The 72,089-nt window shown below is 39.7% G+C and overlaps 2 protein-coding genes, 1 long non-coding RNA gene, 1 other non-coding gene and 2 pseudogenes across 4 annotated transcripts; 4 read left to right on the top strand and 2 right to left on the bottom strand.

Annotated features, from left to right (window-relative positions):
- LOC146905486 (1-aminocyclopropane-1-carboxylate oxidase homolog 5 pseudogene) overlaps positions 1-665 on the top strand; it is an 815-nt pseudogene extending 150 nt beyond the window's left edge.
- Positions 666-27,447: 26,782 nt separating this feature from the next.
- On the top strand, positions 27,448-27,554 carry LOC146905485 (small nucleolar RNA R71). Its single transcript, XR_015020790.1, has one exon. It is a non-coding gene; the product is annotated as a small nucleolar RNA R71 (small nucleolar RNA).
- A 21,887-nt stretch (positions 27,555-49,441) lies between these two features.
- Positions 49,442-50,340, bottom strand: LOC146905484 (uncharacterized). Its single transcript, XM_085728546.1, has 2 exons — positions 50,038-50,340; positions 49,442-49,957 (listed from the first exon to the last, which is right to left on the bottom strand). The coding sequence occupies exons 1-2, from the start codon at positions 50,338-50,340 to the stop codon at positions 49,442-49,444; spliced, it is 819 nt and encodes a 272-aa protein (XP_085584672.1).
- A 3,244-nt stretch (positions 50,341-53,584) lies between these two features.
- On the top strand, positions 53,585-55,025 carry LOC146905483 (uncharacterized). Its single transcript, XR_015019308.1, has 2 exons — positions 53,585-53,779; positions 54,629-55,025. It is a non-coding gene; the product is annotated as an uncharacterized LOC146905483 (long non-coding RNA).
- A 1,386-nt stretch (positions 55,026-56,411) lies between these two features.
- Positions 56,412-58,867, bottom strand: LYK2 (Protein kinase superfamily protein). The gene has a single exon (XM_085726938.1). The coding sequence runs from the start codon at positions 58,607-58,609 to the stop codon at positions 56,549-56,551; it is 2,061 nt and encodes a 686-aa protein (XP_085583064.1). The 5' UTR covers positions 58,610-58,867; the 3' UTR covers positions 56,412-56,548.
- A 2,753-nt stretch (positions 58,868-61,620) lies between these two features.
- On the top strand, positions 61,621-62,993 carry LOC146905481 (uncharacterized; annotated as a pseudogene).
- Positions 62,994-72,089: the final 9,096 nt, after the last annotated feature.

The following is a 72,089-nucleotide window of genomic DNA, read 5'->3' as shown; positions in this document are numbered from 1 at the left end:
CCTCAACTCACTATGGGCACTACTAGACACTCTGATCATGATTTCCTTACCATTCTGCTTCAAGATCACATTGGTGGGCTCCAAGTTCTTAGCCCTCAGGGGTGGGATGAAGTTTCTCCTGTTCTTAGGTCTTTGGTAGTAAACATTGGAGATCTGCTGCAAGTAAGTACATTTTTTTCTCTAACTACTCAAAGAGTCTTGAGCTGGAATCACTTACTACCTCTGTTTCTTTGGCAATGTTCATATATTTTAAGAAAAGTAGGTAGGAATTAGGATATTTAATGCCCGTTTTGTGTATTAATTTTATTAAATTAACCTATTATATATGGATGTGTGTAACCGTGACTTCTCATCTCCCAAGCACTTAGTAAGTATTAATAAGGGGTATATTTTTTAAAAAATTAATATGTCTAGTAAAATTGATCCTGTAGAACTCTTCCCATGCATCCCCGGGTGTTTCAGTATTTGGCTGATTGCAAATTTAGTTACTTGAATGAACAGATATTTGGCTGAAAGTGGAATTTTGTTTTGTTTCAATACTGCAGTTAATATCCAACGACAGATTTAAAAGCGCGGCGTATCGTGTGCTGGTAAACCATAATAAATCCCCTAGAGTATCAGTGGCTTGTGTCGCGTCATTTTTCGGACGGTCAAATGCCATTTGATTGGCGTTCGACCGACTATTTTTATTTCACGACTGAACATTTAATTCTTTTCAAAAGAAAGTAGAAAAAGGTTCAAATACCACATTTTTAGGGATTAAGGGTTCAGGGGTTGGTTATATTTAGGGAAGGTGTTAAGCACCCTAAATATTCGTAGTACTCTACGAGAACCTCTTGATTTTATTTAACTTTTGTGCTATAAACTTGCTTGCTTTAAAAAATGAAATTTGCAATGATGAAAGAAAAATAGAGACCTAATTTATCTACATTTTTATTGATTTGGAAGGACGGATGTCCTTTGCCTACGTACCCGTGAGGGATCAAAACCTCGTAATTCGGGATTGAAATTAACATTTGATTTGTTTTTGTGTTTTTTAATAGTTTTTGAAAAAGGTTTTAAAATGAAAAGCCAAATGGCAAATTGGAATTTGTTGGTATTTTTATATTGAAAGAAAGATGACTCAAAGTAGAATTAAATTGATTGATGATTTGATTAAGAAAGAAAATAAAATGAACGATCACTTGATTCAAGATCAAGGTTTGTTTATGAAAATATTTTTTGTGATTTTGATATATTTGCATGTTTTTGTTGTTTTGAATAATGATATGAAAATTATATAAGCAGAATGAGAAAAATAATGTTAAGCTGAAATATGAGGTTATTTTAACACGGACCAGAATATTCTGGAGAATGATTATATAAGCAGAAATATAATATTAACAGTTGATTTAGGACCAGAGCACTCTGGATAAATTTAATTAACAAGGACCAGATTGTTCTGGAGAATAATATAATATTAACAGTTAATTTAGGACCAGAGCACTCTGGATTGAGGTGTGTATTTAATGACAAAATTTAAATATGCATATGATAATAGTGGACAATAGAATGTGATGCAAAAATAAAATAAAAATGCATGAGAATTAAAATAAAAATGCTAAAGAAATTAAAATGCATGAAAGAAATAAAAACATGAGATGCAGGGGAGTGTGAGCAGTATAATGGGGGGTGCAGGAATTAAAAGACTGAAATTGGGCTAAAAAGGGAAGTTGGGGCACGTTGGGCCCTGTTGGGTTTGCGTTTAGACCGGTTCAGTTCAAAAGAACCGAACCGGTTTACTGAGTATATAAAGAGGGAGTCTGGTTTTTTTCCTTCATTTTTCATTTCACTTCTCTCTCTTCCCCTTATTTCTCTCGGTTCCCTCTCTCCCTCTTAAATATTCTTATGAGTTTTCCGGTGGGTTCTAAGAACACCACCGTGATTTCCAGATTCCGGCGGGTGGCTGCCGGCCAGAGGCGACGGCGCCACCGCGCCGAAACAAAAGTTACTCCCCTTTTTTATTTTTTATTTTGTTCTTTCTACTTCTTTTGTTCCCCTAATTCCGATTTTAAACTCAAAATTATCAAACCAAATACAAAACGACCTAGATCTAGAAATTTAAAATTACTACCTCTTTGATTTTTTTGAATGGATCCGGTTTGGATTATGTTGGTTTCGACTTGGTTTGAGGACGTGTTGGATTCGGTTTTGGGTGATGATGCTGATGCGTGTATTGTTGGATTTGATTGTTGGGTTGTATGAATCGGCTTTGTGTTATATGTTGGTACTGGAAAGTTGTGGCTTGTGTTATTTTGTTTTTCTTGCAGGTTTTCTTTTGATTGAAAATAGCTGTGAAAAATGGTTGTTTGTGTGTTGGTTTTTGATGGAAAATTTTTGTCTCTATTTGCTGTGTGCAGGTGTTATTTTTATAGAGCTTGGATAAGACATTGTGTCTGTGAAACAACAGCACAACCTGCTTTGGCTTGGGCTCTAGGGGACATCACAGCCAGTTATGAGTTGATTTAGATATTTTTTGGACTTGGATTTTTTATGGATAAATTTTTTTTTTAAACAAAGGAAGATGCAGCCAGAGAGACTACATCCCCGAAGAAAATATCATTAAGAAAAAAGAGAAAACAAAGATACAAGTGAAAAAAAGAGGGGGGACATAAGAACCAAAAACCCTCCAAACAACTAACAAAGCCTAAAATTAGGAATGCCATTCTTATTCCTAACAAATTCAACATTAACCTGAGAAGGAAGAGTGTTGAACCAAGAATAAGATGGCATAGAAAGACCTAAATTGGCAAGTTGATTTGCACAATGATTGCCTTCTCTATATATATGAGATACATGAAAATTAAACCTAGATAGAATAAACAAGCAGTTGTCCCATCTATTTCTAAGAGCCCAAGGAACTATCTTAGGAGATTTGAAAGCCAGATAAACAAGCATAGAATCTGTTTCCAACCAGAAATTGTGCCAGTTTTTAAAATTTGCTATCTCAATAGCAACCATAGCTGCGACAAGCTCAACAATCAAAGCAGTAGACACTCCAAGAGTAATAGAGAACGCACCAAGAAAGTTTGCATCTGCATTCCTAAAGATCCCCCCACAAGAAGCATTGCATGGATTGCCGTGTGATGCCCCATCTGAATTACACTTGACCCAATTAAAAGAAGGAGGAATCCAAATAACTTCCTTGATAATTTTTTGCTTAGGAGGGTTGATCTTGACATCAAAATGCTTCAGAATCATAAACTTGGCAATAGAGGAACTAGCTGCCAGTTTAGAGTTGTTACCAGAGATGGAGGTTCCAGCAATAATCCAATTGATGGCTGATGTCATTGGGATCTTCTTATCATTGAACCTTTTCTGATTTCTGCAGTGCCAAATAATGTAAAAACAGTGGATGATGGCAGATGTGATCACCAATTTACAATGAGGAGACCAGTTTCTATCTGAAATTCTAATTATTGTTATACCCTAATTTTGGACCTAAAAATACTAACTCAATTCCCCTTTTCTTGCATTATAAGTCATTTGAACTGTCTCTGATCAATTGCATCTTTCTCTGCATTCTATTTCCATGTTATTTGCAAAATTTACACACAAGGGTATTTTAGTCATTTCCTATGTCTAATTTCTCTCAGTCTTTCAAAATTTTGTTTGAGTCCTTTTAAGTAGTTTGAATAAGTCTCTGTTTCATTCTATGTCAAAATCCATTTTAAAAATTGCATTTGAAGTCATTTTGAGTCAGTTTTGCCCCTAGGAGCATTTTAGTCTTTTCATGTGTTAAATCCCTGTTTAAACCCTAAAAATTGTCTCTGAGCCTTTTAATTTTGCTTGTATGAGTCTTTGACTCAATCTCTGTTAAAAATCCATTTTTCAATTGCATCTGAGTCATTTTTAGTCGTTTTCAGCCCCAGGGGCATTTTGGTCATTTCACACGAAATTTCGGCAGAGAGGTACTTTAAAGTACCTCATTTAGGCCATTGGTTCGTTTTAGTCCGTTTTGTCAATTTTAATCGTTTCACTTTACGTTATTTGCCGGTTACCAATTTTAATTCATTTTATTTTATTTTTAAGTCCTAAATTTCTAAAATTTGCATTTTAGTCCTTTGTCCAAGTCATTAGTCCTGTACACGTGTCAGTTTTTCATTTGTCCAAGAGTTAGTTACGCCACATGGCAGTGGCTTATTGGTCCAGCAGTCACATGTGTCAGCTATATAAGCCCAGTCACAGTCAAAGTCCAGTCAATTTCACACTTTCCAAAAAATCAACACAAACAGAATTTCCCATTTCTCTCTCTGCATTTTTGGATCAAAACACAAAGTTCTTGATGAACTTGATGAATATTCATCAAGAACACCAAGAACACTTGTAACAGAATTTTTCCAGAATCACCGCAACAGTCACAAAAACCACCGCAACAGTCACGAATACACCGTAACTATCATCAACATCACCACAAACTCAATTTCGCAAACTGCAGATCAAGATTCATCACCAGACCGATCCAAAATCAGTCTCAAACGCACGAATTCAACTGTTCCCAGCATCAGCACTGAAATCGTACCAACAACCACTCAAACGCACCTGAGCCAGAAAGAAATCGAAGGAAAAGGACGGCACTGTGTTCACGAATCCATAATCAAGAAAAGAGCAGGACCGAAGCGGCCAGCTCACAACAACGTTGAGGACAGCCGTTTCAAACCAAACGAAGCTCAAAGCTCAAAGATCCGTTACGTTTTGGAGCAGAAGAGGTAAATTTTTCTTTCGTCATCTATGAACTAGATCTAGGCTCATACGTGACTTGCTTTAAAAATCTAGCGCCAGATTCGAATAGAGAAGGAGGAGACGACGCTTTTGATATAAGTTTTTAAAAAAAATAATAAAAAAAGCTCCGACGCGGCGGCTCTACGGCCGACCACCGCGTCGGAGCAGCTCCGATCGCCGTCCCCACCTTCTTCTCCGTTCGTCCGTTTGCAGAGCCTCTCTCTCTAGGTTCTTTGTTAGAGAGAGGTTTTCTTTTGGTTATGTGTTGTTCGGTTGTTGTTTGGGTTTTATACCCTGTCTTGATCCAACGCGTGCTCGTCTACGCTACCACCATGCACCTTCGCATGCTGTGGCCTTTGGATCTTGGATCTGATCCAGATGGATCAATCCAACGATCCTTAGGCATCCTGATGACCCGTTCTTCAATCTGGATTGGGCCTGGGCTTGATTTGCCCATTTATATTGTTTTCTGCTTATTTTCTTACTATATGCACACTGAATCTTGCTGTTTACACCACTGTCTTTCTAAAAATCCTTCAAAAAATTCCCAAAATTTTTGTTCAATATTTTCTTGATTATTTTCATTAAATTTTGATGTGTCTTACATATTAATCTTGATGAAAATACATGAAAATAATTCTTTGTTAATTCATTCCTTTTTTTCATTTTTCTTTGAAAAACTTTGTTAAAAACTTGTAAAAACCTCGTGATTTCTTTTACACTTGTTTTGGGTGATTAAGACTTGTTTCTTGTGACCTTTTGCATATTGAAAATTGTTAGGAAAAGTACATGTGAAATTGTGAGTGATTTGTGTTGTTTTTTTATCATATTTTGTGAAGTTTTTTGCACATTTTAATTCCAATATCTTGGCTCATGATAATTGGTGCTTGAAAGAGTATTTTTGAGGCATTATTTGTTGTTGATCCGGAATATTTGGTGCTGTTTATAGTGTATGATGTTACTTTCTTGTGTTGTGAATGGTTTGAATATTACTATGTGCAAAATTAGTGCAAAATAGGTCTAAAGTATGCCAAAATTTTGGAAGCTTGATGTGGCCTTGTAATTTTCATGTCATATGCTGAAATAAAACCCTTTGGAAACTTGCAAAAGATGTGAAAATTATAGGTCATGATCTTGCTTTCATATCATGGTAAATTTTAGGTATGTCTTTGCCACCTTTTAATGCTAATTCTCATTGTGTTGCCTAATATTTTCTTGCCTATCTCTTCTATCATTTTGTGCCTTATATTACTAATCATTTTGTTCATTGTTTCATAAGCATTTCATCCACCATCTTATCTCCTTAGTCTTTATTTCCTTACACTTTAAGTTTCACCAAAATTAGAATGTAATACTTAGGACTTTTTGTAATATTTTACTTCATGCAATTTTTAATTTCTTGGCAAAGAGGCCATAGAATGTATCTAGGGTATGATGTAAAGGACAATGGACTCTAATGATGTACACCGACACAAGCACCGACACATGCACACACACCACTATAGCTAGAATATGCATGTTTAGATGTATGTTTAGGATTGTATGTTTAGATGAATGCCTAGGACTTATACTTAGAAAAAACCAATTTTCCAAACAAATGTGAACAACTTCACTCAAGCATTTTTTCATAATAAACCTTGGGGTCAAAACCCCATTGAATCTTCCTTTTATTTTCTTAATCAAATTTCAACAAATTTTAATCATACTTTGACTTGTTTTTGCAAATAACTAATCAAACCCCACTTTTTTCTAAATCTCATGCCCTTGAGGCCTCTTTCTATTCTTCAAAATCCTATTTTCAAACTTAAAATCAACCAACAAAAACAAAAACATTTTTGAGAGAGAACTACGGTGGATTTGATCCCTTAAACGGGTACGTAGGCAAGGAACAAAATTCCTTCAATTCAAATAAAATAAAAATCCAAAAACATTCTTCTCCCTCCAATTCTTCATTTAGCAAACTTTAGGTGTAAATAACATTTCAAGATAGCATTTAAAAATAAAGCGCGCGCGTAGAAATTAAAGACGGTTCCTATAGGATACTATAGTCGTTATGGGTGCCTAACACCTTCCCGTAGCGAAAACAACTCCCGGACCTCGATTCTCAAGGGTTTTGCTTACTTTTTCCCTTCCCAAGAAAAAATAAGATATCACCGGTTAAAAAGGTTCAAACGTAATCAATGTTTGACACCCGAAAACCAAGATAAAACAGCTGGCGACTTCACTGGGGAGATTCGAGAGTTACGCCTAGTCTTTATTTCCACGATTGCGCTTGTATTTTTACTTGCTTCTTTTACTTGCTTTCCTATGTGAATAAATGTTTAATTTCTTGCAAACGTGTGGGGTGAGAATATCAAAAGTCCTGCACCCGGGCTGAGTGAACTTAGGATTTAGGGGGGATATAATCGACAATTCATTCCGGGGGTTGCCTCGTGTTTTGGATTATGCGATCAATCCCACATAGCTGAGGCATTTTGGGGGTGATGTTGTCGGCGCGTGTTGTCGCGTTTAGGCACTTTACTTCTAATTGTTCTATGACGCTATGAACCGTAGATAACCAAACCCATCCATGGCCATTTTCTAGGATGTAGGGCGGAGGCTAAACCGAGTGTTGTCTCGAGTTTTAGTCGTCACGCGATACTACACTCAAGTTAGACCTTCCGCGGGTAATCTTGGAGCGAGTGTTGTCTCGTGACACCATGATATACGTCGGAGAGGTTGCAGCTTGGGAACCTTTTTAGAACCCGGTTACTATTTCCTAAAGCCCTAGATTCACCGGACACCGTGTCCACCCTTGGCTCCTCGACTTTGAACTTCAACCCACCATGTTTTCTCCGAACTTGAAACATAATCATGCATTCATGCATACATGCATAAACTTTTTCCCATGCATTTATCGGAGGACTTAGACAAGTCATCTTTTGAACATCACGGATGTGAACACCAAGTGATACCATCTCAACTAAACTTCTAGTTTTGCTCAAGATCTTCAGATAAAACTGTGTTTCTCCGTGATGTTTACAACCACTTTGACAGGTCTTCTGACAAAAAAAGAGTCTTTTTGCATTTGCATATCATGCATCATATGCGTCATTCATCGGTCACAAAAAACTTCTCTCGTGCTCATTGCCTCCTGGTTTTGTCCGCCGCAGTCTGAAAAGTGGCTCGTGTTCGCAAAGTCTACCAACCAGATAGAATTCATCAGACAAGATTTCACAAGAGAAGGATGATGGCTAATTTTGAAGAGGAAAATGCTCAGCTCCGTGCCGAACTAGCTGCTATGAAAGAAGACTTGGCTAAGGCTCATGACGCTATGTCCGCTATGATGGCTTCACAAGAACAGCCAGCCACTTCTATTCCAGTCACCGCTGAGGTGATTCCCTCTATCCCACTATCTACTGTGGCTACTGATACTCGTTTTGTTATGCCCAACGGCCGTCCCTATGGCCTCTCAGCTTACTATTCTCCTAATACTGCTGCTGGTGTCTCTGGTTTTGCTGGTCAAGGACAGATTCCTGTGTCTACTGCTATGCCTCAAGTAACCACTGTTGTTACCGACCCTATTGTGCACACTGTGCAACAGGTGATTGATGTTGATACTCCGCGTGGACAAGATCCCGCAATGGAAGCTATGAAGAGACAGTTAAGGGAGTTGGCTGGAGAACTCCGTGAGGTCAAGGCTAGCCGGGGAAACAATGGTGCTCCTGCTAAAGCTCGTGATCTATGCTTGGTATCCCGATTTGAGGTTCCTAAGAAATTCAAAGAGCCAGAATTTGACAAGTACAATGGGACTTCTTGCCCACATAACCATGTTATCCGGTATGTCCGAAAGATGGCTAACTACGCCGACAATGATGCACTGATGATCCACTGCTTTCAGAGTAGCTTGACAGATGATGCAGCAGATTGGTACACTAGTCTGAGCAAAGATAACATCCATACCTTTGAGGAACTCGCTGCTGCTTTTGAAGGTCAATATGAGTTCAACACCCGTCTGAGGCCAAACAGGGACTCTCTCAAAGCCCTATCTCAGAAATCAGATGAGACCTTCCGTGAATACGCTCAGAGGTGGAGAGGGGCAGCTGCCCGTGTTTCTCCTCGACTTGATGAGGAAGAATTAACACAGACATTCCTGAAGACTCTGAAGAAGGAATACAAGGAGAGAATGATAGTCTCTGCTCCAAACAACTTCTTTGATATGGTCACAATGGGAACTCGTCTAGAGGAGGCTGTCAGAGAAGGTATTATTGTCCTTGAGAAGGGTGAATCTTCAAACAGTGCACCAAAGAAGTACGGTAACGGTCATCACAAGAGGAAAGAATCTGACGTAGGAATGGTGTCTGGTAACCCATCTGCAGCTGCTACACAATTACCTCTGCCTTATCACTACATGCAATACTCTCAACACCCTTTCTTCCCACCATTTTATCAGCAATATCCTCTACCACCGGGTCAACCACCAATGCCCGTCAATGCTATCCCTCAGCAAACACAACAACAGCCTCCTGCTCAACAACAACAGCAGCAGCAACAGGGTCCCCGACCCAAACCTTCCTTTCCACCAATACCAATGCGGTATGGTGAGCTGCTCCCAACTCTATTGGCTAAGGGACACTGTGTTACTAGACCAGGCAAGCCTCCGCCTAATCCATTGCCTCCCAGGTTCCGTCAGGACCTAACATGTGAATTCCATCAGGGTGCTCAAGGCCATGATGTCGAAGGTTGCTTTGCCCTGAAATATATTGTGAAAGACCTGATAGAAAAGGGACGGTTGACTTTTGAGAATAGTGTTCCTCATGTCCTTGACAATCCGCTTCCAAACCATGCTGCTGTTAACATGATTGAGGCCTTTGAAGGGGTTCCCGTTCCTCAAGAAGATCCCAGGTTGGATGTCCGCAATGTCGTTACTCCCTTGGTGCCATTACATGTCAAACTTTGCCAGGCTTCTTTGTTCAATCATGATCATGCTTCTTGTTCAGAATGTCTTCAAAATCCTATGGGCTGTTGTGTGGTGAGAGATGATATCCAGAGTCTAATGGATGACAAATACTTGATTGTCAGTGATGTATGTGTGATTGAAGGCGTGGAGCCTTGAAGGGCTGGTACTGCTATGGCTTCGCTGAAGGACGCCCAGAAGGCTGTTCAAGCAGGGCAAGCTGCTGGCTGGGGCAAAGTGATCCAGATTCTGGGAAACAAGCGTGAAGAGGGCCTTGGATTCTCCCCAACCTCTGGTGTTTCAACAGGAACTTTCTACAGTGCTGGGTTCATCAATGCTATTGCTGAAGATACTGCTGAGAGTAGTTATGTGCCTACATTTGTTGTACCAGGAGGCACTGTGAGAAATTGGGAGGCCATTGATGTTCCTTTAGTCATGCATGCTTCCATGTAATGTGTCTTGTTGCTCATGTTTTTTTGTTTTCAAAATAACAATCCTTTCGCCCTGCCCAAGGCGAAAGTGATATCATTGTAAGGGCATGTTTGTTTCGGCATTGCCGTTATCAATAAAAGTTGTCGTCTTTCTCACGACTCTTTGTTTTTTACACTTTTTAGTGCCTTTTTCTTGGAAATAATGGTAATGCCAGAAAAAACCAAAACATCTGTATTTTCTTATTAATTTCAAAAATCTGCATGAAAAACTTTTTCTAAAATCATCCCATTCACATTATGCAGATTAAACCATAATAAACCCGTTGAACACAGTGACCCTATGGTTCCTCCAAATTTTGAATTCCCTGTATATGAAGCTGAAGATGAGGAGGATGATGAAGAGATACCGTATGAGATCACTCGACTGCTTGAGCAAGAAAGAAGAGCCATTCAGCCTCACCAGGAAGAAATTGAGCTTATCAACCTGGGTACTGAAGAGAGCAAGCGAGAGATCAAGATTGGTGCAGCACTTGAGCCAGAAGTGAAAAAGAAGATCACTCAGCTTCTCCGTGATTATCCAGATGTCTTTGTATGGTCCTATGAAGATATGCCGGGTCTAGATCCCAAGATTGTGGAACATCGGATACCGACAAGGCCTGAATGTCCTCCTGTCAAACAGAAATTGAGAAGGTCTCGTCCAGACATGGCTCTTAAGATCAAGGCTGAAGTGCAGAAGCAAATTGATGCGGGTTTCCTCATGACAGCTGAATACCCTGAGTGGATTGCCAACATCGTACCAGTACCAAAGAAAGATGGGAAAGTTCGAATGTGTGTTGATTACAGAGATCTGAATAAAGCCAGTCCGAAAGATAACTTCCCATTGCCTCATATTGATGTGCTTGTTGACAGTACTGCTCAATCCAAAGTGTTCTCTTTTATGGATGGTTTCTCCGGTTATAACCAGATACGGATGTCACCTGAAGATAGAGAAAAGACGTCCTTCATCACTCCGTGGGGAACGTTCTGTTATAAAGTGATGCCGTTTGGCTTGATAAATGCTGGTGCTACCTATCAAAGGGGTATGACCACTCTGTTTCATGATATGAGTCACAAAGAGATTGAAGTATATGTCGATGATATGATTGTGAAGTCAAATGATGAAGAGCAGCATGTTGTGTATTTGAAAAAGATGTTTGAAAGACTGAGAAAGTACAAGCTGCGTTTGAATCTTAATAAGTGCACATTTGGTGTAAGATCTGGAAAGTTGCTAGGCTTCATTGTCAGCCAGAGAGGCATTGAAGTTGATCCCGACAAAGTCCGAGCCATCAGAGAGATGCCGGCCCCTCAAACTGAAAAGCAAGTCAGAGGTTTCCTCGGACGTCTGAATTACATTTCGAGATTCATATCTCACATGACTACTACCTGTGGTCCCATTTTCAAATTGCTCAGAAAGAATCAGCCTATTGTATGGAATGATGAATGTCAGGAAGCTTTTGAGAGCATCAAAGAATACCTGTTGGAACCACCTATCCTTGTCCCGCCAGTGGAAGGAAGGCCTTTGATTATGTATCTGTCAGTGTTGGATGATTCAGTGGGCTGTGTTCTCGGTCAGCAAGATGAGACTGGTAAGAAAGAGCATGCCATCTACTATCTGAGCAAGAAATTCACCGACTGCGAGACTCGGTATACGATGCTTGAAAAGACTTGTTGTGCTTTAGCCTGGGCTGCCAAACGCCTGCGTCATTATATGGTGAATCATACAACTTGGTTGATATCCCGAATGGATCCAATCAAGTACATCTTTGAAAAGCCTGCTGTTACTGGAAAGATTGCGCGTTGGCAAATGTTGTTGTCTGAATATGATATTGTGTACAAAGCTCAGAAAGCAATCAAAGGAAGTGTCCTTGCTGAGCATCTTGCTTGTCAACCTCTTGATGATTACCAGCCAATTAAGTTTGATTTCCCTGATGAAGAGATCATGTATTTGAAAGCGAAAGACTGTGAAGAACCACTGATCAATGAAGGGCCGGACCCCAATAGCAAGTGGGGATTGGTGTTTGATGGTGCTGTCCATGCTTATGGTAAAGGAATCGGAGCCATCATTGTAACTCCGCAGGGGCACCACATTCCTTTCACTGCACGAATAACTTTTGAATGCACGAACAACATAGCTGAATATGAAGCATGCATCTTGGGCATTGAAGAAGCCCTTGATCTGAGAATTAAGCACCTTGACATTTATGGGGATTCTGCACTTGTTATTAATCAGATAAAGGGTGAATGGGAGACTCATCATGAGAAGCTGATCCCGTACCGTGACTATGCAAGACGTCTGTTGACATATTTTACCAAGGTTGAGCTGCACCACATACCTCGGGATGAAAATCAGATGGCTGATGCTCTCGCTACTTTGTCTTCCATGTTTCGTGTCAATCACTGGAATGACGTGCCTGTAATCAAAGTACAGCGTCTTGATAGGCCTGCTCATGTGTTTACTATTGAAAATATGCCAGATCAAGCTGACAAAGATGTGAATGATAAGAAGCCTTGGTATTACAACATCAAACTCTTCTTGCAGAATCGTGAATATCCACCTGGTGCTTCCAACAGGGATAAAAAGACTTTGAGACGATGGGCTAGCAAATTCCTTCTGGACGGAGAAATCCTATACAAGAGGAACTATGACATGGTTTTGTTGAGATGTGTTGATAAACAAGAAGCTGAGAAGTTGATGCATGATGTGCATGATGGTACTTTTGGGACCCACGCTTCGGGCCACACTATGTCAAGGAAACTGTTAAGAGCCGGCTATTACTGGATAACTATGGAACGTGATTGCCACAAACATGCTAAGAGATGCCACAAATGTCAAATTTATGCTGACAAGATCCATGTGCCTCCACATGCCCTCAATGTTATCTCTTCCCCATGGCCTTTCTCTATGTGGGGCATTGACATGATCGGAAGAATTGAACCAAAAGCTTCCAATGGACATCATTTCATTCTAGTGGCAATTGACTACTTCACCAAGTGGGTTGAAGCTGCTTCCTATGCAAATGTGACCAAACAAGTGGTTGTCAAGTTTATCAAGAATAACATCATCTGTCGATATGGTGTTCCCAACAAGATCATCACTGACAATGGTTCCAATCTGAATAATAGCATGATGCAAGCTTTATGTGAAGAATTCAAAATTGAACATCACAACTCTTCTCCTTATAGACCTCAGATGAATGGTGCAGTTGAGGCCGCTAACAAGAACATCAAGAAGATTGTTCAGAAGATGGTCACTACTTACAAAGACTGGCATGAAATGCTACCGTTTGCCTTGCATGGTTATCGCACTACAGTGCGCAGTTCAACCGGGGCAACTCCTTTCTCTTTGGTATATGGTATGGAAGCAGTTCTCCCTCTGGAAGTGGAGATTCCATCCCTTCGAGTAATCATGGAAGCAAAACTAACTGAGGCTGAATGGTGTCAAAGTCGGTATGACCAATTGAATTTGATTGAAGAGAAACGTATGGATGCTATGGCTCATGGACAGTTGTACCAAGTGCGAATGAAGAATGCTTTTGACAAGAAAGTCCGACCTCGAGAATTCAAGGAAGGCGAACTTGTTTTGAAAAGAAGGATAAGTCAGCAACCCGACCCAAGGGGCAAGTGGACACCTAACTATGAAGGACCTTATGTTGTCAAAAAGGCTTTCTCTGGTGGTGCTTTGATTCTTACACACATGGATGGTGTTGAACTCCCAAATCCTGTTAATGCCGATATAGTCAAGAAATACTTTGTCTAGAAAGAAAAGAACAGCGTGGTAGGTCGAAAACCCGAAAGGGCGGCCTAGGCAAAAATGCGCTTCCCGGTGGGTCGAAAACCTGAAAGGGCGATCCAGGCAAAAGTTACGGACAAAAAAAAAATGAATATGAAAGAGCTCGCTGAGATTGTACGCAACTCAGGCAAGAATGAGCACCTCGATGAGCCGAAAACCCGAAAGGGCGGTTCATGCAAAAATGAGGTTGACAATAAAAGACAAGTAACTATATCTGGCAAATCACCATCACCCCTTGGGGCATCTGCAACTGTCAATGATTTTCTTCATCAGAAGCTTCTGTACTTGTGAATTCAGAATTTCTATGAAATGCAGCGGTCATCGTGTTCAATGTATCAGCAACCAATAAAATTACCATTTTCCAAGCTTTGTAAATCCGTGAAGTCATGCCTTTGGCTGATTTTCACTCTCCTACCTCAATTTGAGCCTTTCTATTGTTTGAAACTCTATTTTTCTTTCTACTTTCAATGCTATATACAAAACATTTTTCTTTCTATTTGATAATGTTAATGTCTGAAACAAACATTTTTGAAAATTAAAACATCATTTCCTGTTTATTTTGAAAACAAACCTGAGCAACAGGGTACATTTCAATGAAACATGCATGAATGAATGAATGTCAATGTCTATTTCAATACATGTTACAAGCAGGTTACTCTCCAGGATGATCTGTGGTCAATGGCAAGAATGAAAAAACAGAATGAAAATGAAAAACAAAAAATGCAAATAAAAAGCTCGCTAAGCTGAAAACCCGAGAGGGCGGCTTAGGCAAAAATGAGCACCCCGCTGATTGACAACCTGTGAAGGCAATTCAGGCAAAAATGGGGCAATGAAAAGAATTTATTCCCCGGTGAATCGAAAACCCGAAAGGGCGGTTCAGACAAAAGTGGGGTTTGAAAATGAAAAATGAAAAGAAAATTGAAAAGCATTGACCACAGATGCGAACATCCAATGTTTACCCAGCACTGACACGCCTAGCAACGGCGACCTGTATCCAAGAACCTCCCAAGGGTCCGTCCTCTACAAGTTTTATTGCCCTCAGCCATGGTTTTGATACGTCTCTCAAACGACGGTCTCTCCAAAGAGGTTTTCCCCCTGTGAATATGCCGCAGCACGAGCCACTACGTGCCCAATCTTCCAATGTTTTGTCTATCTCTGCGAAGCTTCTCTGTCAAATAACAAGCCAATCATGCATTTCAAGCATTCATACATGCATAACCATGCATTTTATGTGCTCATACATCCAATAATCTTGCTATACCATACATACACGTTGTATATCCAACTGTCAACTGTCAAATTCAATTTCAATCACAATTCCAATTCCAAACTGTCAAATTCAATTCAATTTCAACTGTCAAATTCGACGCAATCTCAATTTTCCAAATTCCAAATCATGTCAACTGTCAAATTCGAAGCAATCTCAAATTCAATTTCAATTCAATGTCAATTCGAAGCAATTTCCAATCTCCAATTTCAATTCCAATTTCAATGTCAATCTCCAATTTCAATTTCGATGTCAATGTCAATGTCAATGTCAATGTCAATGTCAATATCCAATGTCAATGTCAATTTTCAATCCAATTTCAATCCAATTTCAATGTCAATTGCAACCCTCCAATCCAATGTCAATGTCTATGTCTCAATCCAATTCCAATTTCCAATGTCTTTTTCAATTTCAACTCTCAATCCAATGTCTATGTCTATGTCTCTGCTCAATCTCAATCCTCAACCCCTCTTTCAATGTCAACTTTCAAATCAATTTTCTCTCAATTTGTTTTTGGGCCAACAAAAATGGTCATGTCTGTTTTCAAATCAAGTCAATGACAATTTACCATCAATCGGTATTTTGTTAAACCAGACTTTCAACTTGTATCTTGTTACTGGTCAAGTGCCAGGTTCGATCCAAAAAAGAACCACTTGTACCTGCTCATATACCTATGCTTCCGGACAAACGGCAAGTTTGATTTGAAGAACAGTTTGTACCCAGCTCATGCTCTGTTATCAGTCAGACAGCAAGTTCAATCTGAAGAACAGTTTGTACCCAGCTTATGCTTTGTTATCGGTCAAACGACAAGTTCGATCTAAGAGAACAGTCTGCACCTTCCCACATGATGTGGTGATAATCTAACAAGCAAGTTCGATCCAAAGACACAGCTTGTATCAACCCTTTTGTCTATGTCTCCAGCCAAACAGCCAGTTCAATCCAAAAGAACAGTTTGTGTCTGTCTAACCGTTTGTATCTTCAACCAAGTGTCAAGTTCGATCCAAAGAACAACTTGCATCTGCCTATATGTCTATGTTTTCGGTCAAGTGCCAAGTTCAAACCCAAGAACAGCTTGCACCTATCTCTTGTTTTGTATTCCTTGGTCAAGTGGCTAGTTCGACCCAAAGAACAACTTGTACCTTATTCTCTATCCCTGGTTTGTCTACCCTGTCAGTGTCTATCTGAATCCCCAGTAACATGATAGGTTCCATAGACTCCAGTTAGTTGTCTTGCATTCATAATCAAAGTATTGCATGGCATTCATAATTTTGAAAATCTGAAAGCGTATTTTTACGTCCAAAAACAGTGCAAATGTTAATATTTAAGTATCTTCGTCCCGTCAACTCTAAGACTTCGTCTCTTGACTCTCCGGACAAAGAAACTTAAATAGGGGCAGCTGTTATACCCTAATTTTGGACCTAAAAATACTAACTCAATTCCCCTTTTCTTGCATTATAAGTCATTTGAACTGTCTCTGATCAATTGCATCTTTCTCTGCATTCTATTTCCATGTTATTTGCAAAATTTACACACAAGGGTATTTTAGTCATTTCCTATGTCTAATTTCTCTCAGTCTTTCAAAATTTTGTTTGAGTCCTTTTAAGTAGTTAGAATAAGTCTCTGTTTCATTCTATGTCAAAATCCATTTTAAAAATTGCATTTGAAGTCATTTTGAGTCAGTTTTGCCCCTAGGGGCATTTTAGTCTTTTCATGTGTTAAATCCCTGTTTAAACCCTAAAAATTGTCTCTGAGCCTTTTAATTTTGCTTGTATGAGTCTTTGACTCAATCTCTGTTAAAAATCCATTTTTCAATTGCATCTGAGTCATTTTTAGTCGTTTTCAGCCCCAGGGGCATTTTGGTCATTTCACACGAAATTTCGGCAGAGAGGTACTTTAAAGTACCTCATTTAGGCCATTGGTTCGTTTTAGTCCGTTTTGTCAATTTTAATCGTTTCACTTTACGTTATTTGCCGGTTACCAATTTTAATTCATTTTATTTTATTTTTAAGTCCTAAATTTCTAAAATTTGCATTTTAGTCCTTTGTCCAAGTCATTAGTCCTGTACACGTGTCAGTTTTTCATTTGTCCAAGAGTTAGTTACGCCACATGGCAGTGGCTTATTGGTCCAGCAGTCACATGTGTCAGCTATATAAGCCCAGTCACAGTCAAAGTCCAGTCAATTTCACACTTTCCAAAAAATCAACACAAACAGAATTTCCCATTTCTCTCTCTGCATTTTTGGATCAAAACACAAAGTTCTTGATGAACTTGATGAATATTCATCAAGAACACCAAGAACACTTGTAACAGAATTTTTCCAGAATCACCGCAACAGTCACAAAAACCACCGCAACAGTCACGAATACACCGTAACTATCATCAACATCACCACAAACTCAATTTCGCAAACTGCAGATCAAGATTCATCACCAGCATCAGCACTGAAATCGTACCAACAACCACTCAAACGCACCTGAGCCAGAAAGAAATCGAAGGAAAAGGACGGCACTGTGTTCACGAATCCATAATCAAGAAAAGAGCAGGACCGAAGCGGCCAGCTCACAACAACGTTGAGGACAGCCGTTTCAAACCAAACGAAGCTCAAAGCTCAAAGATCCGTTACGTTTTGGAGCAGAAGAGGTAAATTTTTCTTTCGTCATCTATGAACTAGATCTAGGCTCATACGTGACTTGCTTTAAAAATCTAGCGCCAGATTCGAATAGAGAAGGAGGAGACGACGCTTTTGATATAAGTTTTTAAAAAAAATAATAAAAAAAGCTCCGACGCGGCGGCTCTACGGCCGACCACCGCGTCGGAGCAGCTCCGATCGCCGTCCCCACCTTCTTCTCCGTTCGTCCGTTTGCAGAGCCTCTCTCTCTAGGTTCTTTGTTAGAGAGAGGTTTTCTTTTGGTTATGTGTTGTTCGGTTGTTGTTTGGGTTTTATACCCTGTCTTGATCCAACGCGTGCTCGTCTACGCTACCACCATGCACCTTCGCATGCTGTGGCCTTTGGATCTTGGATCTGATCCAGATGGATCAATCCAACGATCCTTAGGCATCCTGATGACCCGTTCTTCAATCTGGATTGGGCCTGGGCTTGATTTGCCCATTTATATTGTTTTCTGCTTATTTTCTTACTATATGCACACTGAATCTTGCTGTTTACACCACTGTCTTTCTAAAAATCCTTCAAAAAATTCCCAAAATTTTTGTTCAATATTTTCTTGATTATTTTCATTAAATTTTGATGTGTCTTACATATTAATCTTGATGAAAATACATGAAAATAATTCTTTGTTAATTCATTCCTTTTTTTCATTTTTCTTTGAAAAACTTTGTTAAAAACTTGTAAAAACCTCGTGATTTCTTTTACACTTGTTTTGGGTGATTAAGACTTGTTTCTTGTGACCTTTTGCATATTGAAAATTGTTAGGAAAAGTACATGTGAAATTGTGAGTGATTTGTGTTGTTTTTTTATCATATTTTGTGAAGTTTTTTGCACATTTTAATTCCAATATCTTGGCTCATGATAATTGGTGCTTGAAAGAGTATTTTTGAGGCATTATTTGTTGTTGATCCGGAATATTTGGTGCTGTTTATAGTGTATGATGTTACTTTCTTGTGTTGTGAATGGTTTGAATATTACTATGTGCAAAATTAGTGCAAAATAGGTCTAAAGTATGCCAAAATTTTGGAAGCTTGATGTGGCCTTGTAATTTTCATGTCATATGCTGAAATAAAACCCTTTGGAAACTTGCAAAAGATGTGAAAATTATAGGTCATGATCTTGCTTTCATATCATGGTAAATTTTAGGTATGTCTTTGCCACCTTTTAATGCTAATTCTCATTGTGTTGCCTAATATTTTCTTGCCTATCTCTTCTATCATTTTGTGCCTTATATTACTAATCATTTTGTTCATTGTTTCATAAGCATTTCATCCACCATCTTATCTCCTTAGTCTTTATTTCCTTACACTTTAAGTTTCACCAAAATTAGAATGTAATACTTAGGACTTTTTGTAATATTTTACTTCATGCAATTTTTAATTTCTTGGCAAAGAGGCCATAGAATGTATCTAGGGTATGATGTAAAGGACAATGGACTCTAATGATGTACACCGACACAAGCACCGACACATGCACACACACCACTATAGCTAGAATATGCATGTTTAGATGTATGTTTAGGATTGTATGTTTAGATGAATGCCTAGGACTTATACTTAGAAAAAACCAATTTTCCAAACAAATGTGAACAACTTCACTCAAGCATTTTTTCATAATAAACCTTGGGGTCAAAACCCCATTGAATCTTCCTTTTATTTTCTTAATCAAATTTCAACAAATTTTAATCATACTTTGACTTGTTTTTGCAAATAACTAATCAAACCCCACTTTTTTCTAAATCTCATGCCCTTGAGGCCTCTTTCTATTCTTCAAAATCCTATTTTCAAACTTAAAATCAACCAACAAAAACAAAAACATTTTTGAGAGAGAACTACGGTGGATTTGATCCCTTAAACGGGTACGTAGGCAAGGAACAAAATTCCTTCAATTCAAATAAAATAAAAATCCAAAAACATTCTTCTCCCTCCAATTCTTCATTTAGCAAACTTTAGGTGTAAATAACATTTCAAGATAGCATTTAAAAATAAAGCGCGCGCGTAGAAATTAAAGACGGTTCCTATAGGATACTATAGTCGTTATGGGTGCCTAACACCTTCCCGTAGCGAAAACAACTCCCGGACCTCGATTCTCAAGGGTTTTGCTTACTTTTTCCCTTCCCAAGAAAAAATAAGATATCACCGGTTAAAAAGGTTCAAACGTAATCAATGTTTGACACCCGAAAACCAAGATAAAACAATTATGTCTAAAAAAGAGTGAAAGTTAAAGTGCAAGTTTAGCATAGAGACAAACCAAGACCAAATATGCATTGCAAAAGGACATTCAATAAACAAGTGTTGAGAAGTCTCTTGTGCAGCATTACAAAGGCTACAGCTGGAGGGAAGGTGACTCTCAAAGCAAGATTGTCATCTGTGGGAAGTTTATTATGAAACAGCCTCCATACCCTAAAGGATTTGGAAGGAGGAATAGCAATGTGCCAAATAGATTTGGCCCAACTGATGTTTTGTGGTTGAGATGAGGTATGAAAAAGGTAAGCATCTTTAAAAGTTAGGCTGCCATCATGAGAGTTTTTCCAAATCAGTCTATCCTCTTTTGGAATGATGGGAATGATAGTTGCAGAAAGTTTTTGTTGCAGGGTAGGGTAAGCAGATAAGAAGGCTTGAGGGACATACCAGTTGGAATCTTTGATATAGGTTGCAAGGTTAGATTTGAGGAGATGGTGAAGGTTTAAGGGAATGTTAAAAGCAGTGGTTAAAGGGTCACCACACCATGAATCAGTCCAAAATTTAATAGATTGACCATCACCAATTTTCCAAGTAACATTTTCCATCACAGTATTAAACTTATGCTTGGCACTACTCCAAACTGATGAAGAAATGTGATGTTTTACAGTCAAGTTACCTCTATGAACTCTACTTCTGATAAGTTGGGCCCACTGTAGGTCAGAATGCAGAATATCCCAGCAGTTCTTAAGGTTGCCAGCCTCATTAATATCAGAGAGATTTCTAATACCAAGACTTCCCTCTTTGATAGGTTTGCAAATTTTGTGCCAAGCAACAGTAACTAGCTTTCTTTGGTTTAGGTCTCCACTCCAAATGAAGTATCTCATCCATTTTTCCATATCTTTTAACAATTTGACTGGCCATGAATAGATTGAAAGACAGTGAAGGAGCATGCTTTGAACTACACTTTTCACTAATTGCACTCTACCAGAGATAGATAGAAGAGAAGCTTTCCAAGGTAAGAGCTTACTTTTGACTTTATCTGCAAGTGGTTGAATTTTGGCTTGCCTCTAAAAATTGGAACACCTAGATATCTGAAAGGGAGAGTTCCAATTTGGAAACCAATATGATTAGCAATCGGATTCAGTCTAGATTGTGGAATGGAACCAGCATAAATGGAGGATTTTTGAGGATTTACCATCTGACCAGAGGTTTCAGCATATCTTAAGAAGACATTTTTTAGGACATTGATGTTAGAAGAAGTACCTTTGCAAAACAACATCATATCATCAGCATACAAGATGTGAGATGGAATATGAAGATCTCTAGTGCCATGGATGAGCTTAAGCTTGTTCTCCCTAACAAGTTTGGTAAAACTTCTACTTGATAGGGCCAAACCGCAAGTGCACGGCCTATCGAAGTAATAGTAGTAAGTAAGAGTATCGTTCCGCTAGGGAGTTGTTCAACTTAATTAACTTTTAGTGAATGATTAGAGGAGAGAAAGTTAGAAAAAGGGAGTTTTATTGCTGAAGGTAAAAACAATAATAATAAAAGGCCTCGGGATCATTGGTTCATCATAATGACAAATCCTTCACTAGACAAGACCTAAACATCTAATTTCATGGTTTACACACTAATTTCTAAAGACCGGTTTCCCTTAGCCCCTCACCTTTCCAATGAAAGTCCGGTGAGAGTTTACTTCTAGCAGCCAAGCCTATTTCGCTGACATGATTACTAGAAGATGCATAGAGGATTGAAACTACTCTTTGTCTCAATAATTGCAAAGACTATTTCACTGTTTTGCAATTATTTTCTAGATTCACTTGTTCCAACATCAAGACTCCGCTCTCGCTTTATGAATTGATGTTTGGGATGATGGATTAACGATTATCAAACCCTCCACTTTCGCTTCCACAATTTGATAATTGTTAATCCACGTTAAGACGGTGAATCTAGATTAGAAATTAGGGTTACATAGAAATTAGGGTTTAGGCTTGTTTTGTTTAGGATTGAGTCATTAGACTCCCAAACAATCCCAAGACGAAGAAGTCTACTGACTCATGTTCATCGTAGACATGGGGGAAGAAGAGAGAAAAACAGAAATAAATTGCAAAGAAAGTAAAAGGGAAATAAAGACTTTTTATTGAAATAATACTTGAAATAAACAAAGTAAAGGATGGATGTTTATGGTGGAGAGCTACTCTATTTATAGCATTACATCTGACTTAGAAACTAAGCAACTAAAAGGATAAAACGGTAAAGCTGCAACAGGGTAACTTGGGCTTGAAGAAGAGCAGCAAAAGTGGACTCTGGGATCGCGCACGGCCGTGCCACATGTTGGCACGGGCCGTGCCAAGCTTCTGGTAAGGGGAGATTGTATTTTTGCCCCGTATCTTCGTATTCTTGCGCTGTATTTGCTCCAGTCCTCTTTCTTTTGCTCCAAGGCACCTTCCACCGTATATTCATTCCTAAAATAAAATAAAAGACAATTTAAAGTAAAATATTCTAAAAGAAAATAAAATGCAATAAAACAAAATCAAATCTAAAATAAAACTAAACTAAATAAGGCAATAAATTAGACTATCTATGACTCATCAAACTCCCCCACACTTGAATCTTTGCTTGTCCTCAAGCAAAAGGCAATGGACATGGCAGCAACTAAAAGATTATTATGGCAATATTAAGAACATAAGTCTCAAAGAAAGGTTTTGCTTCAAGTACACTAATTACAATTTCAAATACTTCTCATGAACCTATTCTACCCAACATCAAGTCTCAAGTGAGTGTGTGTGTGCAGTCCAACCCTTTTCTTGCTCATGTATAAGACAGATATTATGAGGAACAGGTTCTATCCTTAGTGCTAAAGTAACCGAGAAAAGTCCTTTCTTCATTTCATATAAGAGTGATGGGAATTTAAGTTAAGATTGAATTAATTTAACAATTTAAGCACAAGGGGCTGCAGATGCTTAGGGGCTATCTATCCTCGTAGGAAGTCTTCTCGGATGTAATTGTCCTTTCCCCCTAGATTCAAAATCACCCTAAGCAGTGCTGCAAAATTATTATTTGTTTCATCTCCGCGTAGGAAGTCTTTTTGGATGTAATTGTCCTTTCCCCCTAGCATTGATGAATTTGTTTCACTTTAAGTTCAAATTAGGGAGTCACCACCACAATTAGGAAGTTAGGGATTGTCCTTCCTCCCACATGTTGGTGCCATTCTCCCGCCCCATTACAACTTTTAACAATTCAAGAATATAACAATTAAGAACATTGATTAATTTCCCACACAAACTTATACTACTTTTACTCTTAAGACTTTAAAGGGTCTAAGTTAACACTAAAGATAGAACGTGTTCCTTAAAATACCTATTCATACATTTGCTCAAGGATTGCAACCGGGTGCTTTTCTCATTGGAGAATTTCACAATAAAACATGATATGGGTATAGCAAGAACATAAGAAACACAAGAAACTACTTTTATGTACAAGAAGCAACCTTTAAATTTTTCATGCCATTTTTTTACATTAAAAACAAGCTACTAGTCATGCCTTTTACTATAAAAACAAAACAAAAGAATAAAGTTCAAGGGAGTTTGGACACTACGACTCTAGACACTTTATTAGCCCCCCCCCCCCCCCCCCCCCCCCCACACTTAGGGGAAGCATTGTCATCAATGATTCAAAAGAAAAAGAAATTAAAAGAGAAGAAGAAGTAGAGGAAGAAGAAAAAGTAGTAGAAGAAGAGGAGTAGAGAGAGAAGAAGGGAAGAGAGGAAGAGGAAAGCTCACATGTTATTGAGGTCCATAAGGAGGACCTTGAAGTTGGAGGTGTTGCATCATCCGACGGAGCATCTCATTATTTTCATCATTGACACGGTTGCCCCTTTGAACTTCATTGCGAAGGCCGGAGATCTCAACACCTTGCCTTTGTTGCTCGGTGCTCATCCTCTCGATTTCATTGTGAATCCATGTCCATCTTTGATTTTCATTAAGCTCACCGGCTTCATGGCCATGGTGCCCCTCTTGGTGCAAGTTAGCACCTTCTCCTTCATCATCTTGTTGTTCTAGAACCTGCACATCATCAACATACAACCAATTTTCTTCCACCTCGGTGGTAGTCCGAGGTGGGTTAGGCAATAAAAACATGATTGGCACATTAAGCTTAAGTTGGTAATTGAGTGGTGGACGATGTTTAATGAAATTCATAGCAATGAGGGTTTCCCGGTTAAGCTTATTGTTGCCCTCAATTGGTTTGATCCCCTCATCCTCACTCACACCAAAACACCTAGCTATGTATGTAATGATGCCACCCACCACTATGTCTCCCCTACCGGCTGGTCTAGTAGCTACAAAGTCTAGGTAATCAATCAAATAAAAGCCAGTGTTGATGGGGTGGTTGTAGAGCATTGCCCATAACATGAACAACTCATCGGTTCTAGTGTTTCCTAGCTCGGTTCTACCCCAAATAGTGCAAGCCATGACCCTCTAAAGATACCTAAGTACGGGGTTGTGAATGTTGCTAGCTTTGTTGGCTCTAGGGACATAGTTATCAAGGCCGGTGATACGGTTCCAAAAGGCAGCTGGGTCATAGTTATCCGGTTTTAGACTATCGTCCCAATGATCATGAATATACCCCTCATTGACAAAACCTATGGCTTCACAAAAGTGCTGAAGAGACATAGTATAATCAATGTTCATTAACCGGAAAACAACTCTATGATTAGGGTTATCAAAATTCAACTTATCTTTGGTAAAAACAAGTGAGCTTAAAAATTCATAAGTAAAATTCTCATAACCCCTCATAGGTGTTAGCATATCAGTCCAACCTAGCCTACCCATTAACCTAAAAACATCATCTCTAAACCCTAGCACTTGCAAATCATAGGAATCAGGATATCTAGAGGGATGTAAGGTTTTAGAAGTAAGAATTTTATACATGTCCCTTTGTTTGTTATCTTTGAATTGAATTCCATGATTCTTGACTTGTGTTTGCTTCTTTGGGGGTGCACCTCCTTGAGAACTTGCTGGTTCTTTACCACTTCTTCTTGAAGCCATTGACCTTTGTTTGGATTGTTTTGAAGGTTTAGGGTTTGGGAAGATTTTTGGTGGAGAGGATTGGGTTAGGTTTGGGGTTGATGTTTAAGTAAGGTTTGTGGGTTTAGATGTGAAGATTGGTTAAGGTTTTGTGGTGTTTGGGTTAGGTTTTGAAAGATTAGGGTTTTGGTGAATTATAGGTTTGGATGGTTGAAAGTTGTTTTTGATTGGTGGTTTTTGTTTTGGATGAAGTTTGTGATTGATTGGTGAAAAATGGAGTAGATTGATGAAGATTTGAGTGAGATATGGAGGTTTGAAGGTTTGAAGGTTATGGAGGTTTAGAGAGAAATTTGAAGGTAGAGAGAGGTTTGTAGTTTGAGAATGAATGGAGAAGAAGAGAAAAATTGGGTTTATAAGAGGCTAGAACACGGGCACGGCCGTGCCACCCTTGGCACGGGCCGTGCCAACACTCTGTGGCTCCAAGCCCTTTTTCCTTCAAAAACACTGGCATGGCCGTGCCAGCTCCAGCACGGGCCGTGCCAACACTCTGGTCAGAGGGACTTCAAAATTTTTCATTTTCTTGATTTTTTTCGAATCACACTTGGACAATTACCTACAAAACAACTTGAAACAAAGAAAAACAAAACAAAAGCAATTAAATGCGTGGGTTGCCTCCCACGAAGCGCTCTTTTAATGTCATTAGCTTGACGGTTAGAAAGAGTCCTTAGAATGGATCAAAGATATCATGTTGTGTAGATGGCGCTATAAAACGTTCTTTCACAACATGATCGTTAAGCATGCAACAAGAGTAAAGAGCGGGACCTTTCATAACGTTTTCCAACTCAAATCCTACCATTTTATCACTCACTTGAAACACTATCCTACCAAGTTTAACATCAATGAGAGCTCCTGCAGTTGCGAGGAAAGGTCTACCTAGGATTATAGGGACGTCATCGTCCTCTTCAATGTCAACGACTACAAAATCAGTTGGGATGTATATCCCTTCTATCTTAACGGGTATGTCCTCAACAAATCCTACAAGTTTCATGGTAGAACGATCAGCAATTTTCAATTCCATCTCGGTAGGTTTCAATTCTCCTATCCCTATCCTTTTAAGAAGAGACAAAGGCAGCAAACTAACACTAGCTCCTAAGTCACATAAGGCTTTGTTTATGGTTTCATTCCCAATTTCACATGGTATGGCAAAGCTACCTGGATCTCTAAGCTTAGGGTGTGCTTCTTGAATGATTGCACTAGTTTCCTTGGCCAAGGCTATTGTCTCATTATGCTCTATGGCCCTTTTCTTTGAAAAAATTTCCTTTAAAAACTTGGCATATAGAGGCATCCTAGACAAAGCTTCAGCAAAGGGAAGTTTAATGCAAATCTTCCTAAGTATGTTAACAAATTTTTCAAACTTACCCTCTAGTTTAAGCTTATCAAGATTTAAGGGGGATGGAGTTTTGTTTTCTTCAAGCGGTTTTGCTTCTTCTATCACAATTTTATCACCTAAAGGCTTGACACTTTCTTTCCCAATGTTTTTAACCTTAGCAAAAGTTTCGTTTAACTTACTACCCCCAAAAGATATGACATTAACTTGGGCTTTGGGATTAGCTTCGGTTTGGCCAGGAAAGACTCCCGGTGTTTGGGAAGAGGTAGCCACTTGTTGGGCTATTTGAGCGATTTGTGTTTCAAGCATTTTAGAGTGAGTAGCAATAGAATCAACCTTGGTATTGAGCTTGGAAAGAGAATCATTCAGAAATCTGGTTTGGTTTTTAAGTTCTTGAAGTTGTTTGGTTTGGTTGGCAATAGAGTTTTCCAACAAAATTTCCAAATTGGATTTCTGAGTGAATCTTTGGTTGTTTGCATAACCGGGTGGTGCTACTTGTCCATAGGGATTTTGGTTTTTATAAAAATTTTGATTTTGTCTCATCCCTTGGTTGTATTGAGCATAATTCATTTGCTCAACACCATTAATAGCACTACCTAGTTGGCAATCAACACCAGCATGACCAGTTATACCACATATTTCACAAGAAGGAGTAGAAGCAGAATTGATAGCACTAACATTGAGTTTTTCAAGTTTTTCGGTTAGTGTATCAATTTTAGAAGCAAGGTGGTCATAGTTAGAGACTTCGTACATACCTGCCTCCTTTTTGGAGGATGAAGAACTAGTGGTGGCTCTCTCGTCGGTCCATTTGTAATGATTTTGAGCCATGTCTTCAATCAAGGCATACGCCTCCGTGTAGTTCTTGTTCATAAGTGCTCCACCTGCAGCTGCATCAACAGACATCTTAGTGGTATAAGACAAGACATTATAAAAAGTGTGGACTATAAGCCACTTCTCTAGGCCATGGTGGGGACAAAGTCTTAGCATTTCTTTGAAACGCTCCCACGCATCATAGAGAGATTCCCCATCTTTTTGGTTGAACCGCGTGATTTGGTCTCTAAGTTTAGCGGTTTTAGATGGTGGAAAGAAACGGGCAAGGAATGCTTGCCTCATCTGATCCCATGAAGTAATGGAACCGACTTCGAGGGAATGGAACCAAGAGCTCTATCCCTTAAGGAAAAGGGAAAGAGATGAAGTCTTACGGCTTCTTGGTTCTCCTTCATGGTTCCACTAATTCGTAGGAAAACAGAGATGTGAAGATTGGGATCCTCAGTGGGGGATCCCGAGAATTGGTTTTGCTGCACCAAGTTAAGTAGGGCAGGCTTAATTTCAAAATTGTCATCCTCAACCGTTGGGTACACAATAACAGCTTGTGGCTCAGCCGTAGACGGCGTTGCATACTCTTTGAGAGTGCGATTGGCCATGGCGGTGTAATTTTGTGCCGCTCTCCTTCTTCTATGTAAGAACCTTTCGATCTCGGGTATGAATACCGCTCGATTTCTAGTTCTTCGCATAAAAGGTTGAGAACCCAAGAAGTTAACGATAACAGAAAAATAAAAAGTTAAAAATAAAAAGAAAAGAGAAAGAAGAGAGAATTCTAATCACTAAGAAAAAGCTAATTAAATTAGTTAACTCCCCGGCAACGGCGCCAAAAACTTGATAGGGCCAAACCGCAAGTGCACGGCCTATCGAAGTAATAGTAGTAAGTAAGAGTATCGTTCCGCTAGGGAGTTGTTCAACTTAATTAACTTTTAGTGAATGATTAGAGGAGAGAAAGTTAGAAAAAGGGAGTTTTATTGCTGAAGGTAAAAACAATAATAATAAAAGGCCTCGGGATCATTGGTTCATCATAATGACAAATCCTTCACTAGACGAGACCTAAACATCTAATTTCATGGTTTACACACTAATTTCTAAAGACCGGTTTCCCTTAGCCCCTCACCTTTCCAATGAAATTCCGGTGAGAGTTTACTTCTAGCAACCAAGCCTATTTCGCTGACATGATTACTAGAAGATGCATAGAGGATTGAAACTACTCTTTGTCTCAATAATTGCAAAGACTATTTCACTGTTTTGCAATTATTGTCTAGATTCACTTGTTCCAACATCAAGACTCCGCTCTCGCTTTATGAATTGATGTTTGGGATGATGGATTAACGATTATCAAACCCTCCGCTTTCGCTTCCACAGTTTGATAATTGTTAATCCATGTTAAGACGGTGAATCTAGATTAGAAATTAGGGTTACATAGAAATTAGGGTTTAGGCTTGTTTTGTTTAGGATTGACTCATTAGACTCCCCAACAATCCCAAGACGAAGAAGTCTACTCACTCATGTTCATCGTAGACATGGGGGAAGAAGAGAGAAAAACAGTAAAATAAATTGCAAAGAAAGTAAAAGGGAAATAAAGACTTTTTATTGAAATAATACTTGAAATAAACAAAGTAAAGGATGGATGTTTATGGTGGAGAGCTACTCTATTTATAGCATTACATCTGACTTAGAAACTAAGCAACTAAAAGGATAAAACGGTAAAGCTGCAACAGGGTAACTTGGGCTTGAAGAAAAGCAGCAAAAGTGGACTCTGGGATTGTGCACGGCCGTGCCACATGTTGTCACGGGCCGTGCCAAGCTTCTGGTAATGGGAGATTATATTTTTGCCTCGTATCTTCGTATTCTTGCGCTGTATTTGCTCCAGTCCTCTTTCTTTTGCTCCAAGGCACCTTCCACCATATATTCATTCCTAAAATAAAATAAAAGACAATTTAAAGTAAAATATTCTAAAAGAAAATAAAATGCAATAAAATAAAATCAAATCTAAAATAAAACTAAACTAAATAAGGCAATAAATTAGACTATCTATGACTCATCACTACTGATAACTTCCTCTGCAAGGCAAAACAAAATAGGAGAGAGAGGATCTCCCTGCCTAACACCTCTACTGCAGCTAAAATAACCATGAAGCTTCCCATTAATAGAAACTGATAATTTGGCAGATAAAAGAATAGCATGGATCCACTTGCAAAACTTTTCACAGAAGACAAAACATTTGAGAACTCTCAGGAGGAACCGCCAGTCCAATGTATCAAAAGCTTTGGCAATATCTATCTTCAAAGCCAAGTTACCACCAAAAGACTTCTTGTTGAGCACATTAATAGCTTCAGATGTCAAGCAAATACAGTTTTTTATGCTCCTACCCTTTATAAAGCCTCTTTGTTGAGTTGAGATGATTGCAAGCATAAAATTTGATAACCTATCAGCCAAAATCTTTGATATGAGTTTGAATTTGAAGTTTGCAATGGCAATGGGCCTGTAATCTGAAACTTTACCTGCATGGTTAGACTTAGGAATAAGCACAATATTATTTGAATTAAAATTTGGCAAAATCCAACCAATTTTAAAAAATTCCAAAACTGCATTTGAAACATTAGTTTTAATGATTTCCCAGAAAGATTGATAAAAAAGAGTTCCAAATCCATCAGGACCTGGGGCACTGTCTTTATTTAGAGAAAAAACTACTTGGGAAATCTCATTTTCAAAGGGAAGCACAGTCAGTAAAGAATTTATTCTCTCAGTGATGAGTGAAGGAATAACTTCCTCCACCATTCCATTATCTATAGTATTTGTAGTAGCATTGAACAAATTCTGAAAATGGGAGACAAAATGCTCAGAGATTTCAGTAGGATCAGTCAACAGATCATCACCATTGGCTATGGAAGTAATAAGCCTAGATGTGTTTCTTATTTTGGCTAGTCTGTGGAAATAGGCAGTGTTCCTGTCTCCTTGAGTATGCCATTAAACCTTGGATTTCTGCTGCCAAAATGTTTCTTCAACATCAAGAGCTTTTTCAAGTTCAAGTTGAGCAGCCTTTTCTTGATCTAACAGCTCATCTGTGACAGCAAGATTATCTAACTGTTCCTGAATAGCATCTACTTTGAGAGTGGCTTGCTTGACATGATCATGAATATCACCAAAGATGGTATGGTTCCAGGTTTTCAAGGTTGATTTGAGATGTTTGAGTTTTTGGTTAAGGACAAACATTGGACAGCCAATGAATTGAGTGTTCCACATTTCTTTCACAATGTTAGAGCAATCAGGGTGAGATAACCAGATTTTCAAGAATTTAAATTGAGAAGAAAACTTACAATCATCATTCTTAAAATCTAATAATATAGAGTAGTGGTCAGAGTGTAGCTTGGTAAGGGTTGAACAAGATACAAGGGTACAAGCAGTATACCAGGCTTGATTACAGATAGCTCTATCCAGCCTTCTTTGAATGTTAAACCTCCCTCTTCTCCCATTGGACCAAGTGTAGTTGGCTCCTCTAGTGTTGATATGAATCAAATGATTGGCATCTGTCCACTCTTCAAAGTCTTTCATAGACACTATAGTGGTTCTGTATCTGCTATTTTGCTCATGAGTTCCAAGGATTGCATTGAAATCACCTAGACAACACCAGGGAAGATTTGCAGCATTTTGGATAATCTCTAATTTTTCCCATAAATTTTTCCTTTTGTTCTGATTGTTTGAAGCATATACACCATTTAAGCCAAAACTTTTACCATTCAACAATAGATTAAGAGTAATTTGTTGATCATCAACATCAATAATGCAGGGGTTAATATTCTTCGAGCAAAAACACCACAAATTAGGTAAAAGGTTACCTCTACTATTAACACAGACAAGTTTAAACCCTAATCTGTCAAGCCAGTATTGTGAAATTTTGGAAATATGTATCATAGGTTCAGCAACAAAACAAAGCTCAGGTTTATGGGAAACCAGAAGCTTTTTGAGAGCTAACTTAGTGGGGTAGTTAGCCAGACCCCTTAAGTTCCAAAAAAGGCACTTCATTTCAAAGGTATGGAAGATCCAACCTTTGATCTGGTTTTGTAGTTGCTCTTGTGATTAGCAGCCTTCTGAGCTTTCTTGGTTCCTTTAGATATTACTTGCTGAAAACCTTCATCATCAATGACATGACTAAGCACCAGGTTTGGAGATATGTCTTGATGGACATGGTTGTTGATAACTGGAGAGGCTTGAATTTTAAGAAGCTGGTCCTGATTCTCAGTGTTAACATCCAAATCTGCTAAATTTGCCCAGGACTCTTTGAGAAAATCTATATCATTTTGTGGGAAGTTTTGTTTGGATGGAACATTACCTACACTTTTGCTAGAGGACTCTAAGTTAATACCAGAGTTGGCTACAAAATCAGTGTCAGCATTACTAACCTCTTGATTAGGTATAGGTTGAACCGGTTCAATGGCTGGGTTGTTTTCCATGCTTTTCCTGACCAAAACTGCATCAACTGGAATGTTTTCTTCACTCTTCCTGGCAAAATCTGCATTATGCGCCTCTATAGACTCATTGATTTCATTTTCCAAAGCCACATCATCCTTGCTTCTTTCTGGTGTTTTCACAACAATGTCATCCAAAATAACAGTTTCATTTTGCTTGGCTGCCCATTCCTGTTTGGATTTAGGTTTGCTCTGCCCCTTCTAAGGAATTTCATTATTCTCTTGCATCTTCAATCTTTTGCATATATCAACATGATGCCCAGTAACTTGACAATGAGAACAAAAGTCAGGGATTGCTTCATAATCAACATCAACAAAGAAATCAAAACCCTTTCTTTCAACAAGTATCCTATGCACCAAATCCCTGTTCAGATCCATATCCACTAACACACGAACATAGATGATCTTTCTAACCTGGGTTTACTTGTGATTGAATCGGTACAAATAGGTGTACCAACCCCACTGGCAATAGCAAAAATTATCCTCTTCCTCCAATACTCCTGGGAAAGACCATAAATCTTAATCCATACCTGAGCAGTTGTTTGATGCTGCATGCTAGGGCTAAAATCTGGAGACCATGCAAAAAGTTTTAAAAAACCTGGATTTAGAGACCAAGATACCATTGATCTTACACGTCTTAGATCCTCAATAAATGAGAAAGTAAGTTCATAAAACCCTTTTCCAATGGATGTGATTCCCCATCTTCCCAAAGATTTCCACAAAACCATCAACTTGGATCTCAAGCTTTCAATAGATAAAGGTGACGAACCTTTTGGCAAAACAACTCTTCCATGCAAACCGTGTTTACACTCTTCCATTCCAGCTAAATACTCCTCTTCTGGAATCTCAGTAGCAACTCTATCACCCTTCATGCGAGGCTGAGGAAGTTGACTTAGAGGAACATCACAGACATTAGAAACCGCCTGTGCAAAAGATTTTTGCTGGGTTATGGCTACAGTAGCAGGTTTAGGGTTAGGGTCAGATTTGGTGATAGGAGGTGGAGGTGGGTCAATCAAGCATGGCCAAGGTATAAGGTTGTTGTTGGGGTGGTGTGATGACATGATTGATGGTGGTCGGTGGTGGTAGGTGGTGGTAGAAAAGATTGCGTCGAAGGAGGGTAAGGTCAAGGAAAGATGGTGATGAACAGTGAATAAATTGCACTAAAATCGCCAGAGAAACATTTCATCCCCTTTTGATTCAACCTAAGGCCCTACATTCATACCAAAATAGAATGAGGTTCCTCTCTTTTATGGATAAATAATAATAATACTAATAAAAATAAATGGATGGACTAAAAAATAAAGGACAAAATTTAAAATGAATTTAAAATTAACTAAATGGAAATTTAAAAAAGGATAAAAACTAAAAGTAATAATAAATAAAAATTGAGAGAAGAGGGCCCGACTCGGAACCAAATATGAGGTATTTTAAAATACCTCTCTGCCGAATTTTTCGCTGAAAAGTCAAAGACTGATCAGGGCCAAATGACACGTGTCAGTGTATGAATGTAGGATTTTCGGTCAAAAATTGGGGTATGAAAGATGCCCCTATTTAAGTTTCTTCGTCACGGGGTTTAAAAAGATAAATTTTTAAATCAACGGGTCGAAGAGACTTAAATACTAAGTACACCAATTTTGACCAGTTGAAATGCTGAGAATGCAATGCTTATGAATATAATGATATGAATGCTTGCGATGCAATTATGAATGCAATGACAACAAACATGTGCTGACTGGGGAACAAACTGGTAGGTATCGCTGGGGAGGAATAAAACTGTCTATTACCGACTGCCGTGGTAAAGACGAAAATACGAAAAATAAAGTCTGCCTATTACCAACTGTCATGGTAATGACGAAAATGCGGAAAATAAAGCCTGTCTATTACCAACTGCCGTGGTAATGACGAAAATGCCGAAAATAAAGCCTGCCTATTACCAACTGTCGTGGTAATGACGAAAATGCGAAAAATAAAGTCTGTCTATTACCAACTGCCGTGGTAATGGACGAAAATGCAGAAAATAAAGTCTGTCTATTACCAACTTCCGTGGTAATGGACGAAAATGCGGAAAATAAAGCCTGCCTATTACCAACTGCCGTGGTAATGAAGAAAATGTGGAAAATAAAGTATGTCTGTCTATTACCAACTGTCGTGGTAATGACGAAAATGCAAAAAATAAAGCCTGTTTATTACCAACTTCCGTGGTAATGGACGAAAATGCGGAAAATAAAGCATGTCTATTACCAACTGCCGTGGTAATGACGAAAATGCGAAAAATAAAGCCTGTCTATTACCAACTGTCGTGGTAATGACGAAAATACACAGGAAAATAATGCGACTATGTATGAATGATATTTGTATGTGTGTTACGTATGCATGAATGAATGAAATGTGAAAATATTGTATGAATATATATGATTGTATGAATGCATGAATATATTTGAGCCTCATGTGACAATATGATGGTAATATCGATGAGACAAAGCTGGACAGGTCTGATAGAAAATGGCCCGACATCACGCTACAAGCATCCAGCACTATTCATTGGGGATGACATCACTTGGGGATGAATCAAACACCGTCGGGGTAAAGCCCTTTGAATAAACACTGGCAGAAGTCGCTATCTTTCGAGATAAAACTCATCCATCAACCATTTGGCAGAAGTCACCATTTTTCGAGATAAAACTCATCCATCAACCATTTGGCAGAAGTCACCATTAATCAAACGAGCGTAAAGTGCATTCTTCCATCTGGCCCACTTGAAATGTGAACCTGCCTTTGTTTTTTTCCTTTTTTTTTTCTTAAAATCCCTAACTTTTGCCTGGATCGCCCTTTCAGGTTTTCAATCCACCGGGACGTTCATTTTTGCCTAAGTCGCCTTCTCAGGTTTTCGACTTAGCGAGCTTCTTTTTTTTTGACAGAGGTCATCTCTCAGCACTTGGTCATACCTACCTTGCAGAGTTTAACTGTCCTTGAGACAGACGTTGATGTATGTTTCAAAAGACGTTGATGTATGTTTCAAAGAAAATGTACTTGTTGTTTATGCTTTTCAAAAGACATTCAAAGAGTTTTTTTTTAAATTTTTTTTTTTTTTGCTTTAAGTACCAATATCAAAAATAGAAGAAAATTTGTAAACTAGAATAAATGAGAATTTCAAATACATGGGCACAGACTCAAATTAGATGTAATGGAATGGTAGCCTGCCAAAGGCGAGGCTCCATGGATTTTAAAAAGTTTGGAAAATGGTAATAATAAAGGGAAAGGTATATTGAACACAATAACCGCTATTCTCCCTGACAACTTTGGATTCCACTGTTCCGAGACATTGATTTGCAGATGCTTCATATCGTAGATCCTTTTGACAGTTGGATGCCCCAAGTGGATTGTGCCTAACTGATGCAGTTACTTTGTTATGATCCTTAACTTTTGCATAGATCGCCCTTTTCTGGTTTTCAATCTATCAGGATAATCATCATTCATTTTTTGTGTCTCTAATTTTTGCCTGGACCGCCCTTTCGGGTTTTCAGTCCACCGAGACGCTCATTTTTGCCTAAGCCGTCTTTTCAGGTATGCGACTTATCGAGCTCATATTTTTGACAAAGTATTGCTTGACTGCATCAGTATTCATATGATGTGTGAGTTTGCCACCATCCAAAGTTGTAACAGTCATTGCACATGGGCCTTCATAATTAGGCGTCCACTTGTCCCCGAAATTGGGTAATATATTGTTGAGCACAAAGACACTTTCTTGATATTCACAGGGGACGAACCTTCTTGTTGGAAGTTTGTTTAAACCTCTTTTGATATAGTTGTATAAGGTCGTCATGTATTTTAAGTTCCGTCAAGCTTGGATTTTAGCAGAACTCCTATTGACGAGACTTTCGACCTCCACGAGAAGCATTGCCTTTATGTTGTATACTGAGGGAAGGAGGGGGGTTGCCTCTGTTGAAGGGTGTACTGCAGTACAATACCCATGCAAGGCAAATTGTGCCTGTCTTTGTACATGAAAGTCCTCTTCTGGACAAATCTTTCTTGATATTTGCAGCTTCGATGGCCAAGATGCCCTAGTAGGCGGAGTATCTTATTGGGAACTTCTTCATCATCCTCCTCTTTGAAGGTGAGAAAAACACAAGAAGGGGGGGTTGAATTGTGTTTTGAAAAATTCTTCGTTTCTCCTAAAAACTGAACACACTGATCAGAAGCTAAGTGAGACAGCTTCTGAAGTGATAGTCAGAATCTAAATGCAGCGGAATAAAACAGAGAGAGGGAAGAAGAACGACACAAAGCAATTATACTGGTTCCTTCCACAATCCGGAAGTAGTCCAGTCCCCCTTGCACTTCCAAGGAGATTTCACTAAGAGTAATATCTGATTACAATTGCTCAAGCACACATGCAAGAGACTTCCTTTGCTCAAGCACACAAGCTAGAGACTTCCTTTGCTCAAGAACACAATCAAGAGACTTCCTGCTCAAGCACAACTGCAAGAGACTTCCTAACTAAACAAAATTACACAGAAAATTGTTTAAGGTTGAACACTTGATATACAATCAGAGGTGCTCACAATATAAATCAGATACAGACTCAATGGACTTAAGAATTTCTAAGATATGACTTTGAGACACAGAAATTCTAAGTGAATGCAGAACAATTTCAGCAGAGGTTTGGCACTTGTAAAAATGTTGTGAGTCTTTCGTTCAGCGTTCTTGCATTACCAAAACTCTAAGTCTTCACTCCTTTATATAGAGGTGTGAAAGAGACGTTGTGAAATTGCCAGCACACCAAAGAGTCGTTGTTGAAGCTTGATCTTTCACCAATGATCTTTTGCCTGATTTGTTTGTTGTCCTATGAAGAACCAATTTGAAATCCATTCCTTATCCAAAGGAACATATATGCAGGCGAGACCGTATTCTGGAGCTGTTTTCTTGTCTTGTAGCGTGGACACAAAACAGAGTAGTGGAGAACATGGTTGTACAATTCGTACAAAGTACAATGTCAACGCTTTAGTCCAAATTGCAAGCACATGCCTTCAAACACCTTTGAAATGACCGTTGCAATGTTCCACTGATTTTCTGCTGTGTTTTCGAAACCAATAGACAGCTTTTGCAATGTAAATTCTTCAATCTTTGAATGTTCTGCAAATCCAGTTGATCTTCAGCTTCTGGTGAAATGACTTCTGATGAGGCAGCTTCTGATGAAGCAGCTTCTGCAGCTTCTGATGGTGCAGCTTCTTCAGCTTCTGATGATGTGGCTTCTGGACCTCTTGTCTTCAGAAGCACTATTCTTCAGGAGCAGCTTTACTTCAGGAGCGCTATTTCTTCAGGAGCAGCTTGACTTCAGGAGCGCTTTTACTTTCAGGAGCGTATTGCCTTCAGAATCATCTAAGCTTCATTTTCTTTTGCTCTTTATTTGCTCATTCAGAACCAATCAATGATGTAACTTTTTTAACTGTGGTCCTGTACACTTGAACAAATATTAGCTAGTCCAATTTACAATTTTTAATACCTTGTTATCATCAAAACTTTTTAAGGTTCATTGTTAAACACATTTTGTTCCAACAAACTCCCCCTTTTTGATGATGACAAACAATAGTATTTAAAAATTGATCAATTGTTGTTAATCTAATTAACAAGTTGACCTTGGGGTTCTGAGGTTTGTAAGCTCAGAGTCTGAGGTTTGTAAGCTCTAACTCCCCCTGAGTCTGATAGTCTTTAAGGTGAGGTTTGTAAGCTCCCCCTAAGTTCTATCCAGGTTAATTAAATTCATTTTTCGCACAATAATATCAGAGCTAAAAAAAATTGAAAGAATTGACTTATAGATAAGAAGAATGGTTCAATTAATTGTTATTTGAAATTTGATCCTCCCCCTTTTTGATACACCGATAAAAAGGATAGAAATTTTCAAAATTTTCAAACTTCAATTAATGGGGCTCAGAGCCTTTAAATACTATCACATATACTCCCCCTTTTGTCATTAGCAAAAAGACATAAACAAAAAGAAGAGATGAGAAAAACGTAAGATTAAAGGTTCAGAGCATAATTCAAATAAATTTAAAACATTTTAACCATCTTCAAAGATTAAATAAACAGTCATAGCAAGAATTATTATCAAAGCAAATAATGACATACAAGGTATAAACAGTTAAAGATATTCAGAAGCAGGAAGAATTCAGAAGCTTATAATATCAGAAGCAAAAAGAACTAGTTCAGAAGCAGAAATGAACAAAGAATATCAAAAGCCTAAAAAGACCGAAAAATAAGCTAAAACTGTGCAACTATGGGTTTGGCTTATTTCTCTAAAATCTTCTTCAGAAGCTCTTGAACATCAGCATACTTCTTGTCCATATCTTTTCTGTAGTTGTCTTCTCTGATCTTGGCTTCTTGCATATCAGCTTCCAACTGTGATATCTTCAGCTTCTGCTCTAGTAGCTCTGTTTCCAGCCTGTCATTTTCTTCTTTGAGCACCTTGTTCTCCTGAGCTAGAGCCAGGTTAGGTGCATCAATCTTTTCCAGAATCTCAGAAGGAATGATCAGATTCAGCTCCTTAGGCAGGAATTCATCAGGTTTTCTGCCTCTGATACTAAGTGGATTCTTCACCCAAGTACCAAGAATTTCTACATCTCCATCATTCTCTTCAATGCCATTCAACCAATCTTCCAGCTTCTGCTTGGCTTGCTCTTGAGCCTCAATGCAGGAATCATGCAGAGCTGAAATTAGGTTGATGACTCTTTCTTTGATCCTTCTCCATTGCTTCTGATAGCTTATTGTATGACCCAGATCATTTCTACTTGCTATCAGTCTGAGAACTTCAGAAGCAATATCTTCCCACACATCCTTTAGTACTTGAGAATCCAGGTAAATGGTGGGAGGTGAAGGTTGTTTAGAGGGTTTTGGAGGGGCTAGGGGAACAATTGGTAGGTTTGATGATGATTGGTCATTTGTAGTTGATGATTGGCTGGTTGATGGTTGGTCAGGAGTGGGGTCAACTACCATATCAGAGGCATGATCATATTGATCATCCTCAGAGTCTGTGTCCATATCACAAACACCAGTATGGTGGATGATCTTGATGACTTGAACTGGTGAAGAAGATATGGAAGCAGAGGTTAGCTCAGGAACAATGTGTTCAGGAGTGGTAGTTTCAGGTTCAGGTTCAGGAGTGGGTTTAGTAACTGGTTGTTCAGGAACAGAATGTTCAAGAACGGTCTTTTGAGGAGAGACTTGTTCAGGAACAGATAGTTCAGGAACAATTGGGGGTGATGAAGTTGTAGGGGGTGAAGAGGCTTTTTCTGGTGAAGGAGTTTGTTGTGGGGGGTCTTCAGAAACAACTTTATCAGAAGCAGCTGCTTCTGGAGTTGTCTCAGAGGCTTTCTCTGAGGTTGTCTCAACATTTTCTGGTACAATCATGTTGAGGGGTTGAATATTAAGAGGTTGAGGGTGAAGGCGAAAGATATTATTGATGACTCTATCTCTCTGCACAGCCAATTCAGTCAACTTCTCATTGATTATATGACCAACTGGTTCATAAGTGTTTGACTGAGATGGCTTTGTGTTAGTATTGGTTGATGTTGACCGGCGTTTTACTGGTTTTCTAACAAGTTGAGCTATGGGTATATCATCATCAGAATCTGAAGATGATGATGAGGATTTTGAAGAAGGTGAAGGAGAGTCACTGGATATCCCATGTACTATGGGTTCTGAGTGTGTGAAAATATTACCTGTAGTAGAAGGTTCTGAACAATCAGCTGTCTTCATTTGATCATCTTCAGCAGTGTCAGGAATTTTAAGAAGTTGTGATGCTTCTGTCATTACCCTCTCTTGAAGTTCAGAAGCAATCTTCATAGCTTTTCCAATAGCTTCTGAAACAATAGTAGGAGCTTCACTCTTCTTAGAAACATGAGGAAAGTCCTTGGTCCTCCTTAATGCTGGCTTCCTCTTCTTCTTTGGTACTGCAGGTTGATCAAGAGTAATGCCAACATCCATGATCAATCTAGAATCCATGTCTTCAATAGCTTCTTCAATTGAAGGTACTGATGAACCACCAATCTTGAGCTTGTCAGCAGCAACTTTTGCCTTCTTAGCAGATTTTTCAACCTCTAGGTATTGCTCTGCAGTCATCTTCCTTTTTGACTTTCTGCCTCTGGCTCGTGGCAGAGCACCACCATACATTTCCTCTGGAATATCTTCCAATCTGATTCTCTCATTGGTTGCCTCAAAATGTTCCTTGATATAGTACATCTGCACTTCATGGGGATCCTTCTTGCAGATGGGTGGAAAGTCCTTCATAAGATCAGACTTAACAAGTGATTCACTCAAATCTGTATGAAGCTTGGTGACAGCAGGGATCAACTTCATATTCTTGAGGGTTTGTGCATTTATGAACTTTCCAGTTTTAGTATCAAGCAGCTCATCTGTGAAGGCTTCAGCACTGCTTAGCTTGTCCAAGACTCCTCCTTGATAGAATATTTCTGACAAGAGTCTTCCATAAGGTACCCAGGTTCTATTCTGCAGCTGACTCTGTTTCAGACACTCTATTAAGTATTTGAACATATATTTTGGCACGTTCACTTTCTCCTTCTTAATGAAGTGCTGAAGAAAGACCTTCTGTGCCAAATTGGGTTTCTCACTTCCACCACATGGAAGTAAGTCCTCATTCTGAATCTTCAGAAGCAGCTTCTTATCCATGCTTAGATCAGCATACTTTCCTGCTTGCGTTGAGTTGTACAGGGCCAAGTTTACTTTCTCTTTCCAGAAGCGTTCTTCAGCTGTACTTGAGAGATCAATTCCAGAGTATTTTCCAGAGGCCTCTCTACAGAGTACAGCTTCTATCTGCCATTCCGCAATTCTTACTGGAATACCACAAATACTTGACCTGATTTCAATACCTGTAAATGGCTCAAGTCCCATTTCTTCTCTGGTCTTCCCTTCCAGTTCGGGATAAATCAACACCATTTGACTTTCTTCAGTTATAGACGCAGCTTTGTCATAAACCTTAGCCCTCACCCAGAAGTGTCTGACCAATGCTTCGTATGTTGGTCCATTCAACATCTTGAAGTAATGCATAAGTTCCTGCTTTACATAGTAGCTTCTGATCCAACACTCATGGAAGGCGAGTGATTCAAAGTCCACCGGATTTTCTATTTGAACCTGTAGTTCCCATTCTTCCAATTTCATGCTTCTTCCTCTGTAGTCATATTCAGGAACCATCCGTGAAGTAGATACTGAAACTTCTCGTTGCGAGCTTGATGATGCCATTTGATGATGATTGAAGAAGATTTAGAGAATTTAGGGTTCTAAGGTTTTTGCGCTTACTTCGCAAGAGGTTTGAGAGCAAAATGTGTTTGTTGTGAGTGAGTAGTGTGTGAATTGACAAAGTGTTAAAAGTAAAACGATTGCAATTCAAAAGAGACAAACAAACATATCATTAATGACAAAATTGGGGGCGCGTGAAAAGTACTTTCAAAGCTATTAAATCATCATTGCCCTTTTAGTTATACAACAACACATACAGGCCACGTAAGAAGTTCACAGAGTAACTACCAAGTTAGTGGGCCAGAAGTTACTTTTAAAAAGTAACTCCCAACGTTTCCACTAATTCAACTATTCGAAAGCAATAAATCCAGCTTCTGGACTTCAGATGCTGACGTTATCATCAGAAGCGAGTTTTCCTCAGAACCTCAATAAAGAGCTTCTGATGGACTACTGCTTCTGAACTAACTTCAGAACCTAAAATCCTATTCAGGAGCAAGCAAACATCTAATCAGACACGTAGTGCATGTTCAAATTTTTCTTTATAAAATCATATCTTTCAACAGTTAAAGGCTTAGTAAATATATCAGCCCATTGATTTTCAGTATCAATGAATTGTATATCTAAAATTCCTTTTTGAACATAATCTCTGATAAAATGGTGTTTGATTTCAATGTGCTTAGCTCTTGAATGCAAAATTGGATTTTTAGACAAACAAATAGCAGCAGTATTATCACAATAAATGGGAATACTGTTAGCAGTTATCTGATAGTCTTCCAACTGATGTTTCATCCAAAGTAGTTGTGTACAACAACTTGCAGCTGAAATGTATTTTGCTTCTGCTGTAGACATAGCAATAGTTGTTTGTCTTTTGCTAGCCCAAGATATAAGATTATCACCCAGAAATTGACAATTGCCACTGGTTGACTTTCTTTCAATCCTATCACCATCATAATCAGCATCACAGAATCCAATTAGCTTATAATCTAAGGATTTCCTATAAAGGAGTCCAAGATTAGTTGTTCCTTTCAAATACCTGAAGATTCTCTTGACAGCAGTCATATGAGATTCTCTAGGATCTGATTGGAATCTTGCACACAAGCATACACTGAATAAAATATCTGGTCTAGATGCAGTAAGGTATAACAAAGAACCAATCATACCTCTATACAGCTTCTGATCTACTTTAGCTCCTTCATCTTCTTTGCTTAAGGTGCACGTAGGGTGCATTGGAGTGTTCATCACTTTACAATCTTCAAGTTTGAACTTCTTCAGAAGCTCCTTTGTGTACTTTGATTGATGAACATAGACTCCATCTTTGCATTGATTGATTTGAATGCCAAGGAAGAACTTCAGCTCTCCCATCATGCTCATTTCAAATTCATCCTGCATTAACTCAGAAAATTCCTTGCAAAGAGATGCATTAGTAGAACCAAATATTATATCATCAACATATATTTGCACAACAAGAATATCTGTCTCAAGGGTCCTTCTAAAGAGTGTAGTATCAACCTGTCCTCTTTTAAAATCATTCTTGATTAAGAAATTACTTAGTCTATCATACCAAGCTCTGGGAGCTTGTTTCAAGCCATATAGTGATTTCTTCAGTTTAAAAACATGGTCAGGATATTTAATATCCTCAAATCCAGGAGGTTGCTTGACATACACTTCTTCTTCTATGACACCATTTAGAAATGCACTCTTGACATCCATTTGATATAATATTATGCCATGATTGACTGCATAGGAAAGAAGTAACCTGATTGCTTCCAATCTTGCAACTGGAGCAAACGTTTCAGTGTAATCAATGCCTTCTTGTTGACTATACCCTTGTGCAACAAGCCTGGCTTTGTTTCTTGTTACTTCACCTTGCTCATTCAGCTTGTTTCTGAATACCCATTTTGTTCCAATAATGTTCTTGTGATGAGGTTTGGGTACCAGATCCCACACATCATTTCTTTGAAATTGATTCAACTCTTCTTGCATAGCTAGGATCCATCCATCATCTGAAAGTGCTTCATCAACTGTTGTAGGTTCAATCATTGAGATTAGTCCAATCATTGACTCTACTTGTCTGAAATGTGATCTTGTTCTTCTTGGACTATCTTTGTTTCCAATGATTAGCTCCTCAGGATGTGAAGACTTGTGTTTGAATGTGTTTCTGGGAGGATCTTCTTGATGTGAGCCATCTTGTGCTTCATCAGAAGCAGCTTCATCCTGCGCTTCTGATGTGGGTTCAGCTTCTGGACTATCTTCAGATTCAGCTATCTGATCAGGTTCTGGAGTAACTTCAGGAACCTGTATCTCTGCAAAACTTTCATCTTGCTTTGAAGTTTTATCTTCAAGCTCCTTGTCATCAAATTTAACGTGCATAGATTCTTCAACACAGAGTGTTTCTGAATTATACACTCTGTATGCCTTTGACCTTTCAGAGTAACCTAAAAAGATTCCTCTTTGGGCCTTGGCATCAAATTTCTTTAGGTAGAGCTTGTTGTTCAGAATGTAACATGTACATCCAAATTGATGAAAGTAAGAGATATTGGGTTTTCTTCCTTTAAAGAGTTCATATGCTGTTTTCTCCAAAATAGGTCTGATATAGATCCTGTTTTGAACATAGCATGCTGTATTCACTGCTTCTGCCCAAAAATGTTTTGGTAAATTGTTTTCATGAATCATGGTTCTGGCCATTTCTTGTAAAGTTCTATTCTTTCTCTCTACAACCCCATTTTGTTGTGGAGTTCTAGGAGAAGAGAATTCATGGAAAATTCCATGTTTTTCACAAAGAGCTTCAAATGGCTCATTTTCAAATTCTCCACCATGATCACTTCTGACTTTCAAAATTTTTGATTCTTTTTCAGATTGAATTTGAGTGCAGAAGCTACTGAATACATCACACGCAACATCTTTACTCTTTATGAATTTTACCCAAGTCCATCTGCTGTAATCATCAACAATGACTAATCCATATTTACTTCCATATAAGGATGCAGTACTCACTGGTCCAAATAAATCAATATGGAGTAATTCTAAAGGTCTTGAGGTTGAAACAATGTCTTTGGTTTTAAAAGATGATTTCACAATTTTCCCTCTCTGACATGCACCACAGAGTGCATCTGAATGATAGTCAATGTCTGGTAGCCCTTTCACAAGTTGTAACTTACTAAGCTTAGAGATTAACCTCCAGTTAGCATGTCCCAACCTTCTGTGCCACATCCATTTCTTATCATTCACTGATAGTAGGCAAATCACCTTCTGATCAGCCAGTTCAGAAAAATTGATTTTATAGACATTGTCAACTCTCTTTCCTCTGAACACAATGGATTTGTCTTCCTTGTTGATTACTGTACAGTTGGGTTTTTCAAAAAGCACATCATAACCATTATCACAAAATTGACTAATGCTCAAAAGGTTATGTTCAAGACCATCTACCAACCATACATTATTAATTGAGGTAGAGGAATTACCAATAGTTCCTGTACCTATGATCTTGCCTGACTGGTTGCCTCCAAATTTCACATTTCCTCCCTCTTTCATTGTTAGGCTGAGGAACATGGACTTGTCTCCTGTCATGTGTCTTGAGCAACCGCTGTCTAGGTACCATGATCTTTGCTTTGGCACTGCTCTTAGACATACCTGCATCATTGAAATTTTTAGATTTAGGTACCCATTGTTCTATGGGTCCTGGAAGGTTAGTACTTAAGGCTTTACTCTTCACTTCTTGTACCTTGTGCTGTAAGTTGGGTTGCTTCTGATTAACCATCACCTTAGGTTTTGGTACTTCAGAAGCAGTAACTGTCTTCTTCTGAAACTTAGACTTCAGAACCCCAGATTTTGGTTTCACCAGACTCTGAGGAATAGGTTCTGATCTTTTCAGGATCCTAACCTTTGAAGTCTTGGAATCAGATTTGATCATAGCCTTTGACTTAGAGTTCTTTGGCTTTGAAGTGATCTTAGCCTTAGAACTAGAAGCTTCAGGTTCTGATTGAACAACAGTTTCCAACTCAGCCCCTTCTGGTACAAAGAAGGTTTTCAGACCTTCCTTGATGCATTCACAACAAGATTTTAGATTGGTTTTCTCAAGTTTCACTTCTGGAAAACCAATTCCTCTGCCATTGTTCTTGTAAATGCTATAAATCATAGAAGCTACTCTGCTTCTGTCAATGCCAGATATAATAAAATCTTCAAGAGCAATTTCATGGTTACTTAAAGGTTTTTCATTACACTTTTCTTGTAGCTTCTGACATAAGAACCTGAGCTGATCTTCATATGTTTTACACATGAAGTCAAAGCCCTTAAGTCCTTGTTCAGAAGCTTTCAGATCCAATAGAGTTGATTTTTGCTGTTGTACCAACTCAGCATATTTTTCTTTTAAATCCTTCAACTCATTGGTTCTTACTTCAAAATGTGTAAGAAGTTCTTTAAGTGACTCAACAAGTTCATCTCTGGGAATTTTGGAATATACCTCGTTTTCATCTTCTGAGTCTGAATCTGATTCAGCTTCTGAAGTTGCTGTTGCTACCAACCCAACAGCTACCTTTGCATCTTCATCAGCTTCCTCTTTATCAGATCCAGATTCACTACCCAAATCATCCCAGGTTGCCATTAAACTCTGCTTAATCTGCTTCTTGAATTTGCTTGGTTTGAATGTAGACCTCTTTGACTTGTCCTTTGACTTTTCTCTTTGAAGATCAGGGCATTCAGCAATGAAGTGTCCCGGCTTCTTACAGTTGAAGCATCCCTTCTGATCTTCTTTTCTTGAGCTTCTGGAGTTACCCCTTCTGGCGAGAAACTTTCTGTTCTTCTTGGCCAGATATTGAAGTCTGTTTGAGAGCATGGCCATTTCAGCAGCATCTGGTTCAGAATCTGAACTTGACTGTTCTTCCTCTTCAGATTCAACCACTTTGAGAGCTTTTGATGACTTGCCTTTGGATGAAATAGCTATTGATTTACTCTTCTTAGTAGACTCATGTTCATTAAGACTTAACTCGTGAACTTTGAGAGAACTAACAAGATCTTCGACACTTAAAGTGTTTAAATCTTTAGCTTCCTCAATGGCAGTCACCTTTGGTCTCCATCTGGCAGGTAAGCTTCTGAGTATCTTGCTTACATGATCAGAAGCAACATAGCTCTTCTTTAGAATCTGTAGCCCAGAAACTAAGGTTTGAAACCTTGAGTACATCTCCTCAATAGTTTCATCATCCTTCATCTTGAATAACTCATACTGATGTACAAGCAGGAGAGCCTTTGCTTCTTTGACCTTCTTGCTCCCTTCATAATTTGAACAGAGAGAAGCAAACATAGCTTTAGCAGTGGATTTGTCACTCATCTTCATGTATTCTGCTTTGGGTATGGCAGTGACAAGGGCTCCTCTGATAATATGATGCTTCTTGTAGAGTTTCCTCAGTTCTGGAGTATGTTTCTTTCTATCCACAGCAGCTCCTTCTTCATCAAGGACTAAATCACCAACACCATCTTCCAGAATATCCCATAATTCTTCATCTAGGCTCATGATGTAACTGTAAAAGTTGGTCTTCCACCAAGAGAACTCTTCAGCATCTCCATTGAACTTTGGAACTTTTCCAACACTGGATTTCTTACTATCACTATAATCATGTGAGACATTTTTATAGATAGTATCACCAGAACCAGTAGGAGGAGGAGTAGGCATGTTTTTCTCAGATCTTTGACTGTTACACGGTTAAGTGTTACACAACAGACCAGGGCTCTAGATACCAATTGAAGGTGAGAAAAACACAAGAAGGGGGGGTTGAATTGTGTTTTGAAAAATTCTTCGTTTCTCCTAAAAACTGAACACACTGATCAGAAGCTAAGTGAGACAGCTTCTGAAGTGATAGTCAGAATCTAAATGCAGCGGAATAAAACAGAGAGAGGGAAGAAGAACGACACAAAGCAATTATACTGGTTCCTTCCACAATCCGGAAGTAGTCCAGTCCCCCTTGCACTTCCAAGGAGATTTCACTAAGAGTAATATCTGATTACAATTGCTCAAGCACACAAGCAAGAGACTTCCTTTGCTCAAGCACACAAGCTAGAGACTTCCTTTGCTCAAGAACACAATCAAGAGACTTCCTGCTCAAGCACAACTGCAAGAGACTTCCTAACTAAACAAAATTACACAGAAAATTGTTTAAGGTTGAACACTTGATATACAATCAGAGGTGCTCACAATATAAATCAGATACAGACTCAATGGACTTAAGAATTTCTAAGATATGACTTTGAGACACAGAAATTCTAAGTGAATGCAGAACAATTTCAGCAGAGGTTTGGCACTTGTAAAAATGTTGTGAGTCTTTCGTTCAGCGTTCTTGCATTACCAAAACTCTAAGTCTTCACTCCTTTATATAGAGGTGTGAAAGAGACGTTGTGAAATTGCCAGCACACCAAAGAGTCGTTGTTGAAGCTTGATCTTTCACCAATGATCTTTTGCCTGATTTGGTTGTTGTCCTATGAAGAACCAATTTGAAATCCATTCCTTATCCAAAGGAACATATATGCAGGCGAGACCGTATTCTGGAGCTGTTTTCTTGTCTTGTAGCGTGGACACAAAACAGAGTAGTGGAGAACGTGGTTGTACAATTCGTACAAAGTACAATGTCAACGCTTTCATCCAAATTGCAAGCACATGCCTTCAAACACCTTTGAAATGACCGTTGCAATGTTCCACTGATTTTCTGCTGTGTTTTCGAAACCAATAGACAGCTTTTGCAATGTAGATTCTTCAATCTTTGAATGTTCTGCAAATCCAGTTGATCTTCAGCTTCTGGTGAAATGACTTCTGATGAGGCAGCTTCTGATGAAGCAGCTTCTGCAGCTTCTGATGGTGCAGCTTCTTCAGCTTCTGATGATGTGGCTTCTGGACCTCTTGTCTTCAGAAGCACTATTCTTCAGGAGCAGCTTTACTTCAGGAGCGCTATTTCTTCAGGAGCAGCTTGACTTCAGGAGCGCTTTTACTTTCAGGAGCGTATTGCCTTCAGAATCATCTAAGCTTCATTTTCTTTTGCTCTTTATTTGCTCATTCAGAACCAATCAATGATGTAACTTTTTTTAACTGTGGTCCTATACACTTGAACAAATATTAGCTAGTCCAATTTACAATTTTTAATACCTTGTTATCATCAAAACTTTTTAAGGTTCATTGTTAAACACATTTTGTTCCAACACTCTTTAGCCTTGGATATTAGGAACTCAAAGTTGAAAGAGAGTACATGGTTTAAGTGTTCAACGGATATAATAATGCATGATTTGATTATTAATATAAACAATAAGATTATGCAGGTATGTTGAACTGATTAAATAAAAAGAGTTTTTTTTTTTGGTTTTTTTTTGTATTACCATTCTTCCAAAAAGCACAAAAATAAAAACAAAGTTGGGATCAAAATGATCTTTTTATTAATGATGGAAAATACATGAAGCAAAAGCCCTACACAAGTCCACTTACGTCTCGGGCGGGACGAGGAGGAGTCTTTTCGGAAAAAAATTATAAAATAAACAAGCAAACATATTTCTTGAACAATTGAGTAGCGGAAGGAAATATCGATGACGATCCGATTGTGGCTGACCATTCCATGTGTCACAAACACTAGATATTATGATTTGGTAGCGGATTGACTTGCACGTTTGGATCCGGGTCTGTGAAGGATAAATCCTTGCTCTGAATTAGTTTCTGGACCTCATCCTTAAGAGCCAAACAATGTTCAGTGTCGTGCCCTGGTGCCCCTTGATGGAATTCGCAGTTGCGGTCGGCACGGTACCATGCAGGTAAAGGATTTTGCATGCGAGGTGGAGGCCTGGTTTGTACCAGATTTCTTGTAAGTATGGAGGGAAACAAATCCTTATACAACATGGGTATAGGAGGGAACTGGTTTCTAGGAGGGCGAGGTTGTTGTTGAGCTTGAGGACGATGCTGATGTTGAGGTGGTGGATAGTAATATGGTTGTTGCTGGAATTGTTGAGGGTTATGTGGTTGATAATTTGGTTGGTACAGTGGTCGATAATATTGTGGAGGTCCCTGAGGCCTTGGCGGTCTTTGTGGTGCGATGTTGGCAACATAGGGATAGTTTGAATGCACAGGCTGATATCCGCCATAAGCCACCATGCCCACTTCCTGAGTGTTCATCTTCGGATATCCATTTCCAAATTTCCTATTACCACTGGATGAACCACCTGATGAGTCACCTGACAACCACTCGATGAGCCACTTTCCTTAGCCATATGTCCCTTCCGGACCCAATCTTCAATGCGCACCCCCATGTCTACCATGTCAGTAAACTTTTGTGAAGCACATGCAAGCATCTTCTCTGAGTAGAAAGGGCTCAGAGTTTCATAGAATAAATCTGATATTTCCTTTTCATCTAGAGATGGGTGGATTTGAGAAGACTTTTGGATAAAGCATTATTCTTTGAAGGATTTTTTATGCCCCTGGGTCATAGATTGCAGCTCTTTCCTATTAGGTGCCAGAAAGGAGTTATACTTGTATTGCTGGAGAAACGTATTGGCCAGTTCCTCAAAAAAAGTAACACTCTTTAGATTCATGTACCAAGTATGTGCAGGACCAGCCAAACTGTCCTGGAAATAATAGATAAGCAGAGGCTCATTTTTCTTGTGAGCCGTCATCTTCCTTACGTACATGGTTAAGTGCATTTGTGGGCAAGTTTCTCCCGTGTATTTCTCGAAAATCGGTGTCTTGAACTTATGCGGTATCACCACGTCTGGGACCAGACAGAGGTCATTCACATTTTGATTGAACACCTCTTTACCCCGAATGTTCCTCAATTCTTTCTGTACTGCTTCAAATTTCTCTTCCAAGTTACCCATTCTATCATCACCAAGTACACTACCAGAATGATAAATCTGTCCTTCCTCCTGCTGAGCTGCGTCGATAGTAGGCCCTGCCTGTGTTACGGTAGCCTAAGGAAATTGCTGACCGTAAGGAAATGGGTTCTCATTAGCTCCGGGACGGAGACCGTCGTTAGTCATATGTGGCATACCCCATGAGTAACCTTTTGGCATGTCATACAGGGGTTAAAATTAAAGCTTTGAGGACCGGGAGGACGGAAATTCTCATTGTACATATCGTCAACCGAGGAACCTACCACAACAGGTTGCGTAGTTCCAGCGGCAGCAGGGGTTGGCTGTGGAGTAGAAACAACCACTGTAGGAATTGGCTCAGAGACCTCTGCTCGTTCCCTTTCGGCCATCATAACTTCCATCATAATCGTTAGCTTCTCTAGACCAACCTTGAGATTACTGACTTCCTCCCTAAGCTCAATGTTCTCCTGTTCAATAGACATTATTCTTTTTTTGATGTAGGCTCGAGTGTAGTGAATGCGAGTAGGTCTGTTCTGAGTATGCCGGGCCACTTTGTTTGAAATGGGTTGACCTTTTATAGAAAAGAAAATTGTGTGAGACTTTGAATTTATAAAATGCACATGATGTATGAAATGCTTATGGAGAAGATGTAAAAAAAAATTTGTTTATTGAAGGATTTGTCAAGGTGAATTGTAAACACCGCAAATGAACATGATTTCCTTTGAAAATTTGTAAAGATATTGCAATCAGTTCTACTTTCAAAAGGTAAGAAACCAAGGAAGTTCTTAACAAAAGCAAAACCTTAGTTAAGATTTTTTTTTTTTTAAGTTTGTATTTCTTGGTGTTCCACCTTTCAAGGTGGAATATCTCTGAAGTTTACAAAAACTTATCTAAGTCCTTCGATGTTTTGATGAGAAAAGTTTCTATGAATGTATGCATGTATGCATGATTATGCTACACAAATGGTGAAAACATGGTGTGGTTTAAGTCCATAAGTTGGAGCCCATGATAACAACGCCATTTGGTAAGGACTATGGTTTAATTTGAACTTGTAACAAAGGTTCTACCAAGTTCCCAAAGTCCAACTCCCTCCGAATTTTATTGGATACCGAAAAACACCCGGCCCAACAACGTTCGTAGGAAAGTCTCATTTGAGTGTAGTATCGCTTGTCGACTAATTCCGAGAAAACACCCGGTTAGCCACCGCACTACGTCCTTAAAGGCCAAGATGGGTTAAGGGTTACTAAAGGTCCTTAGCGTTCAACGGAAACTTAAGAGTAATAAAGTCTAAACGTGAAAACACACGCCGACATATATCACCTCAAGCTCCTCCTCTAAGTGTGGTTATCTCACATGTGTCAAGACACGAGTATACCCTCGGTATGACACTATGAGTTTACCACTCCTATCTTATATTTCTCTCAAGCCCGGGTTAGGACTTATCTCACCACTCATGTTTAGGAAAGAAGAAACAAGAAGGAAGAACATATATACACATATTTCCATATTTTTTTTTTTGATTTTAAGTAAGTTATAGCACAAAATTTAAATAAAGCCAAGTTAGGCTCAACCCTCTTAGGGGGGTCCCCAGTGAAGTCGCCATTTCTGTCGCGTCATTTTTCGGACGGTCAAATGCCATTTGATTGGCGTTCGACCCACTATTTTTATTTCACGACTGAACAATTAATTCTTTTCAAAAGAAAGTGGAAAAAGGTTCAAACACCACATTTTTAGGGATTAAGGGTTCGGGGGTTGGTTATATTTAGGGAAGGTGTTAAGCACCCTAAATATTCGTAGTACTCTACGAGAACCTCTTGATTTTATTTAACTTTTGTGCTATAAACTTGCTTGCTTTAAAAAATGAAATTTGCAATGATGAAAGAAAAATAGAGACATAATTTATCTACATTTTTATTGATTTGGAAGGACACATGTCCTTTACGTACCCGTGAGGGATCAAAACCTCGTAGTTCGGGATTGAAATTAACGTTTGATTTGTTTTTGTATTTTTTAATAGTTTTTGAAAAAATGTTTTAAAATGAAAAGCCAAATGGAAAATTGGAAATTGTTGGTATTTTTATATTGAAAGAAAGATGACTCAAAGTAGAATTAAATTGATTGATGATTTGATTAAGAAAGAAAATAAAATGAACTATCACTTGATTCAAGATCAAAGTTTGTTTATGAAAATATTTTTTGTGATTTTGATATATTTGCATGTTTTTGTTGTTTTGAATAATGATATGAAAATTATATAAGCAGAATGAGAAAAATAATGTTAAGCTGAAATATGAGGTTATTTTAACACGGACCAGAATATTCTGGAGAATGATTATATAAGCAGAAATATAATATTAACAGTTGATTTAGGACCAGAGCACTTTGGATTAATTTAATTAACAAGGACCAGATTGTTCTGGAGAATAATATAATATTAACAGTTAATTTAGGACCAGAGCACTCTGGATTGAGGTGTGTATTTAATGACAAAATTTAAATATGCATATGATAATAGTGGACAATAGAATGTGATCTAAAAATAAAATAAAAATGCATGAGAATTAAAATAAAAATGCTAAAGAAATTAAAATGCATGAAAGAAATAAAAACAATGAGATGCAGGGGAGTGTGAGCAGTATAATGGGGGTGCAGGAATTAAAAGACTGAAATTGGGCTAAAAAGGGAAGTTGGGGCGCGTTGGGCCCTGTTGGGTTTGGGTTTAGACCGGATCAGTTCAAAAGAACCGAACCTGTTTACTGAGTATATAAAGAGGGAGTCTGGTTTTTTTTCTTCATTTTTCATTTCACTTCTCTCTCTTCCCCTTATATCTCTCGGTTCACTCTCTCCCTCTTAAATATTCTTATGAGTTTTCCGGTGGGTTCCAAGAACACCACCGTGATTTCCAGATTCCGGCGGGTGGCTGCCGGCCAGAGGCGACGGCGCCACCGCGCCGGAACAAAACTTACTCCCCTTTTTTTTTGGTTCTTTCTACTTCTTTTCTTCCCCTAATTCTGATTTTAAACTCAAAGTTATCAAACCAAATACAAAACGACCTAGATCTAGGACGTGTTGAGGACGTGTTGGATTCGGTTTTGGGTGATGATGCTGATGCGTGTATTGTTGGATTTGATTGTTGGGTTGTGTGAATCGGCTTTGTGTTATATGTTGGTACTGGAAAGTTATGGCTTGTGTTATTGTGTTTTTCTTGCAGGTTTTCTTTTGATTGAAAATAGCTGTGAAAAATGGCTGTTTGTGTGTTGGTTTTTGCTGGAAAATTTTTGTCTCTATTTGCTGTGTGCAGGTGTTATTTTTATAGAGCTTGGATGAGACATTGTGTCTGTGAAACAGCAACACAACCTGCTTTGGCTTGGGCTCTAGAGGACATCACAGCTTGTTATGAGTTGATTTAGATATTTTTTGGACTTGAATTTTTTATGGACAAATAATAATAATATTAATAAAAATAAATGGATGGACTAAAAAATAAAAGATAAAATTTAAAATGAATTTAAAATTAACTAAAAGGAAATTTAAAAAAGGATAAAAACTAAAAGTAATAATAAATAAAAATTGAGAGAAGTGGGCCCGACTCGGAACCAAATATGAGGTATTTTAAAATACCTCTCTGCCGAATTTTCCACTGAAAAGTCAAAGAATGATCAGGGCCAAATGACAAGTGTCAGTGTATGAATTTAGGATTTTTGGTCAAAAATTTGGGTATGATAGCATGCTTTTTTACTCTTCATCTCTATCCAACAGCAAGAATATATGTCCCCGTCAAGGAACTACTGTCCGAAGATAACCCTGCCGTTTATAGGGAAACATCACTACAAGATTTCATTGATTGTTATAATCACAAGGGACTCAATGGGAATTCTGCTCTTTCCCATTTTATGTTACAACAGTAAATATGGAAGCTCCGTAAGTCTGATTATTTATAGATTTTTGGCTAAACTGCACTTTTCGCCTCCTAAGTTTCAAAAAGTTGCGATTTTGGCGCCCCTGTTTAAAAAAATTACAATTTTGGCCCCTTTCATCCCAAAATTGCTGAGAAGACGCCACGTGTCCCAATAAAGGGGTCATAATCGCAACTTTTTGAGAGGATAAAGGGTCAAAAATCATATTTCCCTTATGTTAAGGGGTCAAAAGAGCATATTTCCCTAAACATAGGGGGTTACTTTTGTCATTTTTTTCATAGGGGGCTAAAATCGCAACTTTTAAAAACTTAAGGGGTGAAAAATGCACTTTAAAAAATAAATAAGATTTTGGTAAAAATATAGATCAATTAAATAGGTTTTGAATCTGTGCGCAAAAGCCTTAAACCAGTAGTGATTTGAAATGTAAGGAGTATAAAGACAAAGATCATGCATCTGGTGAAACTGAGATCAACCAGTCCTAGACAGTAGACAGAATGGACATGAAATAATGCTATACTTTGAAATACAGTACTTTTTTATATATCACAAATCTGACTCAAACTTTTGGCTCCCAATTGCAAATATTTTTCTGGTGTTTCTTTGATTTCATGTTCAGAAGATAAAAAAGTTCCAAATTCCCTTGTTTAATCTATTATTGAAATTTTTATTGAAGCTGTTATCATTCGAAATATGATAGCTATTTATTTTTTTAGACTTCCCAACGAGAATATCGTGTTTTTAACTCTATTGCTAGAAGGGATAATGGCATTGAGGCATTCCCTTTATTTGATGAAGTATCAACCTTTCCCAAAGTTAAATCATTGAATGCTAATTTTCCTAACTTCCATGACAGGGTCCACAAATTTCAGTGGTTGTTCTTTGTCAAATTGCATCTTTCACCTGCAGATTCAAGACTGTATGCACATCACTGACAGGAAAATTCTCTTGCAGTCAGCACCACAACCCCTCAGTTTCTAAAGCATGAGGGTTAAATGAATCTGAGATTTGTTGTTTTTATGTAAAATTGTAAATGGTATTTGGTGTAAACTATAGAAAGTATACTTGATTTGAGCTGGAATAATAATTTGTGCATTATCATTTGAATTTTGATTATTGAAATTCAAATGTTGAGTAGTTGAGAGGATTAATAAAATTGATTGAAGAGCTTAACATTGAAATGTCATTTATGTTTGATTTTACACCAGTAGAACCCATCTATCTATTTATAATATATATTAAGCTTGAAGCAAGAATGATAGTGTCAACACTATTTTTTTGTCACATCAACAAATATTTAGGATCATTATTGGATCGATGTCCCCCAATTCCTCAGGCTCTATCTGTGAACATTGAAAAACTATTACAAGCAGGTAAAACATGCATGGCTCTATCAGATTTTATGTGTCTTAGCCACCATAATACACATAGATGTGAATTTGTTGCATTACAGGATGAGCGACTCGATCATATAAAGTAAATATTTGGCCAAAAACTGGAATATATGGAACTATGCAATCAGATATAATCAAAACATGTTGTCAGATGCTGAGTATAAGCCATGTCTTCAATACAAGGCACTTCGTCAAGCTTCTGCAACTGTTGCTCATACTCGTAATCCTACAACTTGTTTCTCTCATTCATCGTCTGTTGGATCTTGGATCAAGTTGCTTTCAATCACACAACTGGTAATCCCTCACTTTTCTTGTCCAAAAGTTTCTAACCATATCACCCTAACTGGTGATTCTACATTTAAAATCATAGGCTAGAGCCATATGATATATGCTGGATGGACAAAACAATTCCTTTAGGTATATGAGCCACTTGAGTTCCTTTTGACCATAAGCTTTTCTGATGAATATACTGTTTAGCAAATTTTTAGCTATTGAAAGCATCCAATTTATAACATATATTTAGTATTATTTTTTTTCTGGTAAAATCCATCGATTTTGATTGCGATTTTACAATTTCTTATACCGACTCTACAAAAGTAGCCGAGTAAAATCCTTCGATTTTGGTTGCGATTTTACGATTGACGATTTTGCTCTTCTCTTTCGACATGAAGTAAAATCCCGATTTTGACAACGTTGGTTATGAAGGTTTCCCAATCTATATATGTAAGCCCCAGTATCCATGGCCCACTTAGAGTTAAATTGAGCTTGAAATTAGGGGAGGAGCTAGTAGTTAGTTATAGTGAGAGCAAAATTGTTGAAGTATGTTATAAAGAGGGAGGAAAGAATAAAGGGTATGTGAAATGTAATTTGAAGTTGTTGGGCTTAGGGAGCCATAGGTGTTCACCTTGATTGGGCTCTTACATTTTTCGTATTCCTTCTTTCGCTTATGGCACCTTTTATTCCCAGCCGATTGAGTTTCTCGCACGTCCTGTGCAGTTCGGATTATAGAATCCGAACGACATAAACACCCTATAAAACCTTCCAAAACACATTAAAACATTTCGGATTTTAGAATCCGAACACGACACGTGAGAAACTTATATGGTGGGTAAAGTAATTGCCTTCCCTTACTATAGTAATACAATTTACAGATTATTACTGATTGGATTTTCCATCATAGTAAACATTGTATTCTAGGAACTTTTTGTGAAGTACTTGCTTGAGTAACACTCGATAGGGATAGGCTTTACAAATTTAAAGTAGGTCTAATTCATTTTGTAAACACCAATCATTGTACAAATTTTTAGATAGACAAACTATTGGACTTAAAAACAAGAAATCTTGATCACTATGTATTTTATTCATTTAACTGATTATTCATTTCACATACTGCTTTCTAGTGCTCCAACCAGAGGTTTGGAAGAGCTTTCACTCATCAAAACTTGTTGTTCTTCATTTGGTAATTCCTCCACCAATCTTGATAGCTTCTCAACAATTTCTCTTGCACTAGGCCTCAAACAACAATCTTCCTCCACACAAGCTCTTGCAATATTAGCCACTTCCAAAGCTGCATCAAATGAGAAATTCTCACCTAATGCACTATCTATCCACTCACTTAATAACTCATTCACATTATTTTCTGACATCAAAATTGTTTTTATTTTGTCACTAAGCCAAACACTTCCTTCACCTTTATCACAGCTTGATCCACTTATAGGTGTTTGACCAGATAAAACTTCTAACAAAACCACACCAAAAGCAAATATATCAATGCTTGTTGAAACTATACCTTGGTGAACATATTCAGGTGCTAAATAACCAATACTCCAAGAAGCATAATTAGTTGAATAAAATTGAGGATCCTCAGTTTCATTCTCAACAAAACTTGCCATACCAAAATTACCTAACTTAGCACCAAATTCTTCATCTAAGAAGATGTTCCTACTCTTCACATTTCTATGCACATAACTTGGTATCATTACATGGTGCATGTAATCCAAAGCACTTGCAACATCAAGACAAATCTTAAGCCTTTGGTTCCAATTCAAGAAACAGTAGCAAGATGAAATGAATTGATTCTTGATGGCCAAGCCACCATGAAGCCAATCTTTCAATGAACCATTTTTAGCATACTCAAAAACCAAAAATGACTCAGAATCTGACCCTTCTGAAATACTTGTTCCAAAGAGGCTAATTATGTTAGGATGATGATGAATTGCATCATGAAAAAGACCAAAGTCTAATTTTGACACCATCTCAGTTTTTACTCTTTTGATTGCCATGTTTTTACCATTTAAACAGCCATGAAAAACCGACCCTTCAATGTGACAATTTGAACTGAAATCCTCTGTTGCTTTTCTCAAATCATCAATTGTATATGTCTCCAGTAACATCTTACGCGGGGTCGCGTCAATGATTTTACTATCAAGTGTGTCCTGTGACCCTTCAAATGAAACTTTCTTATCACTAGTTGTTCTCACACTTTGATTTAGATGTTGTAGCTCCATATCTCTTTCTTTGCATGCATTTTCTTCAACCTTCTTTTGTTTCAACCAGATAAAGCAAAAAGCTACTAATAAAGCAAAGAAAATTCCAATTGCAACACCAATTAGACCAATATACAATTCACTCTTTCTCATTGTTGACTTCTTGTGTTGACTATTTATTGGAATATTATTGGTTTTTGGAAAATTTGTATTGGGTTGTTTTGGCTTAGCTAAAGGATCAAGGAAAGGTTTACCATTCAATGGAATTAGAATAGATGTAAAAGGTTCTAACCTTCTTTCTTCTGATGAAATGTTATTGGCAATAACAATAGCTTCTTTTGTAATATTGAACTTTAAGGCCAAATTTGAAATTGTATCATTTTCAATTATAGGATAAGAAAGAAGAAATTTTGGTTTTGGTATAACAAAAGAAGAAAAAGGGCAAGCACATTTCAAAGGGATAATCAATTTGAGTTCAGCATCAAGGTTCCAAGGTGACAAACCAAGGTTATTCTCTTTAATAGCTTTGCATGTTGTTAAACCTTCAAGTGATTGAGAAATATCATAAAAACTCTCACCTTTGATAGTAGTTTTTGTTAACTCAGCTTGAAAATCACCCTTTTTGCATTTGCAATCAATTGGTATAAGAAGAGGTTGATTCTGTGGAAGGAACTCAGTTTCTAAAGAGAAACCATTGGTTTCTGCTATGACAAACTTGTTGAGTCCTAAGTATAGGGTAAGATTTGAAAGAGAGTAGTAGTGAGAGTTTGTGAAAAAGAGTGCAAATGTTTCACAATGATGATTATGTGACTCATTTTCATTGCAATGGTAGCTAGAATCATGTGATGATGTTGTTTCACAGGTTAGAAGGTTTTTACCTAATGAAGAGAGAAAGAGCCAAAGGAAAAAGACCAAACCTCTCATGTGGAATGTAATCATCATTTCTACTATGCCCATAACCACTCAACTAGTTCTAACATGGACTGTCCTATTAAAATAGAACCCTTTTTTCTCTCTTTCTATCTTGGAGACTGAATATTTTTGGATCAATACAAAAAACTATGTGAAAGATAAAAGAATTTTTTTTCAATTTTGAGACAGGACTATTGGGAATCACAAAGTTTATTTTGCATATTTCGACCTTCATTACAGCTGTTTAGGTAAACATTTGGACTGGCCATGTGTATACAGCTCCCCTCTTCAACTGGTTCACTTGCAAGGGAGTGAGTATAGGCACCACTCTTATAAATTTATATATATGTGAAGAAGGTAACTGTTTGATTAGAAATGCTACTTGGACCTTGGTTTTAAATTGTGGACCACGCCATGTCACGCATCTCTAACACTAGGGTGTTTGGGGTTCGAACCTTTGTCCGTGCATATTATAATTATCCCTATCAACTGAGCTAAACTCATGGGGACAATCGTATCTCTTTTTTAATCACAACAATGATTACAAGTAGTGTATTTCTATGAGGAATACTGAACACAAATGAAAAATATTTAGACATACATTTAAATGAAAAAATAAAAAAATAAAAAAAGTAATTGAATGATGTGATTAAAAAAATTTCTCATATACTTTTCTTTATTTATGTGAGTGTATTCAAACATTTATTATTTGTAATTGTGCCTAAGTAAATAGTCCTCCTAAATATAACAACATTTAATTTTAGTCCCCTTAAATATTTATTAGGCTTTTGGTCCCTCCAAAAAAATTTATCCATGAAATTAATCCCTGCTCTACATTGAGTATTACACTAATTTTTAATAATAGGGACAAATTTCATGGATGAAAAATTTTGGAGGGGCCAAAAGTCTAAAGAATATTTTAGGAGGACTAAAATCAAATGTTGATATATTTATCGGTTATTTACTGATCGTACCTGATCAGAAGGAGACTGCCGGTGCCTTGAATGCGGTGCTTGTGACGGTGGTGGAATGCGTCTGAATGCTTCTTGGAGCGGATGGGGGGTGTGTACCTGCAGGCACTCCGACGCTCAAGTCAGTAGAGATCAGAGAGTGGGGGTTTTAGAGGGAGATAGAGCTCTACCTTGGGGACTGCGGTGAGTCCCCTATTTATAGAGGTGGAGGGTTGCAGAGCCGTTGAGGAGGCACACCTGGCTCTGGCGGTTGCGGGAACGTGCACAACGTGCAAGAGAGACGTTGGGGTTCGTTTGAACCGGTCTCTTTGCTTTGTGCACCCCCCCTTCAGGCGAGGGGGTATGTTGTGAGCAATAATGCCAAACGTGGAGTTTGGGCTTTGAATGATATTGGGCCTAAGTAAATGGGCCAAGAATCTCTTTGGCCGATCCAGAACAGTAGCCCCCCAAGTCGTTGCTCTTGATAAAGAGTGATGCCTTAAGTGCGGGCATTTTGCTCGTCAGGAGCCGAACTCAAGGAAAATTTAGTTGGTTCGTATCCTCGTGCTAGAGGAAGAGATGGATCTCGTTTAGCGGACTTATGCCTGCCTTGACATGGAAAATCGTTTGCGAGGCGGACTGAGAATGCTGAGACTTTGGGCCAGATAGGCTCGCCTGTCTCGAAGCGTTTGTTCTCCCTCTAACGATGTAAGCTCGCCTGTCAATGTGGCGGGGTCCGGCATACGTATGTCCGGCGATGAGATCGGATGGAAAGATTCCCACGTCAGGAAGTTTGGTCGGATGTCATTCCGTAATAAATGCCAACATCTCGAGGAAGAAGTTGAGGGGACATGACCTTTGGTTTCTGAGTGACACGTGTGTAGGCTGTTAGTAGCTCTTGAGTGCCTATAGTTTCCAGCGTGTTCTCGGGTTGTATTTCCGAGGTGTCATCATCACCGTTGATTGGATCCTGACGTTTGGAGAAACGTAGTGAAGGATCATAGCCCTTGGATGAAGGGGTATGATTGAATCTGGGCCGTCGAAGCAGCGTTTTAGAGGAGGAGCAGCGAGTGAGGGGATGCACCGGATATACTTTGTGACTTTTGGGTGGTTCGTGCGACGAGTATAAATAGCTCCACTGTTTTTTTGGAGAGCCATTGTATTTTCGAATTTCTTAGAGACTTAGAGATTTCCCAAAGTTTCCAGAGGCAAAGTTCTTCCGAGTTTTCGCATCCCAACCGCAACTTCAATCTCTTCTTCCTCACAGGTAGAGTTCTGAGACTCGTTTCTTTTACTTTTGTATATTAGTTTCTGTTTTGCTCTTAGAAATCGTTGGAATGCATACTTCTAGGGCAGAAGTAGTTTGACTCGGTGGTTTCCGCCGTTGGTTTAGGCGTTTTCCACCGTACATCAAGAAGTTTTGTAGGTATGCTGTCTGTTTTCTTTTTAGTGTTTAGAGAAACATTGGCGACAAGCTTGTGCTTCTTCCATAAGCTTTGGGTCTGTTCGTTGAGGGTAGATCCCCTTGATGCGTGAGTTGATTTTCTAGACCTCTTAGCTTCTTTGTGGTAGCGATTTGATCCCTTCCTTGCCATGGCCGACCTGATAGGTGAAGGAAGGGTGGATCTGACTGTTAGATTCACTTTTTCATTTGCTTTTTCCAGATCTGTCATGGCTGACGAGAGAGTTGCTGCATCCGTAGTTATGAGGCCCGGAGAGGAACCCTTAGAAACTGAATCGGTGTTTGCCACTGATGGTGTGAACGAAGCACCTTTTGACCTTATCGGTGAAGGTGGAGATTGGGAGCTGATTCTGCCGAGCACGTCCAACCGGGTGTGTTCGGGGTATGCAAATTACGTATTTCCCATGTATGAAGTGATTTTCAAAGATATGGGTTTTCGGCTCCCTTTCTCTAACTTCCAGCGGGAGGTGCTTCGCTGGACCAAGTTGTCACCTACTTAAATCCATCCAAATTCTTATGCCTTTATGAGGGCTTTTGAATTGTTGTGCAACCATCTTCGCATCCCTGCCTCCAAGAATGTCTTTTTCTCCTTCTTCACCGTATAGCGGGGTACGGACTGGGTATCTTTTCGCCAGACCCAGAAGATGTTTGAGGCCTTTGCCGGGAAGATCCGGGGTTTCAAAGAGCGTTTCTTTCTGGTTCGGCCTAAGAATGCGGCCGCCCTGGAAAATCTCTTGGAGGCTGTTAAGGAAAGCGGGCAGGAGCGTCGTCCTTACTTCCCCCTATGCTGGTCTCAGGACCATTTTGCTTATGATCCGAGGGACTTCGGTCGGACCGTTGCCACTTTGAGTGATGAAGAAAAAAGCCTTCGACGGGGGAACCCATTGATGAACGCGGACGGGACCCCAGTAACAGAACCCCGCTTCATCAACACTTATGAGTTGTTGACTTCTGATAATTATGATGTCTGTCTTGGTAGCTTATTTTCTTGTTTTGTCTTCTTGCTGTCCTTTCGTTTTGTTTCTCCTAACTGACAAGTTTTGTCTTGTGTTTGCAGAGAAAATGAAGAAAGACTTGGGAGCTCTCGTGAATGCGGCCAGCAAGAAGCTCTCGGCCAAGAAAAAGCGTAAAAATGTCCAGTCTCATGAGCATCTGATCTCTGGGTCTGGTCCTAGCTCAACCCCTGGTCCTGTGGTGGATTTGGATAGGGAGGAGCCACCCGAGGAGCTGGTGCAGGATCCTGCCAAGAGGCAGAGGGTGAGGGTGTCCTCTGAGGATCCAATCACGCCAATCAAGGTCGTTCCCGTCCGTTCTGAGAATGGAGACTTCCTCCAGTTGCCGAAGGTGTGGTCCGAGCCGGAGCTGTGCGGTCCCCAGTCGACCCTTTTCTTGGATGATTCTGAGCTGAGGATTATCCAGGATCTGGGTCCAGCTGGTCAGAGTAAGGCAATAACTGATGGGGTTATTGCCACTATGAAGGCTTTGGAGGTCGCTGCTGCTCTGAACAACGCTTCTCTAGACAGTGAGTTCGGGTCGATGCTCTGGTGCGGGAGAGGGACGTTTTGACCGCCAAGGTCGCTGCTCTTGAGGAGGATCAAAGGAGCAAGAGGTCCGTCGCTGAGGAGCGTGACCGTGAGGTTGCTTCCTTGAAGGAGCAGTTGTCCGGGGCTCAGACTGCTCTGGAGCAGGCGACCACGTCTTCTCAGAAGCTGGCTGAGGAGAAGGCTTCCTTGGAGGAGACTCTGGAGAAGGCGGACCTCCCTGGGGATGATGAGGCAGAAGACCTTGCTGTCCTGCGGCGCGCCGGCCTTGTGGACAGGATTGGTGAGCTGGAAGGAAGCTTGGTGGAGGCCCTCCAGCTCGGCTTTGATCGGGCAGTGGCCCAGTTGAAGGTGACGAACCCTGGCTTTGAGCTGAATGTCGAAGGAATCATCCTCTTAGTGAGGTGAAAGACGGGGTGATCGTTCCTCCTCCTGATCCTGAAGATGACGGGCATGTTGATGAAGCCCAGGCCTGATGAGGCTTTGTAATTAATATCTTCTTCAAAATCTTGTAATGACATTGTGCGCCCTTAGTGGTTTTAGCACCTTATAATATGATCGTTTCATTTTCAATTATACTTGTTTTTGAGTTTTGCATGCTCGTTGTGTGAGGCTTTACTTCTGTTTGAAGTATATGTTTGAGAGCGAACTATCTACCTATCTTGTGTGTTTGACAGACTGTAATAATTCGTACGCTCTTAGCTGCTGTCGAGAGCGGATTATCTATTTGCCTTGTGTTTTTGACAAATTGCAATAATTCGTGTGCTCTTAGTTGTTCAACTTCCGAACTTGTTTGATTTTGGATCGCAAAGCTCTTTAAGTTGAGTGTAGCGGGGCGGGCTACCCCCCGCAGTCATTATTTTGACGAAGTGACTTAATGACTGGAGAGTCTTGCACACCCGCCCAGCATTTTGTAGCTTTGACTTGATGAAATCAAAGTTGTGCCTTTTGCTTTCCAAGTAATAAGTGCCTTTGCTTGGAAAGTTTTTACCTTTGCGTAATTTGCAAGGAAGAGCTCAGGCAAGAAGTTTTCTAACCATTTACGTGGAGTATTAGTTAGAAGTGTTTGCACATCCAAGAGATTGTTTATCTGAATGTGTGTTCAAAGTTATGGACGTGTAACAGCGGATGAACGAGAGAAATTTTTTCTAAGTTTCCTCCATTGAGGCGTGAAACACCCATCGCGAGCTGGGGTTCTACCTAACATGCCGAGCAGTGATGTCGCAGCGGTAAGCGTACATACTGAGGAGTAAGAGAATTTGTTATGTAAAATCCTCTCATCCTTTTTCTTTTTGGATTCGGAGTGGCACGACTTTCCTCTTCCGTTTATTTGCTCGACGGGGAGCGAAGAGTTCGTTGTATCGAACTAAGTACATCATTAGAGTGAGTTGGCGTTGTTTGCCATCTAAGTGTAGTACTTTTGGAGTTTTTCTGCATTCCAAGTCCTTGGAATTGCATTTTGATGGAGGTCTTCGAGTCTGTAAGCTCCTGTCCCGGTCTTCACCCGGATCCTGAAGGGGCCGTCCCAGTTGGCGGTGAGCTTCCCTTCTTCGGAGTCCTTCTGGTTTCGCCGGAGGACGAGGTCGCCTACTTCGAATTCTCTTTTAATGACTTTCTTGCTGTGGCGAGCAGCTATTTTCTGTTTTAGTGCTGCCTCTCGCAAGGTTGCCCCTATCCTGACTTCGTCGACGAATTCGAGTTCTTCACGTAGGTTTGGCGTGTTGGCCGGGAAGTTAGTGCTGGCGTCCGTACGCCATGTGAGTTCGGTTAGCTCAATGGGTAAGACCGCTCCCGTCCCGTACGTGAGTCGAAAAGATGACTCGCCAGTTGTGGAATGGGAAGTAGTTCTATAGGCCCAGAGGACTGCGTGTAATTCCTCCGCCCACTGTGTTTTGGCCGCGTCTAGCCTTCTTCGTATTCCTCGCAAAACTACCCTGTTTGCAGCCTCGGCGAGGCCGTTGGCCTGAGGGTGTTCGACGGAGGTGAAGCTTTGCTTGATGCCGATATTCCTTAGGTAGTCCTGGAACCGTTGGTCCGTGAACTGTGTACCATTGTCGGATATCACTAATGTTGGCACTCCGAATCTTGCTAAGATGTTTCTCTTGAAGAAGCGGAGTACGTTTTTAGCCGTGACTTTGGCCAATGGTTCTGCTTCGATCCATTTGGTTGAGTAGTCGATTGCGACGACCATATATTTTAGTTACCCAGCGGCTTTGGGGAATGGTCCCAAAAGGTCGATGCCCCACCATGCGAAAGGCCAAGGTGAGACCAAGGACGTTAGCTCAGCAGGGGGTGCTAGGTGCATGTCCCCGTGTCGCTGGCATTTATCGCAGAGGTTCACGTAGTCTTGGGCGTCTTTCAGCATGGTAGGCCAGTAGTATCCTGCTCGTACGGCCTTTTTCGCGAGAGCTTTTGCACCAAGATGTTGTCCGCAGATGCCGTCGTGGATGTCGGCCAGGACTTCTTGGGTCTCGTTGGGTCCCAGGCACTTGATTAGTGGAATGTTGAAACTTCTTTTGTACAAGGTTCCTTCCACCAACATGAATGAGCAGGCCCTCCGTTTCAACCTTGTTTGTTCTTGCTGATCGGTGGGGAGCTCACCATTCTCTATGTATTGAGAGATGATCGAGTTGACCTCTTGATGCAGAGTCCCTCTATCCTGGATGCTTGGCTCGCCGAGGACCTCTTGTATTACTGTCTTATTTCCGTTCGCAGTTCGTGTACTTGCGAGTTTTGAAAGAATGTCTGCCCGAGTATTCTGTTCGCGGGGAACGTGAATTACTTCTACGGCGTCGAATTCTTTCATTTTCTCTAGTACTAACTGGACGTACTTTTGAAGGTGGTCTTCTTTTACCTGGAACTCTCCTGTGACTTGGGAAGCCACTAGTTGCGAGTCGGTAAAGATTTTCACCTTTTTGGCCCCCATGTCTTTGGCGGTTCGCAAGCCAGCTAGGAAGGCTTCGTACTCTGCAGTGTTATTGGTAACAGGAAAAGACAAAGCGAGGGAAATTTCGACAATGATACCTTTGTTGTCTTCGATGATTATTCCCGCTCCGCTTCCTTTAGCGTTAGATGACCCGTCTACGAAGACGGTCCATTCTTCAGGGCTTTCCTCAGCTGGGAAAGTCATCTCAGCGAGGAAGTCGGCGAACACCTGAGCCTTTAGTGCCTTTCTGGATTCTTAATGAATGTCGAACTCGGATAGCTCGAGTGACCATTTCATCATTCGACCAGCCACGTCTGGACGACCCAGGATCTGCCTGATGGGTTGGTCCGTCCGGACTACCACCGTGTGCGCTAGGAAGTACTGCCTTAGTCTTCTAGCTGCGGTGAGGAGTGTGAGGGCCACCTTTTCGATCCTTTGGTACCTTGTTTCAGGTCCCAACAATGCTTTGCTGGTGAAGTATACTGGTTTCTGCCCCTCCGCCGTTTCTCTGATGAGGGCGGCGCTTACCGCGTCAGAGGAAATGGAGAGATATAGGTACAGTACTTCACCTTGATCTAGTCGTGATAGCACTGGTGGCGTAGAAAGCGTTTCTTTGAGGTGTTGTAAGGCAGCTTCGCACTCGTCAGTCCATTAGAACTTCGTTTCTTTCCTCAAGAGTTTGAAGAAAGGAAGTGCGTGTTGAGCGGACTTGGCCACGAACCTGGAGAGAGCGGTCAGCATTCCGTTGAGTGTTTGGATGCACTTTTTGGAGTGGGGTGTTGGAAGCTCAGTAAATGCGCGGCATTTGTCTGGGTTCGCTTCAATTCCTCTTTCTGTAAGATAGAAACCGAGGAATTTACCCGCTTGGACTCCGAACGTGCATTTTTCTGGGTTGAGTCTCATGTTGTATTTCCGAGTTTGCTCGAACACTCTTTTGAGATGAGCGGCATGATCCACCTCTTGTTGGGATTTTACGATCATGTCGTCCATGTAAACCTCTAGAATGTCACCCAGAAGTGCCTTGTCGTAAACTCTGTTCATCATCCGTTGATAAGTAGCTCCCGCGTTTCGTATACCGAAGGGCATTACGTTGTAGTAATAGTTCCCTGATTCGGTCATGAAGGATGTTTTCATTTTATCTTCTTCGGCCATGGGTATCTGGTTGTACCCAGAATAGGCGTCCATGAAGGATAAAAGTTTATAGCCAGAGGAATTATCAACGAGTTTGTCGATGTTAGGAAGAGGATATGCGTCTTTAGGGCAGGCCCTATTAAGATCGGTATAGTCAACACACATACGCCATTTTCCATTAGATTTTTTGACAAGTACAACATTGGAGAGCCAGGTAGTGTATTTGGCCTCAGAAATAAACTTTGCCTCTAGGAGGTCTTTTACAGCTTTTTCTGCAGCCTCTGACTTTTCAGGAGACTGCTTCCTACGACGCTGGGCCACAGCGCTAACTCCGGGATCCACCGTAAGTTGGTGACAAGCGACGCTAGGGTCGATTCCGGGCATGTCAGACGCGCTCCAGGCGAACAGGTCAGCGTTTTCAATGAGGCAGGCGACCAACTGGTTCTTGACAAGTTCGGGGAGATCCTTGCCAATCTTGAAGTTCTTCGAGGGGTCGTTGCCGAACGGGACCAGCTCGAATTCACCATCAGGAACAGGTCGAAGAAGTTCTTCTCCCGTTTTTGTTCCTTCAGGTCTTCCTTGGTGAACCTGGGGTCAAGTTCGACCAAGTTGGCGTCCAGGGTACTCGCAGCAGCTTTCCCTTTGTCCTCAGCAGGTTTGCTAGGTCGGGAAACCGAGTTCTGGGTTTTGTTGGCTTGGAGGAAACATCTTCTTGCAGCTTCGATGTCTCCGATGAGTGAGGCGATGATGTCGTCTTTTGCATGGTATTTCAACTTCAGATGAGCGGTTGAACATGCGGCCCCTAGCTGGGAGAGCCCAGTTCTCCCTATAATGCAATTATAGAGAGAAGGGCAGTCGATCACCAGGAATGGGATCTTTATTGTCTTTTTGGCCTCCTCTTCGCCGAAGGTGACCAGTAGCTCCACGTATCCCCATGGTTGAGTGGATGAGCCGTTGAAGCCATAGAGTTCATCCCCAACGTAGGGAGAAAGGTTTTTCTCAGTCAGTTGGAGAGTTTTGAACAGGCTGGTGTACATGATGTCGCATGAGGCCCCTGTGTCTATCAGGACTCGTCGGACATCTGCATTGGCCATCGATGCTCGCACGAGCAAAGGAATGGCTGAATTTGAAGCTCCACCAAGTAGTTCGGAATCATAGAAGGCCAAGGGTGGCCTTCATCCTCGGATGGATGGGGCCATGGTGTTGACGTCCATGAGCTCCTGGAACTTCCTCTTTATGCTGCCCATGGAGATGTTCAGCGTCCATCCAGTGATGATGTTTGCGGTAGGGAACTGTTCCCAGATGCATGAATAGGGGGTGATTTCCACGTTGTCTGGGAAATCACCTAGATGTTCCACGGACATGGCGATGGTCCGGCCAGGTTCAGAACTGTCACCGACGAGATCGACAGCTTTCATTTCTGATTCTGGATTTTTGATGTACTGCTTGAGTCGACCCCTTTGGATGAGGAGTTTGATGGCGTCCTTCAGATGGATGCAGTCGTCGGTGGTGTGTCCGTGGCACTTGTGGAACCGACAGTATTTTGTTTTGTCAATTCCCTTCCTCTCCTGAGATGGAGCCTTTGGCGGCTTGATGCCGACTTCTGCTAGATCGGCTACAGCGGTCGCAGCGAGGATTTTCTCCCTTGACATAGCCAGCGGAGTGTACTCGGTGAAGTGACCGTTTGGTCTCTTGCTTTCGCGAGCAGCTTTGCCTTCCCTCTTTTTCACATGGAAGGGCTTTTTGGAGGATTCAGCAGCAGGTTCCTCCTTCCTGACCTTGTTGAGGTTGTCCGCGTACAAAGCCTCTTCGTAGGCGATGTAAATCTTGGCGATTGCTAGGAACTCGTTGAGAGTCCTTGGGCGATCCAGGAGGACAGCTTTCTTGACGTCCGTCTCGTCACGTAGGCCTTTGGCAATGAGGTACAGCTTCATTGTCTCATTTGCGCCCCGGACCTAGACGGCTTCTTTGTTGAACCTCTCGATGTAGTCTCGGAGAGGTTCGCTTCTTCCTTGGACGATGGCTTCGAGGGAAGCCACCGTTTTTGGTTGCGTCCTTGATGCGGTGAAGTGGGTGGTGAACTCGTTGCAGAGGTCGCTCCAAGAGTCGATGGAGTTTCTCCTCAAGTTCTTGAACCACGTAACGGCTTCTCGCCTCAGAGTAGTGACGAAGAGCTTGAATTTGACGGCGCCCCGCACCGATCGGTAAGTTAGAACTGCTTCGATGTTCTCAATGTGCTCGTTCGGATCGGTAGTCCCGTCGTATGAGTCCATCTGCGGCGGCTTTTCCAGTCCGCGAGGGATAGGAGCTTCTCGGATACGCGGTGTGAACGGACCGTAAGCGTTACGCTCTGTTCGGGTATCGCGAGTGTCCAAAGAACTGGAAGGTGACCGTGAGAATCTACTGCGCCTGGGTGGAGACCTCCTGGGTGGAGTGCGGAGCGCAGGGGATCTTCGCGACGGGGCCCTTATGGGAGGGGATCTCCTTGGTGGAGACCGTCGGAGGGACCTTCTTGTTGACCTCCGGGAGTAGGATGGAGATCCGATGCTCGCCGAATGTCGGGGGGATCTGGAACGTGACCGACTGGGGCTCTCTCCTCTTTTGTTACGTATTGGAGAGAGATCGTCGGGTTTGGACGGTTGGACGTGCTTGCTCCAGATCCATCAGCCGGCGGTTCTGTTCCTCGATTAACGACGTTTGTCGTTGAACCGTGCGGATCAGGTTGCTGATGAGTACGTCGGTCGATGTTGCGTCTTCTGGCGTCTCTGTAGGGCGGACGGGACCTAGCAGAGGCCTTTGTTGGATAGGAAGTACCTGAGTTGGGTCCTCCCTGGGTGTATCCACAGGTGAAGGTGAGGATGTTACGCCATCCCATAGAGGAATGCGCACCTCACTTCGTAGCTGGGATTTGGCACCGTTGGCAGCCATGATAGTTTTTTGTGAAAAGCTTTGGTTTTTAGGGATAAAAACGGGGAAGCTTGTGATTTCCCACAGACGGCGCCACTGATCGTACCTGATCAGAAGGAGACTGACGGTGCCTTGAATGCGGTGGTTGTGATGGTGGTGGAATGCGTCTGAATGCTTCTTGGAGTGGATGGGGGGTGTGTACCTGCAGGCACTCCGACGCTCAAGTCAGTAGAGATCAGAGAGTGAGGGTTTTAGAGGGAGATATAGCTCTACCTTGGGGACTGCGGTGAGTCCCCTATTTATAGAGGTGGAGGGCTTCAGAGCCGTTGAGGAGGCACACCTGGCTCTGGCGGTTACGAAATCGTGGGAAGTGTAACAGCCAAAGATTTTATTGCGGGAACGTGCACAACGTGCAAGAGAGACGTTGGGGTTCGTTTGAACCGGTCTCTTTGCTTTGTGCACCCCCCTTTAGGCGAGGGGGTATGTTGTGAGCAATAATGCCAAACGTGGAGTTTGAGCTTTGAATGATATTGGGCCTAAGTAAATGGGCCAAGAATCTCTTTGTCCGGTCCAGAACATTTACTTATTTAACCCTATGGTGAAATAACATCCACTTTTGTTTTATGAACACACGATATGGTGTTGATGTGATGCCATTACATCATAGGATTGATTTATTTTTATTTTTTTGAGAGAAGGATTGATTTATTTATGTCCATGCACACATATAATTTTAAAACAATGCATAGCCTTTTAAAGAAACCTCACTGAGAGATAATCGAGTAGTATTTGAGGGCCTGGGAGTGGGGAGAATAGTACTTCAGATTTAATTGTCAAATCAGACAAGTATATTTTGTACAAATTAACATTTATCTTTTGATTGAGGGTACGGTTGAAGTTGATTCGAATTGGTGTGTCCCCCATATGGTTTAAAAGAGTATGTGTTTGTTTGATTCATATTAGTCTGTCTTATTGCATTTGATATGGTAAGCCTTGTGAGCGGTTAACGGCCTACGTTAGCATCGTTAACATCTCAACTTGACGGAAGGATGAAATTGATTGACATTTGACAAATTTAGTGACTAATTAGCTATTTCGATAAATTGGGGGAAGAAATTGATTGGTCCTTGCAAATTCAAGGACGAAGTTGATTATTCACTCATAGTAAATTCTTATCAACCTTAGGCAAAATTTATTTAACATTATAATTTATTTTAAAATAAATTAATATAAACGTATACATTTCATTGAATAATTAGATGATGAGTACACACTCAACGAAACTACTTACATATCATTTTGTTCACCATTATATTCATTTTAAAGTTGATAGTATATATACTAGGTAGTAAGATTATGAATTTGTGATTTTAAAGGACGGATTTTCAATCTTTTTTAGAATATTTATAAAATGAAGATCATTAAAAAGTATTCCCATTCCCCAATTAAATAAATATCCATTCCAATTTGTTGTTTATCGTACCTTAAGGATATCATTTGCCGCGGTTTTGCATCATTGGTGGACTGTGATAACAAGACGTATGCGTGCTTCAGTTCGTAATTGGTTGGTTTTGCTTGAAAGGGCTTTTAGCTTGCTTCGTTTAGGAGGGAGTTGTTGGAACTTGGGTCGTTTCTGTTTTGGTAGTCGATCCATACGCCTTTTAGAAGCTCTGAATACTCACTCTACGTTTTTTTTTTGCAATTATGTTTCGTGCCCACACGTGGGTTCGCTGGATTGTCCGTGGTAGTAATCGTTTAGAGTTGTGTCCTTTTTATACCGCATGTGCTGATTTGTTGTATCCCCAATACGGGTTGTTTTTGTGGTTTACTAGGTCAGGTATATGCCCCCCCAATCTTGTACTTCCTGATCTTTTTTAATTTATTTCCTATTTTGGCTTCAAAAAAAATATCCATTCCAATTTTTAAATTAATTGCAATCAATAATCACAATTTCTACCATAATATAAAGGTTTTGAAAATCTCCATAATCGCAATTACAATTGTTTATTATCTTTTTCAATATTAAAGATGTAAGATATAGTTTAATCGACAATTTTTTTTTTAATACACCAACAATTGCAGTGGCGGATCTCCTTGGAGACCCATTGAAGCCATTGCACCCCCAATTTTCCTATAAGTACTATATTAGGCATGTTATTTAAAATAATGTAGGCTGTGAGTTTGATTCCCCTACCCTTTTTTTATATTTCTAGTGCATTAATAATATTTTATTCAAAAAAAAAGAGACTTGAACTGCCATACCCTGTGTTGTATTCAAACAGATGAACCACTACACCTGTTGATAATTTTGCTAAGTTTTTGAAACTGTTTGATATATATTCCGCAAATATTTGGCACCCCAACTAACAATGTCAAGATCCACCACTGGACAATTGTTTCCTATCTTTTCCAATATTAAAGGTTATGATATAAGAACTTTATATTTTCATGTGTGTGAATTTTACGTGGTGTTTGTTACTTCGTCTACGGATTTAAAAACTGCAACGTTGTTTGAGAAAATAGATAAATAAGCACTATTGTAACTATGACCAAGGACAAAATCATTTGGGCGCAACATTTATACACATACATCATATTACTTATTATT

Source organism: Medicago sativa, chromosome 7, assembly GCF_051527215.1.
Source record: "Medicago sativa cultivar Bolivia chromosome 7, Bolivia_mono, whole genome shotgun sequence".
NCBI lineage: Eukaryota > Viridiplantae > Streptophyta > Magnoliopsida > Fabales > Fabaceae > Medicago > Medicago sativa.
This window is presented reverse-complemented; position numbering and strand designations above follow the sequence as displayed.

Coding starts and splice junctions, on each gene's coding strand:
- LYK2 (XM_085726938.1), bottom strand. CDS start 58,609: ATGGGCATAGTAGAAATGATGATTACATTCCACATGAGAGGTTTGGTC.
- LOC146905484 (XM_085728546.1), bottom strand. CDS start 50,340: ATGTCTATTGAACAGGAGAACATTGAGCTTAGGGAGGAAGTCAGTAAT. Junction 49,958..50,037: donor GCCAAAAGGTTACTCATGGG/GTATGCCACATA, acceptor CAATTTCCTTAG/GCTACCGTAACACAGGCAGG.